This window comes from Coenobita brevimanus, chromosome 13, assembly GCF_032717465.1.
Source record: "Coenobita brevimanus isolate Jiangsu-jjx chromosome 13, ASM3271746v2, whole genome shotgun sequence".
In the NCBI taxonomy this organism is placed as follows: domain Eukaryota; kingdom Metazoa; phylum Arthropoda; class Malacostraca; order Decapoda; family Coenobitidae; genus Coenobita; species Coenobita brevimanus.
The window spans coordinates 24168658-24240746 of record NC_136966.1 but is presented as its reverse complement, the minus strand read 5'-3'; the positions used below and the strand labels follow the sequence as shown (position 1 = coordinate 24240746).

The window sequence follows — 72089 nt, the reverse complement described above, 5'->3', positions numbered from 1 at the left end:
TGGGAAGCAGAGGAATGGAGGAAGTTGAGAGACGGAAGAGAGAGTTATAAAAGAGGAAGAGAGGTGAAAAGATTAGTAAGAGAGAGTAAGAAGTGAGTAGATGAGGAGTTTGGAAGGATTTTGACTGTAAATTGGAAGAAGTGTAAGAAAATGATTTGGAAGGAGGTAAAGAGAGCTAGACAGGGAGATAAAGAAATTAGTAAGGAAGTGAAAGATATAAATGGAACATTGCCAGTGGAGAAGGGGAAATAAGTGAGCAGATTCAGAAAACACTTTAAGGAAGTGTTAAACACAGAGAATGAAAGTAATATGAGTACAAGTGGCTGGGGAGTGGCTGAGAGAAGGACGGAGGTGAGAAGGGAGGAAGAGATAAGTTATATGGAAGTAGTGGAAGCAATGAAGAGATTCAAAATGGGAAAAGACACAGGAACTGAGGGAATGTGTGGTGAAATGTTGAAGCACGGGAGAAAGAGAGTAGTAGAATGGATATGGAAGGTGTGCAGATTGGCCTGGGAGGAAGGTAGAGTCCCTGAGGATTGGAAGTCAAGTATAATCATACCCATGTACAAAGGAAAAGGAAGAAAAGAAGTGTGTACTAATCATACTGGCATATGTCTTCTTAGAGTAACAGGAAAAGTATATCGTAAGATATTTATTGACAGAGTTGGGGAAATAACAGAGGAATTAGTTGGAAAAGAACAGGAAGGTTTTAGGAAGAGAAGAGGTTGTGTAGGTCATATATTTATTCTTAGGTCTTTAGAGGGAAAGATTCTAGAGAAGGGAAAGAAGTTGTATGCGGCGTTCATGGATTTGGAGAAAGCATGTGACAGAGTAGGTAGACAAGGAATGTCAAGAATATTAAGAATATGGAGTAAATGGGAAGCTGTTGAATGCCATAAAGAGTATGCATGAGGGTGCAAAGGCTGCAGTGCATTTGGATGTTGAAGTGAGTGAATTTCTGAATTTTTGAAGCAGGGATGTATCATGTCTACAAGGTTGTTCAACCTGCTTATGGATGGGAATATAAAAGAGAAACAGGGTAGGGCAGTGGATGTTGCAGTGGCCCTAATGAGAGACGGCAGCGTTTGGGAACTTCCCTGTTCTGTTGTTTGCAGATGATACTGTGTTGTTCAGTGAAGACTAAGGGGAACTACAGGGCGTAATGAATGAGTTTGGGAGACTGTGTAAGAAACGGAATATAAAGGCGAATGTACGGAGGAGTAAAGTTACTATCTTCAAGAGAAATGAAGTCACTGAATGCACAGTGAGGATGGATGATGAAATGGAAAATGTGAGTACATTTAAGTACTTCGGTCGTATGATGAGTAAAAATGGAAGGTGGGAGGATGAAGTGCTTGAAAGGGTACAACAGGGAAGAATGGTTGCTGCTTCTTTGAAAGCAGTGATAAGAAATAAGAAATGAGCATGGAAGTAAAAAAAAGTCGCTGCATGATGGTACTATCATACCAACTTCAACGTATGGAAGTTAAGCTTGGACTTTGTTGGAATAACACAAGTCAAGAGTGAAAACAGTGGAAATGTGGTATTTGAAAGGAGCACGTAGATTTACATAGAGAGACAGACTGACAAATGAGGAAGTGAAGGAGCATTGTGGTGTGGATGTTGATGTGATAGAAAGCATTAGCAGAAATACACTGAGGTGGTTTGGCCATGTGGAGAGGATAGAGATCGAGAAATTGGCGAGGAGAGTGTATGTGAGTGAGGTGAATGGGGGAAACGGGAAGGGGAAGCCGAGGATGAGATGCAAGGACGCAGTGGAGAGGTACATGAGAGATGTGGGGGGTGAGCTGGGGGGAGGGCAGCGAAATGGCAGGAGACAGGGCGACATGGAGGCTATTTGTTTGTGGCTACCCCTTACAGGATTAAGACATTTAGCAATAGACAGATAGATAGACAGATGACGATGAATATTATTGTTACTATTACTACTACTACTACTACTACTACTACTACTACTATTATTATTATTATTATTATTATTATTATTATTATTATCATTATTATTATTATTGTAGTAGTGGCAGCAACAGCAGAAGCATCTGCACCAGAACAGCACTATTATTACTGAAGTGTTTACTTGTTTATATATTATTTTTTTTACTATTTTATTACAGTGCCAGGAAACGTGTCACTCGCACAGGTGAAAAGAGCTGTGAAGCGGCTGAAAAATGGAAAAGCAGCTGGGGTTGATAAGGTGTATGCAGAGATGATTAAGTGTAGTGGAGAAAGCGGAATGAAGTGCTTGTTGGAGATATGTAAGAAGGCGTACATGAGTGAAACTGTGTCAGCAGAGTTGGAAAAGGCTGTGATCGTACCCCTGAACAAAAATAAAGATTGGCGAAGTGAGTGCAAGAATTATAGTGGCGTAAGTTTACTGAGTGTGGTAGGGAAAATGTATGAATTATTATGTAAGAGAGATATCAGAAGTCCTAGTGAGTGATGAACAGGTTGGCTTTAGGAGTGGCAGACGATGTGTGAATCAAATATTTGCAGTGAGACAGATAGTGAAGAAAGCTTGTGAGAAAAACTAAAAGGTGTTTATGGCATTTATGGATCTGGAAAAAGCATACGACAAAGCAGACAGAGAAGGATTCTGGAAGGTTCTGCGTACGTACGGTGTAGATGGTAAGCTGTTAGGTGCCGTCGAGAGTTTTTATGATGGTAGTAAAGAATGTGTAAAGGTAAATGGCCATCTAAGTGAATGGTTCACGATCAATGTAACACGACAAAGTTGTGTGATATCCCCATGGTTCTTCAGTATATATATATATATATATATATATATATATATATATATATATATATATATATATATATATATAGGGTGATGACAGAAGTTAAAAAACACGAGTAATGGAGAGAGGAATGGCGCTTGTAACGAATGGTGATGGATGGAGTATCTCAAATTCGTTGTAGGCCGATGATGCAGTACTACTTGCAAATACCGGACAAGAACTTGGTAGACTAGTGCAGAGTTTTGCTGATGTATGTGAGCGTCGTGCCTTGAGAGTAAATGTAGAAAAGAATAAAGAAATGGTAATCGAGAGAGAAGGTGACTCCCAGTGTGATGTTACAGTGAATGGAAAGAGACTGGAATTGGTGAGGAGTTCAATTACCTGGGTACAGTGATAAAAAAGAGAGGAAAATGTGCAAAAGAAGTGCAATGTAGAGTGACAAAATGAAGGAAAGTAGCTGGTGCTATGAAGGCCTTGATAAGAAACAGAGGCTTGAGTGTTGCTGCCGCGCAACAGAAACAGAGGTTTACAAGAAGGAGTGTTAGCGCCAACTTTAACATATGGATGTGAGACTATGGTGTGGCATGAAAATGAAAAGTCAGGAGTGACAGCAGTGGAGATGGGACTGCTGAGGAATGTGTGTGGAGTACAGAGAGTGGACAGGATACAAGATCATTTGTTTCGTGAAAGATGTGAAGTGAGGAAGTCTGTGGACACCAGAATCGAAGAGAGTGTACTGAGATGGTACTCTCATGTGGAGAGAATGAATAACAAGAGAGTGATGAAAAAGGTGCCTCTGAGCGAATTTGAAGGAGGGCGGAGATCAGGTAGGCCAAGGAGAAGGTGGAGGGATATGGTGGATAAGAGTGTGAGGAAGAGAGGTATGGAAGTCGGTGAAGCTAGGGGACTGACAAGAGATTGAGCTGGCTGGATGAATGTTGTGAGAAGAAGTGCATAATCAGGGATCTGGCACCCCTTTTTAACATGACAGCGTACTGATTAACTCTCAGATACGTTTATGTGAAGCTACAGAATGTGGTGAAAGTTTTTGGAGGATCAGATACAGCCAGGATTCCGGGGGCTTGAATAATGAGTGAATGGACGGGTGGCCCATTGGACTGGGCAAACTTGGCCTGTCTGGACGTTGCTACTCCTCACCCTGCCCTAGGGTGGGAAAAGAGGTCCGGATGATGATGATGATGATTACACTCTACAGGGTGATTCAAAACTGACTCGTCAAATCATGACTATGGACAGAGTATTTAGACCTGCAAATATGTATCATTCCGATGAATCCAGATACACATATTTAAAGAGATAAAGGCAAATTAGCAACGAATAATTTGAGCGCTGGTAATGCTGCGTGAAGAAGGAAAAGAGTGCTGGCCACTTGACCGAACCATGGTCCGAACACATCAACCCCCTCCCTCCCCCGTGCTTTCCGGTGAGTGCATCTTGGTGCTTAGCTGTTGTTTTTTCATTGTGTTAAGTCTACACCTGGTGTTCGTGAAGTAAGTGAAATGAGATACGATACAGGAGATTTACATAATACACGATCTTTGTCAGAGCTCAGCCAGTGGATAATGAAATTCATACTGTCACCCAAACACTATCACTCGCCCTCCCCCTTACTCCATATCCGCCGTGAGGTGGCGAAGGGGGTAGCGGAGTCTCATATGTTGAACAGTTTGTTATCCCGTCCGGTGTGATAATTCTTCACTATTCCACTGTCATGTCATGGTGCTTCACATACACCACATTATTCTGTGGCAGACATCAGGACGTCAGGCATCCAGGGGTTACTGATGCATTTGACCAATACCACACGTATCCACCACGCAAAGTAACTACTTCGCATGAAAAACACATAGGACGTACTGTCAATTCATGTAGCACTGGTGTTGTAACTTACCATATGTCGGCTAGTGATGTAGATTAGTTGTATTGTGCCACGCATGATTACCCCAACATACGATAAGGAAGGATTTCCCCAACGTACGATAAGGTCGTTTGTCCAGGGTGTACACAACGACCATATGGTAGGTATACCACGATGTAGTGATCGGTGTGAGAGAGGTTCATGTGTTCGGACAACTGGCTCGGGCTACATACACTGCCATACCACGTTCATGCAGCATTGCCAAGTACCATTGTTTTTCGTTACATTTTTTTACTTGTATGCGCTAAACGTTGCTCACCATAAGACTGTACAAAATACTCCTGGACAGATGTGTTATGTCATTGCCACAGCATGACTGATTTGTGATGTTTCGAAACAGTTCCAGTAAATGTAGCAGATAATTGTAAAATTCATTCGTCCGTGGCTTCTGTACAGTCCTTATTAAATTTTCTAAACATCTCTTAACAACAAACTCCTAGAGCTTTATGGGATTCTTGCTGTAATTAGATATATCTATTATACCTTGAATGAGTCATCCTCTTCTCACTCCCACTCTCGTCCCCAGGTGCTGCTGATATGGAACACAGGTGTTTATACCAACCGCTAACGGAGGTCTGGGAGCAATTTAAGTGGTTTGACTAACGTTGCAAAATGGAACATTGGAAAAAGTAACAGTAAACCAGGGGGAATAACGGGATCAATGGTGGAGCAGTTATCAGTGTGATAGGAAAATGAATCAGCCATGGGAACGTTACAGAGTTATAGGGTTTGTCAGTGGCCGGTCGTAGAGTGACTTCCCCCAGGGAGCGATACCTCAGCTACATGCGGGCGATGGTCACATAACAGAGGTGGGCGAGGGTGGGGTACTTACCACAGGTGAGTTTCACCCCATGGTAGTTTTCATCATACTGGATGGTGACACCAGTGTGTTGATCAACATCATTATGCAGGTCTAGGTCCTCTCTGGCTCCCTCTCGAAGGATTGTCTGGACAGTCACCTTGAACACAGAGGCGAATGGCAGGCAGGGGTAGGTTGCAGGCAGCTTTGGCCAGACGATTCTCCTGGTCGTGTCGAGTGTGACGAACATGAGTGTGAGTCCTGATAGCAGAGGTCTTGAGATCGAGGGCGTGAGCTTGATGAAATCAGGAGTAGAGGGAAGAGAGATGAGGAGAGGGGAGGCCAGGAGGTGTACTGGCTGAAACAACCATGTTCATTTATGACCAGCACATTTAAAGTTATAAATATATGAAACTTGTGGGAGTCGTTAGTACATCTAAAACACGACTAAAAATGGACATAATATAAAGCAGTGTCCACACTATGACTTGGTGAAAGGCTTGGATATCATACGTAGTAGCATTGGCCCTTCAACTTATCACAAAGCACCAGATTCTTGACCCTGCTGAGGGTTTTCCACTGTGTTTTCTGAGAAGAGTATTTTCCTGAGAGGGTGTCGTCGATGCACATTACTCTAAATCGTGGTCCTTCATTAACTAGCTGCATCTCCATACATATAGTTGACACAGGGAGATTGGACTTGGTGAAGGAAACATACACCACACATGGTAGCGCAGACCTTTCAGTTTAATACGAGGTAGCAAATTCTTGACCCTGCTGATTGTTTTCCACTTAAATATTCTGGGACGAAGAGTATTTTCCTGAGGAGGTGTCGTCGAAACACTTTACTGTAGATAGTGATCCTTTATTAACTCACTGTATCTCCATACATACTAGTTGATGCAAGGGAGACTGGACTTTTTCCAGGCCAGAGCAAGGCTTGAAAAGTACTTGAAAACCAGATAATGGGCATGCTGGACCCAGTCTCAAAGTAGAATTCTGTGCCAGAACTTGGTTGAAGTCCACTCCCAGACTTAAACGCCTGAGAGTGTTCAAACTTCCAGGTAGTTTCTAGCAAATTTCTGAGGTGGAATTATTTTACTTAAATATGAAAAATAATAAAATTCACATGAATATTTCAAGGAAATAAGATAATTCAGCTTTCCTTTGACCATCCTAACCTCTATTCTTTAGAGTGAATCTGCGTGTGATATAAAGTCATCGCTCTTATTTCATAGTTACAAAACAATTTTTAGTATCAGAATGGTGTCAGAAATAGCATAGTTTTACTCTACGGTGGCAAGATGCTGACACAGCAATCGACACAGCTGTTCTGTACCTCTCCCCATATATCACGATTTTTTCAGGTAATTTTACCTATCAAAACGTTACTAATACAGGTCTAATACTATTAAAATAACTTGTTAGGGTTTAGAAGTAGATATACTAACTCATAATGGGGCTAGGAGAAGGAAAAGTTCCAGGCTGGAGGACACGGTGTTGCACCTAAGGCAGACGAAAAAGGGGAGCCATTGTCTCATTAAGGAACACTGAGCTCTGTAGTATGGAGAGGCTTTTTCATGGGTAGCACCACGTAGTTTGTGTAAACGCCGCCAGGGGCCCAGGGCGGAGCTGATGTTGTTTATGCACTGCACCACGCCCACGCCTTTTGAAATCAGCCGATGAACTCGGAAATTATAGTACCATGGCCCACTGCTTAGCTTATGTAAGCAAAAACGAACCAGAACAAGCAAGCTAAGAACATTGATCCAATATCATTACCATGGTGGGGGCGACGAGTGCAGGTGTTTCAAGGTGGTGGACAAAGTTACACGGTCGCTGCGGAGATAGCCTCTGCATATTATAGAGCTCAATGTCAAGGAAGAGCGCATAGCCTCCTCACAAGGGATCCTTATGATAAAACTTTTAAGCTGTCTATGTTTCCTTTAAGTAGTGTGGATAAATATCTCGGAAAATATACAGGAACATGTTGCTAATATAAGAATCTCAAGTGTCATCTTTCCACTATTAAAAAAAGAAAAAAAAAAAATTGAATCAATGTAAATACGTAAAATCATGGCAAAAATGTATAAAAGCATAGGATACTACGGTGTACGGAGTAAAAATATTATTGGCATTTATATTCAACCTGTCTAGAGGGTTGGGAAGAAGGGCAAGGGCTACTTGGGAATCGCTGATGATTTGGTATGAGAGTTTTTGACAGATGAAGTCAAGGGCAAGGGCAGTATTATAGCAGACAGTTAACACTTGGTACTGCGGCACAGTTAAAGAGAATGCGAGAGGTGAAGATGGAAGAATCAGATTTGATAAAGACAAGGCAAGCAGCTTCCGCTCGGCCGTTAGTGAGGATCCGTCAACATAAACGTGAATAGGGTGGGTCGCCTAGGAACGAGCTACTGGAGTATGGCGAGGTCAGCACAGATTCTGGTGGGGTGTCTGCCAAAGAACTAAAGAGAAGAGTGAGTTGAACGAATTCTTTTGAGCCAGGAAGTCACATCAGGTACATCGGTGCACAGTGCACCGGACCCGGTCGAGGTGGGTGGTACAGAGAAAACATCAACCAGTCGGTGGGAAAAGGACGGAGTAGGGAACAGTAATGTGTCAAACATTGTGTGGCGAAGCATACACCGAGCATGTGAATGTGATTAGTAACAGGACACGATTGAGTTCAGTGAGCATGTCTACTACTGTCACTGGTAGACCAGAGAGAGTGAGGAATTAGAGACATTTATTTTGCACCTCATCAAGAAGTCGGAGCTGTGCAGGCAAGGAAAGGGAAAGAGGGACTGTATAATGGCCAAGATGAGAGCGAATATGCAGCAGGTAAAGATGTACCAATAATGGGAATGCTGGCCCTTTGTGAACCTCTACATAGGATGCCGAGGAGGTGAAATATTTCGAGACGGAAGTAACAAAGTAAAATAAACGAGTTACTCATAAAAGATAAATTTCTGTAGTAATGCTTCATCATAGAAACTGCAACTTGTGAATGGTAAACAATATTACATCTTTTTCATATTCCGTAATTTCCCGCTTTCGTCTAGAGCCTACGTGTTTGACCAGTATTTGCCATACAGCTCGGTCCTGCGCCTCCCCCTCCGTCAGTCTCTTTTCAGTCAAATTTTTGTTCACGCAATCCATCCACCTCCTCTTCGGCCCTCCTCTCTTCCTACCTCTTTGAACTCCTTCCCATATAATCTTAATGACTTCCCATCACGCAGCCTTAATGTAGTCTTCTTTCCTGCACCTTCCTGGCTACCTCACCACCTTCACTGTCCCTCTGATTCTCTCATTTCCAATCCTGTCCATTTTCGTTACTCCGCATATCCATCTCAACATTCTCATCTCTGTTACATCCAACATTTCCTCATTTGCTTTCTTCAATGTCCAGTTCTCAACCTCATACATCATACACAGTCTCACTGCTGTTTTATATGCCTTATCCTTAAGCTTCATGGTAATTATTCTGTAACATTGAGCTCCCGATAGGCCACTACCTTCCTATGCACTCTGGTTATTTCCGAATCCAAGTCTCATTTCTCCTCTACCATCGATCCATGATATTTAAACTTCCCCACACTTTTCAGTCTCTCTCCATGCAATTTAATCTCTAAATTTTGAGCATCGTTGAACCTCAGGTATCAGGCTTTCTTCCTACTTATCTTCATCCATCTGTTTTCCTCTGCCCCTCTCTATTCTTCTAGTATTCTCTCCACCTCCTCTCTTCATGTGCTGCATAAAACGATGTAATCAGCGAGGAGCATGCACCATGGAAACTGATCTCTAACCCCACGAACCTACACGTCCATAACGAGAGAGAGAGAGAGAGAGAGAGAGAGAAAATGTTCGTCAGTAGTGTGCTGCATCTGACCTGGGTTCTCGTTCCCCTAATACAAAACTTGTACTCTCCTCACATAGTTCTCCAGGACCCCCTCCTCCCTCATAAACCGCTAGACCTGACGTGACACTGTTGCAGGCCTGTCCTTCTCAGTCATTTGCTTTAGTGTAAAAAATTTTGTCTGTCGTCTCCCTAAAAAACAAACTGCTTCTCCTCTGCTCTTGTTTCTTCCTTAAGCCTTCTCTGTATAATCATCTCACAAAACTTCGTCGTATGTGGCATCAGCTTTACCCCTCTATAGTAACCTATCGAACACATGGTTGCTTGCCATGTAATAACAAACTGCAAAAACCATCTTGAAGAATAATTACGAGAGCGAGCGCAGCGAGGGAAGCCAGCAAGCGTAGCTAAGCGATGTTTACGTTCAGCTGAGAAATGTTCGTGTATCAGTTCTTATGTTCTCAAACTTGAATCTTTCAAAATTCTACACTTTGGCTATCTAGTCTGTTTTATAACTACGCATGTGTTGTTGACCTCTCTATTAGCTACACTGACTGTTCAGCCTTCTTTACGTTTCAAAGATCTACTATGTAACAAAGTGTTTCAAAACTCAGTGCTCAGAAATCCCTATTTTCGGTGATTCCACCACCTTGGGTTCTCCTTTTCATGCAGGCGCTTCGAAAGAATAATGGTCAAAGAGTTGGAAAAAAATATAGTAAGTTTATCCGTCGAACAGTTTGCACAGAACCTGTGGAACTTTGGTGTATATAATATATATATATATATATATATATATATATATATATATATATATATATATATATGTGTGTGTGTGTGTGTGTGTGTGTGTGTGTGTGTGTGTGTAAGGAAAAATAGTGTTCGATTAACGAACCATAGATGGTGATTACTTACAATAGATGAAATTGAAAATGCTCGATTTTAAGGGCCAATCTAACCAGAAAGAAACAATAAGACATCATACGGTAATAGCACTACCGGTATATTATGGGCAACATTAAATTCTAATAATGATTAGTGAAACAGTTATTTTCAATAAGGGACGCAGCCAAGTTTAAGCCAGGTTCTACACCAACCACTAAGGAATAATTGTCAAGACTGAACCTCACTCGCCACAATTATCACGCCATAGGAGGGGAAGAAGTACCTAAAATCCTCATGATAACTGTGACTAAACAGAAAGTATCTGCACAATTTTTACGGAAATTAAATACATACATTTTGACAAAAAATGTAAAGTAATTTTTGCTGTATCACTTAAAGGCAATGTGTCTTACCATTAGAAATGTCAAAGAAATAGAAAATTCATTTAACGTTAATAATCGATCTAAATAAAGAGACTAATTCCTTTCCAGCAACTATAACAAATGATAAAAAATAGGAAACTTTTAGTTCCTGAAATACAAACTACAGAAGAAAACGTTGCTAGTTTATATTTGTCATCTTTCTTTTAATAATAATAATAATAATAATAATAAAAACAATACGTAAGCTCTTCTGAACGGACTTTTTGCGTCTCTTCAGCAGGCACTCAATATCCGTCTAGTTAGTCACACTCATCTCGGTTTCACTCCAATCATGTAACGCAAAATTTAATCCTTATTCCTATCACTTTCATGTACACAGTCCGTCAACCCTGGAATTCTGTCGTTCCTGACATTCCCTTGCGTATAGCACCCAGGTTTAAATTGTAACATGTCCAGGCATCGCGACTTGAACGAATTTACATTATGCCTCACGTTTGATCGATTGTCTGAGAAAAGGAAAGACTTTATCAGATTCTTGGCCTCTCGTTCTTTCTTTTTCATCACATCACTATCATCATCATGCTGGCCTTCTTACTCTATGGAAACAGTAGCAGAATGGCCAATCAATTGACAATTATTGAAAAATAGTTATGACCTTTTTTTTTTTTTTTTTTCGTAATAATACCAGTAGCTGGTATTGTTTATACGGACATTTTCCGAGTGTCAGTCCTGCCAGTAGTTCATCTACCATTGTCCAGCTCATGTCTATTGAGTGTACTCACAGCTTAGTATGGACTTTTGATAGTTTCCAGATATGATAAGCATCATGCAGTAAGACGTCTCATTTTCATTACATGAAACTCTTACTGCACATGGGAGAACGGGCATGCAATGCACTATAATTGTAATCTATTAGGTATTGTTAGTGGATGCTAAACATATTATTCTACTTTCCTAAAACAATATTTCTTTCTGGTAAAAGCCACATGTCTGTCAAGTGTCGAGTACTCTGCAGAGTAATGCAACAAACTTTATACAAAGAATGATGAAGACATAATTTTCTCTAATATTTAGCTTCTGGATGCTGTCTATAACTTTATCTTTGCTAGATACGACCACTTGAGCAACTAGCACCGTTATACCTTGCAGCTGCCTGCTCTTAAGATATAGCGTATGCAGTTACTGTGCTAGGCTGGTTGTGAATGAAATTCCAACGCCTATTCATTCAGAACAAAATAAAAAAAAGAGCAGGGGAAGAGTGAAGATGGGTATTCCTCGGGGAAGTTATTAAAAAAAAAAAAACACTCAGATATTTGTTAGAGCTTTGTAGCCTACACACACACACACACACACACACACACCGCTCGCTGGTGCAGTGGTAACGCTCTCGCTTGCCAACTGGTGGACGAGAGTTCGCGCCTCGCTCAGGTTGCGAAAAAGTTTCACTGACGAAGTGGGTGGTTATTGTCCCCCTTGAGCAAGGGGACGGGTGTGTGCGTGTGTGAAGGTCATAGCCTTGCCCTTAGATCGGACTATATGAGCTCTCAGCTCCCTTCCGGGAGGGTAAAAGCTGACGATCACGACCATCAAGTGATTCTGACCGACCCGGTGAATTACACACACACACACACATATATATATATATATATATATATATATATATATATATATATATATATATATATATATATCACAGATGAGTGAAAGTCATTATCATCTTCATATAATGTACAGTGCACGCAGTCTCACGTTTTGACATTCATGGAGGACAACGTGACAACCTTACCTGTGTTAACCCTATGTGGAAGGGACTACTCCTTAGCTTAATAGAACAATTAACAGTCGTAAAAATGAAACTGTCACGGTGACTTTCGTGTTGAAAAGTGTTAAGTGAAAAAGGCCCAACAATACACCGAATTTCTATCCCACTGAATTATGCAGAGGAAGGAAAGGGTGGGAGAGGAGTTCTGGGCCATCAGGAAACCCACCTTGGGTTTACCCACTGTTTTTTTTTTGTTTTTTTTTTCCAATTCATTGTTACAGTTCGTCTGAGGAAAGTTTCGCTCTACGTTTTTTTTTAATTAGCTTATGAATAGGCGACCTTAAGATTAATTCCTTCCCCCATTCCTTTTCATATGGAAACCATTGCGTGTTTGCTAAATATTTTATCCGACGTTGTTAACTGTTGAGTCAAATGATCGAAAGTGTCACTGTCTTGCTTGGTGTGTTGTGGGCATGATTCCAATGTTGGAAACAATATCTTGACTGAAGTATATTCAGATCACTTCTAAACAGCAACTAATAATCTGACTGTAGTCATTCGCATTATTTAAACTATGTTTGGAACATAAGAAATATAACCGGAGATGCTGGGCTATTATTAGTCCTTCGCCTCTGCATTACACATTTAGTTTCAGTGAACAGGAGACTGTTATTTACTGCAAATAATTAATATATTTAGTCAAAGGGCGATGTCTCACAGTACCTCCGCAAATGTACTTTTGTTCTTTAACCCCTACACCGCGGGCTTGTTTACCAATGACTTGCGTGTGCCGCGGGGTTATTTGGGCTCCGACAGACTCTCAAAAAATATTTGCCAAAAATCAGTTATTAGTCCTAGAATAATAAAATTACATATGCTTATGGCACATACCTTCAGCTTTCTCCTGGAATGATTGTTGAGCCTTCGTCTGTTACCGTAGGACTTGTGGAGACCTCTGAAGTAGGGTAACGAAGTCTCCACTTTACACTTCCCGACAACCCGTAATATGATTACCACAGCCAGATACAAACACTATAAACACTATTCTACAATTTTCAAGTAGTTTGGGATCCATACTCAAAAAAAAAAACACTGTGAAAGCAATGGAAATTACGAGCGCGTCTGATCGTCGCACTGACACTAGTTCGCTCTTGGTAGTCTGTCATTTATTATTCATAAAACCCCTCGCACTTTATATTTCTATTACTATATAACACTTATATATATCTACAGTCTTTATCCATAAGTTTCCTTCAGTAGTATTAGTTTATTGTCACTGTAGGGATTCAATTTCTTTCAGTAAAATACGTAGCATTCACTTTCTCGTCCTGTATACTGGCATTGAGAGTGAATGTCACTTTCATCTTCACTCTCATAACTCATAGCATTCAGACATGCTAGAGTGAAACTTTCACTTTCATTACTCCTAGGGTATATACTCGTATTCTTATAATACTACTCATTTACATTTCTATTTACGTTCTCTATTTTATTTACGTTATTTACATTTCTATTTTATTTACACTGTGTTGTGCACTGTCACTTGAAATAACTTATAAAACTATTTTCCATTGTTCACGTATATTTACATTCATTACTTTCACTTGCTGTTTACACATTATTTACACATTATTTACAACTCCACTTGCACTGTTTTACTCAATAGAAAGATCGTAGTCACTCTTTTATCAATTGTCAGCCCTTTATCTCTTTCCACACGAGGTTTAGTAGGGGGTAAATGTCACAGGGCCATTTGCATGGGGGTGAAAAAAGGCCTTGAAGTCAGCAAGAAGAAAGATACGTACTCTCGCTTCGGAAGATGAGAGTGAACTGATAACGGAGGACCAGCGTGGAGACCTGCTAGGGGTTATTCAGAGTTACCAATATTGGTTCTTGAAACAGCTAAGTCTAGCACTGATATGATTGGCAGGAAATCTAGACAATACATTATAAATTTGGTAGTTCCAGGTGAATGTAAATATCTCTTAGGCTTCTCCCTTCCCTCCTTACATGTATATTTATTACGAAAATAGATTAGAGGCCTACTTAGGAGATATATATTCAGAGCTACCAATGTTATATCTTGAAACAGCTTTGTCTAGCACTGATATGATTGGCAGGAAATCTAGACAATACATTATAAATTAGGTAGTTCCAGGTGAATGTAAATATCACTTAGGCTTCTCCCTTCCCTCCCTACATGTATATTTATTGCGAAAATAGATTATACGGCATATTTCAAGGGGGAAAAAACAGCGAAAATTAGCGAACGAGTGCACGTGAGGTGTTGTCAGGTGATAATTAGCCAATTCCAGGTGTATGGCACTCTCACTTACCTTATTTCTTTCTTGTATATATTATTTGGTATAAGAATAGGACATAGGGCTTATTTCAATGGATGAAATCAGTGAAAAATTCCAGGGAAGATTTACTTGGCATATATGGCCGGGCAGGCGAGAGGATAGGGTAATGGAGGGGGGGTAGGGAGGGGAGTCAAGAACAGGGAGAAATGGCTAAATTGTCAACAATGGATGGGAGTACAGATGAGATTAGGAGTGCTGACTAGTGTTGGACATTGGCAGTACTGATAGATGATACAAGCCCCCACTTGGAAGCCCAGGTGAATTCAAAATAACACAGAATCACAAAAGCGACGCCCCGCGGTATGATCCCTTGCTCCCAAACGTCACGAAAGTGACGCCTCGCGGTTAAGGGGATAAAGGAGCTTTTTATTCTCCTGTCTTTAAGGTTCCCGCATAGCAAATGATGCTCAGCTCGCCGACCATCCTATTTCATCATCTAACTCTGAAAATTATTAATTTGCATATGAACACACACACACACACACACACACACACACACACACACACACACACACACATTAATAAGGTAATTACATTTTAATGAGTTCCAGTTCATTCATGATTGGTCTCTTCTGAAACATGAGGAAAGAATGCCTTACACGAAATGAGGTACTAAAGTTTGTCTTAAAAGTTGCCACGGATAAGTGAGATGGTATATCACGTTTGAAGTCTGTCGCAGACTCAAATCTCTAGTGTCACTGGACTTTCATACTGGTATTTTTGAAGATTTTAAGTATTTCATAAGTTCCATTTTTTCCCTTTTTTTTTTCATGTTAGATACTGATCACCCATGTTATTATGAAAGAAAGTCTTTGAGCTTATTGCAATACACAAATCAATATTATTTATAGTACTCTTCAAAACGGTCATAAACACAAAAATACATAACAGATATAAAAATGCAATCGTCCTTTACGGCACACAAAAACCACTCTTCCATTGCTATGCACAAATCAGTATTAAGTATAATCTATATACTACTAAAATTCCCATTCTGTTTATCTGTTTGTCCGCCTGTACCCTGAAATTAGTTGAAATGGCACATTACAACGCAACAGTCTTCGAATCAACGAACCTAAAATGCGCTAAGTTAAAGAACGTGTAAAAAATAAACGGGGATAATCGGGGTTACCAAAAATGTTAACACACATCCTTATCTTATATTATGCGGTAAATGTGGCTGGACATTTCCGCGGAGTTTCATGTCTCTGCACAAACCAACCAACCCACACACACACACACACACACACACACACACACACACACACAGTTTGTCTGCTTGTCTGTCTGTTCTCTATGGAAATCAAGGGGGATGCATATAGAACTTTAACAGCTCTGACAGGTGTAACTTATTATGACTAATTTAAACATTTTAAATGTGTACATTACATAAGCTTGAGTGGCTCCTGTGATGGCCAAGATTATAATTAATGAGAAATACTCAAGTCAACATGGTGGAAAGATAGTAATCAATTTCTGTTGATTTTTTTACTTCTAAAACCATATTATTAGCTACACGGGGTAGGATGGGTAAATGGATAAGTAGGATGGGTGGGTAGGGTTGGTGGGTGGGTGGATAGTGGGAAAATAGGTCCATGGTAGGTATAGGTCCATGGAGAATATAACCCTGGGGAGATGGGCCCAAGGATAAAATGGGAACCCAAAGGTCTTCTCCCACAAGGAGTGGCCATCCGGGGTCCCAGGTAATGCACAATCATAGGGTTTTACCCAGATAACACCAGGTACCCCTTCTAGTGCTCTGTAAATCTCGTCATAAAACCATATTTCAGGTAAATAATAAACTCTTCTATTACAATGCACAAGGACAATATTAAGTATAAAAATCTGTTAAAAAATAATAAAAACCGCCACACTCCCTATCTTAGACACTAAAACATGGTCATAAACCATACTGCATAGTCGTAAACCTGAACCATCAACAGATGCCTCGAGACCATTGAAAACTTAAGTAATGCAGATGGGGGCGGGGGTATCAAGCCAGTTGTTTAATGTGATACTGAGAGTGGGCGGCTGTCGGAAGGAGTGTTATCTAAAAGTAAAATACAAAGCCTAAATGATTCAGATGTAATGTTTTTACGTGATGTGCATTGCAAGAGCTTATATATGCACGGCACAAAACCTCCTAACAACATTACTCATATGTTCTGTGTTAGTGGGTAAAATAGTCATGATGCTAGTAGGCCTACTCCCTTGCACAAAACAAAACAAGCCTGATCCTAGCGCAACCCACTTCTAACGCAATCAACGTGACCGCCACTTCAGTTATTTTTGCAATAATGCACTAAAAAATCACACACAAAAGATAAAAATTCTAACTTTGATACAGGTTTTAGGATCTTGCCCACTTTTGTAAATTATTCAGTTGTTGGTGAGAGTCCGTAAGGGCAGGAGAGGGCGGGGGACCAGTTGTGGTACGTCATATTGGGGATGGGCATTGCCTGGTGTTAGCGTTGCAGGGGGGTGAGGGATTTAATTTTGGTAGGAAAGAGCATTACATACTTTTTCAAAGGCCCTGTGTTCATAATTCTCTCCTTCCCCCAGTTTTATTCATTTGTCATGTTCCTTTCTCGCCGTTCAAAAATATTTAGTTAAGGTTTGAGACACCTGGTTTAAAAGTTCTAACAAATGAAAAGCTTATTCAGATTAATAGATTATTCGCTACTTCACAACTTGCATTACTAAAGAGGGATCAGGATAGTTTTCTTGGTTGTCGGAAAGTGACATTGATCATAATCACAGAATCCCAAATATAGATAAATTAATTAATTAATAATAATAATAATAATAATAATAATAACAATAATAATAGTAATAGCAATAACAATAGTAATAATAATAATAATAATAATAATTATAATAATAATTTAGTCATCATGAAGGTGCTTGATTCAGCATTAAGATCTTTGTTATATGGATTTCAATTTGAAGGGGTGACGTAAAGCCAGTTAACAAATTCAAATTCCTTTTTATTTCTTTTTTTTTTTAACGTTTGTTGGAGGCTGGGAAGACAACCACTAATAGCCTTTAACAGAAGTTTGATATCCTCTCATTACATACCTCAGTTACAGCTAAAAACCCAAATTCTCAACGAGTAATGTAAATAGAATGGAAAGCCATTGATGGTAAAGCTAACCCATGCAGTTCAGAAAACAACTGGCTGTGGCTAATCATCCTATCCCTCCTGTTTATAAAAAGTCTTCTAAAGACTGTGAAAGGTATGCAACATGCATGTACCTACCATGAAAGAAGCATCGTCTGGATAGAGAGAGAGAGAGACTCTGTGGTACAGTGTGTTTTTCGCACGCTGATGGACGCTGGTTCGCCTCCCGCCAGAGTTGTACAAACTTTGGGAACGTGTTCACTGAGCCACTTACTACTTTGGCGGACATAAGGGGTGCTGTGATTGAACCAGTATGCTTGCACCCAATCGGCTTAAGGCGGGCTGATTACACTTGATTCACAGATTACACACACATCCAAAGCCACTACAACACTACAGTCACACTCACAAGCACTTCTCACCCTACGTACAGTTCTACCAGACAGCCTAAGTCACCGGGTAGAGATACATTGGCTGTATTGTCCCTGCTTCGGTATGGATAGGCCGGTCCTGCAGTGGACCTCAACGGCTGATGATGATGATGATATATATATATATATATATATCTATATATATATAGATATATATATATATATATATATATATATATATATATATATATATATATATATATATATATATATATATATTAGCTACAGATCAGAGGTCACTGATCATACGTCGATGAAAAGGCAATCGCCGTAAAATTTTCCTCTCCGAATATTACATCCATCCATCCATCATCCAATCCTACGTTGTCCCATGAGAAGCGTAGGAGCCCGAGGTTAGGCGATTTGGTCCTGACATTTAAAATGAGAGTGACCAGCCTCACACATCCCTGAGTGGCATTACGTGAGCAATAACACCAGCCACCCCTTGCATGTAAACCTTCACCAGCTCAATCCAATTGGATTTCTGTAATTATCCACTAAACCACAAGGCCTTATAATTTGATCATATGGTTATCACCCAGCGTACTAAATGGTTTCCTGGTGTACCGGAAACCATTCGGCTTGTCACTCAGTGTAGAGTCACCCATAGGCAGAAGGAAGAGGAAAGAATGAAGGAAAGACAAAAGAGCGAGTGTAAAGTCACCCGCAGGCAGGAGGACGAAGAATGAATGACAGAGGAGGAAGGAAGGAATGGAGGGAGGGGAGGAAAGGGCAGACACCCAAGAGCAGCATTATATCGAGTAAGTGGATGGTGAGCGCCCCCAGCTACACCTTGTATATTGTTAATGATCAACAGTTTTAATACAAGTCAGCAATTATTATGGGACCTAAACTATTTTAACCGCCCCATTGCTGTGTCATTTCTGCTATTTTGTTTGGATAACGTCAGAAAATGTACATTTACTTAGATGCGAGTCACATGAACCTAAGGATGTTAAGGTTCTTATCGTTCATAAAGTCATGATAAAAGATTAAAAGTTACTAATTTCAGAAGAAAAAAAAATTGTTACTTTTTAAAGCTTACTATATTAATCCACAATGAACAGTGTTGCATGAAATCAGATTGACTATACTGAACCTATTGCCTTGTTCTTGTCAATAACAAAAGAAAGATTAGCTTAGGGACTTTAGCTTTTTCCGCAACTTGAATGCAGAAGACATGATATGTATAGATACGGTAGTGCGAGTCTGCATTAAGGATGAACGTTAAGCTTGGTGTCGGTCAAATATAAATACAGGTTCGTTCATAGCACACAGAGTCTAAGAGGCACACTTGTGGGATGAAAAAAATTAGAAAATAAGAACAATACCATATCCTTCCCAAAATTATGCATATTTCAGTTCGTACATGAGGGCGATCACCATCCACTGACTCGATGACCTGCTGCCTTCAGATGACTGATGGTTTCCTCTAAACCACGAAACCATTTGCAACGTTAGGTGGTAACCATATAACCATATGATGCTTGGTGGGTCTGAGTCTGTAACTGTTTATATGTGAAGAATGATTGGAGTTTATTACTAACGTAGTTTCAGTGGCTAGTAGGGCTGGTCACCCTTGCCTTAAATGTAGTAGTGCGTAGTCTAGCCCGAGACTCATACCTTCCTAATAGGGTAAAAAAAAGGAGTGGATGATGGATGGATGAATTTATTATGTCACTGGCTGCGTATATATGTTCTGGTTACATCGGCAATGTATAAATGTCGTTCACATTGCATGACATTATTTCAGTTTAATATACTTCCACGAGTAAAAGAAAAGGAATTTTTCTTCAAAAGACAGAAACTGAAGATGAGAGAAAATATTTGCACACATTATTAATTCAAACGTATTACTTTATTAAAAGGGACTGATAATTCTGCATTATATAACTTCTTTGAAGTGACTTCTCATTTTCTGATGACTTGTTTTGCTTCTCTCTGAACCCACCAAAGAACAAGAAATTAAAAAAAAAAAAAAAAAAGAAAGGTCCTGTAGTTCAAAACTCTCGCCCATGTTTTATAAAGTATGCTTTCAAGAAAATTTACTGCCTTCATATTTACCGTGAATTCAAAAGTTAAGAAGGCACGAGCACAAATATATAGAAAAACAAAGTGCCGCACAATGCATTTGTGTGCAGAAGTTCCACATGGTCCTTTACCACATATGATCAATTTACTAACCAATAAAACAAAATACAAGGCAGTATGGTCAATTTCAAGAAGTAACAACTGTTTCAAGGGAGTTGTCTCTAAGACAACTGTACTGCAGAAGGTGATACTAGAGGTGGGAGATCGTTGTACCTGTAGTAGCTTGGAATCGCACGGGTTATATCAGTGGTACCTTTCAAAACAGCCTTGTACAGCACTGTGTTAGGATTGTAGTCACCTTTCCTCTTCTTACGGAGTCCATCCTTTATCTTTGTTTCTACTCGCTCTACGATGTTTAGCGGTACCTTGTTTGTGTCTTTCCTCTTACTCCTTCACATTCGAACTGACGAGGTAACCAATGATATGAGAGAGAGAGAGAGAGAGAGAGAGAGAGAGAGAGAGAGAGAGAGAGAGAGAGAGAGAGAGAGAGAGAGAGGACAGACAGACAGACAGGGACAGAGAGACAGACAGACAGACAGACAGAGACAGAGACAGAGAGAGTAAAATCTATTCAGCTCGTCCGGGGCAAGTTTAGCTTCTGGCGGGCTGGAATTGAACTCAGCTGATTTACAGTCGAAAGTAATAATCGATATCCCAATTGAAAACCAAAGCTGCATCTCGCTAAATGCTGGCTGATAATCGAAGAAACCGTCAGACAAGACTGTTTCTGAACTACCCGTTCGTTTCATTTGCACACCCACAGATAGCTCTGCCGAACACACGCAAGTTGTGCGTATTAGTGAGGTTGGAAATGTGACATTATTGTTTTCCTGCTCAGTGTGAATTACAATATAAAATTTACATGCATTACCTTTATTTACTGAGAAAGTAGAATATTTTCAGAAATTCTTTATCAAGACAGTATTTCGGTTTACTAGTTTGTCTATTCATTCTGACGTTCTGACAACATATTTAGGAATTTGATCGAAATTAGGAATGTTAACTGGGATATAAATCAAGGTGGTGGCTTCCTTTCAAGAGTACGGCCGAGGAGGGCGAGAGGAGGTCGGCCATGCCACCTCATCTTCACCTCTCCTGAAACTCTCTTAAGCCACAGCCCCAGTCGAAAAAGTTGACAGTGGCTCCTCGGGGATGGAGACGAGCCTGCTCGTGGAGACCTACTTTACAGTGGTGACCAGGCTTGAGTACTGCTTCAACTAAGAGGGGCCATACTAGAAAGGCCTATTAGCAACAGTCAGAATTAAAGCACATCCCCTGGCCACTGGATGGGCAACTCAGTGCAGGCTCCAAAAACGGATAAATGGGAGGTTTGGCATCAGGAATGGCATCCGGCCGTAAAACCGGCCAAAATAAAAATGACAAATCAAACCAGGATAGCCTCAGCGCAGGACCGAGCTGTGTGGAAAGACTGGCAAAACACATCAACTCCGAATATAAGTGGAAAAAGAAGGAAAATAGAAAAGAAACTGGGATATAAATCTTTGAAAAGTCTCTTTGAAGAAGTTGCGCAAATTATGATATTCATTTGCCTTTTTCATCCATTTCTACAATGTGTGCTAAATAGTCCGTCACTAGACAGAATATAGCCTAAAACCTATGGCAAACCGAAGCACCAGAGGCTTAAGTGACTATGTGTAGAGTGTAATCCAGGGAATGGGTTGGTGGGTGGGGGTCGGAGTGAAGGTTGGTAATAATATTGAAGAGTAAAGTGTTGGGGAGGTGGGGGGAAAGGGTGTACACTACTGTACAAGAATGTCTGTAAACAAATGTGTTTGTCAGCTCATCTCTGTTCATGTGTGTGTGGGGGGGGTGCGTTTTTTTTATTATGTGCGTCTCTTTATGTGTATTTGCGTATGTCTTAATGTCTGCCTCTCTGTGTGTGAAACATTTTATATGTGTTTCTGTGTGTGTGTGTGTGTGTGTGTGTGTGTGTGTGTGTGTGTGTGTGTGTGTGTGTGTGTGTGTGTGTGTGTGTGTGTGTGTGTGTGCGCGCACGAGTCTTTTCTTGTTTGTAATTTGTAAATAACCTTACCATCAGTATTTCCTCGCAACTAAACATATGAAAATATCAAACTGTCTCTGGTCAATATGTAGGATGACAGTAAACTTAAAATTAAGTCGAATCCTAAGATCTTAAGAGGTCACTGGACACTCCTTGGGTGGATGACAGTGCGTTTCCAACCAATCAACCTCCATTTCATCGCAACACTGTGCAAGTAATTTTACCCATTAGCTCCCAGGGCTCCTGTGGCAGGGACTGGACTGTTCTGGTACTAGGCGTAACCCCTTTATTAACTTTTGACATGCCCAGTTCTGTCCTATATTCAGGACACTGGGCTCAAGTGGGTAAACGCTGAGCCATCGGCTCCCGGTCGTTGACACGAGGCACAATTGTTAAATGGAGACATCGCAGTGGGATAAGGAACGGAGTTTCCCAAACAACACTACATTTTTTTTCCCTTTCTTATCAGACACGGATGAGTATTGCTGTCAAGAGTTATCTCTGTCCGTAGAGGTAAGGTCGAGGCAATGCTAGAAGTCTGTTGCCGCACCCTGCGCCACAAATCACATCCATGAAGGAAGCATGAGTGGAAAAATGATAGTTTGTTTATGAGTCGATGTTGATGTGGTTAAGGTTGCCACTGACACTGGTCCTTATCACACCAACAAAATAGCAGCGGACATTTGCGTTGATTGTGACATACGTATTTCTCCTTATTCATCAGATGAAAACCATTTGAACGAGCAACAAAATCATGAAAATAATATGAAAGACAAGTGCAAGAATTGTAAATCTGGACCTGTTTACTAACGACAATACAGTTATCCCGTTGATGAAAGGTATTATGTTTTGTATCTCTTCGTCTTTGTAACAAAGCATTCAGATTATTATTATTATTATTATTATTATTATTATTATTATTAATTAGAAGTATGTTAAATATGGCGTTCTTACCGCCCTGGGGCTCTGTTTATTTATTTGTCAGGAGAAAAATCTTTGATGTCAGTTAAAATACTAAGTATATCCATGGTGTAGGATAGCGTTAGTGTGTAATACAGTACAAACTTTCTTTCCTTGGATGCTCATTGTTAAAATGATTCTTAAATGAAAACACAAAATTGTTAAAAATGGACTAATCACTCTGCACAATTATCATTGTGCACTGGATGGTCAAGGGAAATAGGGATGGAAACGTTGGAGAGTTAAAACTCTTGGTAACATTTTCGGAAGCTGAAGAGGATGGAATGGTATTGGGAAAGGAAATGGAAAGTAATCCACCGCACTGGACATTAGAAATCATGAAATACTCAGAGTACACACTAGGGTGCTGTTTACCCGAAAAGCTATAGCTGAGAGAGAAACAACAGCAGGACGAGTGAGTTACTGGAAGGATCATGTTAGTCTTGGGGACGTGGTGGTCGGTATGGAATAATTGATGGTGATAGTGTGATATTATGGCATATGGAGACTGATGGCGACGATATGAAAAGGATAGGAGTGGTGATAATAAGGAGGGGATGATTGAAGGTGGTGGTGACGGTGATGGTGGAGACAGGAATAATGAGAGTAGTAGTGTTGGTGAAGATGTTAAGAGAAGTGACGATAGAGGTGTAAGGAGTACAGTAATGGTGGTGGAGAGGGGAGAGCGTGTGAAGGGTTGAGTGACAGGTGGTGGAGATTGGAGTGAGGATATGCAGGTATGGGAGGGGAAGTGATGCTCTCACGGAATTCAGAATGGGGGCCAAATAATTTTAATGAGGACAGAAACTTGTCGAGCTAATCAAGACAGCTTTGACTTTCAGATTAGTTGGGTTTCCCTGTGACACACAAAATAATCTACCCTAAGATAATTTCTAAATGAATTTTTAGAGTATGGAAGTCCTTAAAATTATTGACATAAACACTATTTCTCATATTTTACCAACGTAATAATTAAGTCTGGCAAATGCCAAACGAATTAACTCTAAACAAGCTAACCCCTCGAGAAGTTGAGTGATAATCTTCACTACGAAATCGCCCGGCTTCTGCCGGACGAATTTATCCGAAACAGGAAATAAATTATTCACAGATTCTTATAATTTTCGAATGTTGCATGGTGTAATATACAACCCTCTGAATAAAAAATAAATAAATAAATAAATGACAGATACCCTAACCATTATACTGAGAGACAGACAGACAGACAGGCAGACAGACACACAGACAGGAGGATATATATATATATATATATATATATATATATCTATCTATCTATATATATATATATATATATATATATATATTTCTCTCTCTCTCTCTCTCTCTCTCTCTCTCTCTCTCTCTCTCTCTCTCTCTCTCTTTGTATATATATATATGGAGCCTCTGTGGTACATTGGTAAAGTGTGCGATTCGCACGCTGGTGAGCGCGGGTTCGCCTCCCGCCAGAGTTGTAAAAACTTTGGGAATGCGTTCACCAAGCCACTTGCTACTTTGGCGGACACGAGGGGTGTTGTGGTTGAACCAGTGTCGCATACTAGTATGCTTGCACCCAATCGGCTTAAGGCGGGCCGACTACACTTGGTTCACAGACTACACACACATCCAAAGCTGTAAAAACACTACAAGCACTTCTCACCCTACATACAGTCTCTACCAGACAGCCTAAGCCACTGGGTAGAGATACATTGGCTGTATCGTCCCTGCTTCGGTAGGGATAGGCCGGTCCTGCAGTGGACCTCAGCAGCTGCTGCTGCTGATGATGATGATGATATATATTGTGCTTCGTCCATTGCTTCTTGTAGGAGGTTGATTCTCCTTTTCTGTGGTGTGGGAGGGAGTGGTGTGATTACTTGCTGTCTCTCCTCCTGTGCTAGGGCTAGGGCAAGGAGTTCGTCCTCCTTGGAAATCACTTGTATTGGGGAACTCCATATTGGTTCGTGGAGACTCATATAGTAGAGACTGCTCGAATTCAGCAAGAAGGTTTCTTGGTCGGAATAGTATCCTGTTAATAGAGCTCGTAGGGCTTGTTTGGGTTCTGTTGTAAGTCCATGATGATATTCTTCTTGTATGGTTGTTGTTGTATTGTCCCTTCTCTTGGCATTATAATGTTCTCCTTCTTGAGGTCGATCAATGTGTTGAGGTAAGTTTTCCTGATTTCCTTGGAGCTGATGTTCGAGAGCATTATGTAGAAGTTGTACTGTGTGTATACATATAAGAAAAAGAAAAAAAAAAAGAAGTGATGCTGGGTGAACAAGGGGAGTATAAATTGAAGTGATGCAAGCCAACACCATCAGTCTCTGGCTAGGTTTAATTCCTACAACATACACAGTAAGTCATCACATCTAAAAGTTGACAAGCTGTGCATCACTCACTCACTCCTATTTACCGAAGTTCACTCCGATAAGCATCACTGTACAAATTCATATGATGTGAGTGAGTCATGCAGCCTATATAAGCTTTTAGATGTGATGCTACCTATAGACATCACATCATTAACTTTATAAAGTATGCGTCACTCACTCACATCATAATATATTCCATAATAGACTCTCTTCCTCAGGTCCTGACTCACTCATGGCCCAGCTGCTAGACGATAGACACCTCCTACACAGGACGAGAGAACCCCCAAGGATCTACTACGTCCTAACTCCTACCGCCTTCTGCGACGAACATCGAAGTGAAGTGTGGTGTCACGAGTATAAAGTGCCCATTCATTGCTGTATACTTCAAGAAAAAATAACTTGTGATCTGTGCAAAGACAATATGTGGCTAATGCTTTCAGACAAGAACCAAGACCACGAAGACTATGAGTGGACCCCCGAATCCCAAGATCCCGACAAAGGAGAAGGGCTTCAAGATCTACCCGAAGACCTACACGATATGGACACGGGCGAACAAAACGAGGCTCCTCCAATCTTTAGACCAATGGGTCAAGAATCTCCCAATGACATCGGAATTCCTAGCAGAATGGGAACCAACAATACCAGTCTTCTTCATGGAGGGCCTCCAGAACAACTTCTACATAATGCTCTCGAACATCAGCTCCAAGGAAATCAGGAAAACTTACCTCAACACATAGATCGACCTCAAGAAGGAGAACATTATAATGCCAAGAGAAGGGACATTACAACAACAACCATACAAGAAGAATATCATCATGGACTGACAACAAAACCTAAACAAGCCCTACGAGCTCTATTAACAGGATACTATTCCGACCAAGAAACCTTCTTGCTGAATTCGAGCAGTCTCTACTATATGAGTCTCCACGAACCAATATGGAGTTCCCCAATACAAGTGATTTCCAAGGAGGACGAACTCCTTGCCCTAGCCCTAGCACAGGAGGAGAGACAGCAAGTAATCACACCACTCCCTCCCACCCCACAGAAAAGGAAAACCAACCTCCTACAGGAAGCAATGGACGAGACACAAATATTCCAACACCCATATACGAATAAGGGAAGAAAAAGAACAAGAGATGAGAGCCAAGAGACAGAAAACAGACCCAACTCTCCCAACCCTATACAAAGGCCTTCCAGCAGACAAAACGACATGGACGACAGGAGACTGGAAGAGAGCAAAGATGATCAACAAGTACTGTTCTGGAGCTTCGTCATCAGAGAAAGACCAATCCCAAGACAACAAACAGGAAGAAGACCAAACTTCTTCATTGCAGATCACGGTGACCACTGGCACATCACCTTCCAAAGTATCAGAAATAACCTTGCCCGGAAACGAAAATCAATTACAACATTTCTGGGACTTACAGATGAAGCCTGCGTCCAAGCAAGTGCAAGCACAGTATTTATCAAGGCTATCCAAAAATTCTTTCAGTATCTTATCCGCTACGGACTACACCGACTTCACTATTTTAGTATTGTGCCTATCATCATCAGAAATCTGCCCAATACTTCCGAAGTAATCAACCTACAGGAGATGACACAGTAGACGGCCCATGCCCCTAAAACAAAGTCAACACCCTCGTCCTGCAAGGGCCAACAGGAACAGGCACTTACCCTCACTGCACGTCTCGGACAACTAAATACAGGAACAGTTACAAGAGGAGGAGACTCCAACCAATTCCACCTACAAAACCTTCTGAGAAGAAACTATGCACTTTTTGAAGAACCAAGAATAAGCAATGCTACAGTAGATGAATATAAGCTACTCCTTGAAGGAAGCAACTTTGAAATTAATGTGAAAAACAGTGACATGGATATACTTATATGCTTTATTGTCAAATATAAATATGCTATCCTCAGTTTAAGAAACTTTTGGAGCTGGCAACTAAGGATAGCATATTCTTTTAATTTACAATAAAGCATATAAACAATGTGATGGCGTTGCCATGGGATCACCTTTAGGACCGACACTAGCCAATGCATTCCTGTGCTTCCACGAAGAGCGATGGCTGGCTGAGTGTCCTACTGATTTTAAACCCTTGTTTTATCGTCGTTATGTTGATGACACCCTTTTGGTTTTTAGATCTACTGATCATGTCCCGTTGTTTCTTAGTTATTTGAATTCACAGCATGGCAACATCAAGTTCACCTGTGACCTAGAAAGTAATAAGTTTAGCATTTTTAGATATAAATATTCTCTGTAGGGACAATAGTTTTGAAACTACCATATACAGGAAGCCAACCTTCACTGGATTATGCATGGAATTTTCCTCATTCCTCCCATTGAGCTATAAACGTAATCTACTTAGCACTCTCACCCATACAGCTTATGAGTTATGCTCGAATTATTTTCACCTTGATAAGGAACTTAATTTTCTTAAAGATTTGTTGTTTAAAAATGGTTTCCCCAAAAGATTCACTGAAACGTACATTGGTAAGGCCCTTAATAAATTCTTTGCTGCTTCAAAGGTCCAAGTCATCACTGTTCCGAAAAACATAATATACTTTCCCATAACATACACGGATCCCCTTGGCTTCACACTGAGGAACAAACTTAAAAAACTTCTAGCTGAACACTTCCCACAAGTGTCACTTAGAGTTGTATTTAAAACCCAAAAAACTATTCAGAGTTTTTTCAAGGTAAAAGACACAATTCCCTCACACTTACAAGCATCCATTGTTTACCTCTTCACGTGTGCCAGCTGTAGGGCGGCATATATAGATAAAACTAAAAAGACACCTAGAGACACAAATCCATGAACACTTTGGTCGTTCAGTTTGAACAGGCCAGTTAATCACCAATCCACCACACTCAGCAATACGGGACCACTCACAACAACACGACCATCCTTTCTCTCATTCCCACTTCACCGTTCTTGGTGGTAGTAGCAATGACACGGACCTTCCCATTATGGAAGCTTTGTACCAATATGGTTTTAACCCTTCAGTCAGTGACATGGCTTCCTGTGAAATGTTTTGTTTTCCACACTAAATTTTTTACAGCATTGCACTTACTATTTTACAGATACGTTTTACTTCCTTACTCCTACCCCATTCATTTTAGATTTTATTACTTAGCCCATTGGTTTACGAACACGGTATTTTAACGTACTTCGTTTTGGTACTTTCATGTTTTTAGTCTTGTTTTGATCGTTATAACATATAAAAATCTTAACTGTGTCTATTTCTCTATTGTAGATTTTGCTCTGAAGATGGAATAAGTACTTTCCGAAACGTCAGCAAATAAAGACCCTAACTTCGCCACGATGTTTGTGTTCTGCCTGGTGACCCTCTTCCAATTACGTCTGCGATTTCCACGCTCCGTGTCTATAGCTATATAAGAGTATATATATATATATATATATATATATCCATCCATCATCCAATCCTATGTTGCCCCACGAGGAGCGTAGGAGCCCGGGGCTAGGCAGTTGGTCCTGACATTTAAGATGAGAGTGACCAGCCTCACTTATCCCTGAATGGCATTACGTGAGCAATAAACCCCAACCATCTCTTGGATATAAACCCTCACCGGCTCAATCCGATTGGAGCACAATAATTACCCAATAAACCACCAGGCGCCAAAATTTGGTTATACTGTATGGTTACCACCCAGCGTAGTAAATGGTTTCCTGGTGTACAGAAAACCATTTGGCTTGTCACTCAGTGTAGAGTCACCCACGGGCAGAAGGAAGAGGAAAGAATGAAGGAATGAAAGACAGAAGAGGGCGTGTAAAGTCAGCCGCAGGCAGAAAGACGAGGAAAGAATGAAGGAAAGACAGAAGAAGATGGAAGGAAAGAAGGATGGAGGAGAGGACAAGGCAGACAACCGAGAGCAGCACTACATTGGGTGAGTGGATGGTGAGCGCCCCCACCTACCACATTGTGTATATATATACATATATATATATATATATATATATATATATATATATATATATATATATATATATATATATATATATATATATATATATATATATATATATATTGCCAGACGCCTCAATCCCGTTTAGGGTGGCCACAAACAAATCGCCTCCAAGTCGCCCTGTCCCCCTCCAGTTCACTGCCCTGCTCCCAACTCACACCACCCTCTCTCATATAAATCTCCACCCCATCCCTCCATCTCATCCTCGGCCTCCCCCGCCCTCTTCCCCCCTCCAGCTCACTCACATACACTCTCTTCGTCAGTCTTTCACCTTCCATCCTCTCCACATGGCCAAACCACCTCAGTGTGTTTCTCATAACGCTTCCTATCACATCCACACCACAACGCTCCTTTATATCCTTATTCGTCAGCCTGTCTCTCCACGTGACTCCACAGGCTCCTCTTAAATAACTCATTTCCACTGCTCTCACTCTTGACTTGTGTCCTTCCAACAATGTCCAAGCTTCACTTTCGTAAGTTAGAGTTGGTATCACAATACTGTCATGTAGTAACTTTTTCACTTCCATGCTCACTTCCCTGTTTCTTATCACTGCTTTCAAAGAACCAGCAACCTTTCTTCCCTGCTGTACCCTTTCAAGCACTTCACCCTCCAAACCTCCATCCTTACTCATTACACTACCCAAGTACTTAAACGTACTCACATTTTCCAATTCCTCACCATCCAACCTTGCTGTACATTCACCAACTTCACCTCTCTCAAAGACCATCACTTTACTCTTCCCTACATTCACCTTTAGATTCCGTTTCTTACACACTCTCTCAAACTCATCCACCAAGCCTTGCAGCTCCCCTTCGTCTTCACTCAACAACACAGTACCATCTGCAAACAACAGTACAGGGAGTTTCCAAACACTATCCACTCTCACCAGGGCTACTCCAACATCCACTACCCTACCTTGTACCTCTTTTATTACCCCATCCATGTACAGATTGAACAACCATGGAGACATGACACATCCCTGTTTCAAACCAACTTTCAAAGAGAAAAATTCACTTAGTTCACCATCCACACGCACTGCAGCCTTCGCACCATCGTATATACTCTTCACAGCATTCAACAACTTCCCATCTACTCCATATATTCTTAACACTTTCCACAATCCTTGTCTATCCACCCTGTCATATGCTTTCACCAAATCCATGAAAGCCGCATACAACTTCTTTCCCTTCTCTAGAAACTTTTCCACTAAAGATCTCAGAATGAATATCTGATCTACACAACCTCTTCCCTTCCTAAAGCCTCCCTGTTCTTCTCCAACTAATTTCTCTGTTCTTTCTCTAACTCTGTCTATAAGTATCCTACCATACACTTTTCCTATTATACTAAGAAGACAAATGCCCCTATGATTACCACACACTTCTTTTTCCCCTTTTCCTTTGTACAAGGGAATAATTATACCTGACTTCCAATCCTCCGGGACTCCACCTTCCTCCCAGGCCAATCTGCACATCTTCCACATCCATTCTACTACTATCTCTCCCCCATGCTTCAGCATTTCACCACACACTCCATCAATTCCTGGGGCTTTCCCCGATTTAACTTTCTTCATTGCTTCCACAACTTCTATCCTACTGATTTCTTCTTGTCTTCTCACCTCCCTCCTTCTCCCAGCCATTCCCCAGTTATATATATATATATATATATATATATATATATATATATATATATATATATCTATCTATCTATCTATATACCTAGGCTGCTTCCCCCAAGGAAAGGGAGGTAGCCGAGACAGGACGACACACTCTCCATTTACTCATCCATTTAAACACATTCATTCACATCTTAGTATATATATATATATATATATATATATATACTGTATCTATCTATCTATAGATCGATAGATAGATAGATACAGTATATATATATATATATATATATATATATATATATATATATATATATATATATATATATATATGTGTGTGTGTGTGTGTGTGTGTGTGTGTGTATATGTGTATATGTATGTGTAAATGTGTGTGTGTGTGTGTGTGTGTGTGTGTGTGTAGCCATAGTATGAATCACTGACGACCCAGAGGGGGGGGGGAGGGATGAGAGAGAGAGTAAAACGCCATAAAATCAGGTAACTGTAGTGTCGCACGAATAACAAATACTTTTAAATATTATTTGGTCCACTAACCTAAACCTTTCACAAAATATTCTCGAACTCGAACCTCTTAACCAATGCCTTTTCCTCGGCTCTTCCACCAAGCTCATTTAATATCAGAAAAAAACTAAGCCAAACGTACCATGTAACCCTGACCTTAAATTCTGCCCTTTGATTTAGACAACTGGCTGATTCCTCTCAAAATTGAACCCCTACATCCTTGCCTAACGCTGAGCCTTTCCACAAAGTTAGGTCTAATTTGGATACATACCGTTTACGTTGACCTTGGTATGTCACTTTGACCTTTGGCCCATTATTCTAAAACAATAGGTCAGTCCTTAGTCTGACCCTCAACACTTTCTCCAATGACAGTAAAATTCTGACCAAAACTGTCTGAAAAAAGTTGTACATCATAATTCGGCACCAGCTTACTTACATGCATTCATAATAAATACCCAGCCAATGCCAAGTATATTGAGGTGCTTGTCGGTATTTATAATTAACAATATGGTTTGAGAACTAAAATTACACGTTTAGCTGGGGGAGAGAAAGAGAGAGAGAGAGAGAGAGAGATTCTGAATTTTCTCATTACACCCCCAGCTGTTTGTCATATCCTTAATAGTCACCATGCTACGTAAAAATTCTTGACACTCCATACAAACTGGATTTATTTTGACACACTCCACTACCTAAATTTTCTTGACACTCCCGACTGTACCTCTTTCACCATCGCTTGACCCAGAGTTTCATCCTTTTGCTTCTTATATCACATAGCTCAGTGGCATAAAAAGATAATACTACGACTCTACATCCTTTCCGTAGCACTTTTTCTTGGCTCGCACCATATTCTAGCTTTAATCTCTTGTCACAGCTCAATGATGATGGATATATGGCAATTTCAGGCCAAGTTAGAGTAAAACTGGTGTTGTTGGATTATTTGTGACACCTGCCTCTGGGTAATTTCCTTATAACTCCATAATAATTGGAAATTTCTGAAAACAACTTTCCCTTAATTGAAGTTTTATGTTACCTTTATTATTTGCATTTCTCCTCTGACACCTCCCACTATACTCCTTTTACTCTTAACTGATCTAAAATTATCATCTATCCATCATGAATGCTTTGTTGTCACCGTAGATTACCACTAGTATTTTACTCTAGTCACGAAGGAGTGCTATGAAAAGTATGTCGAGCTCTAGTACTGCCTTTTTCTACCACTGAGCTACGTGAAATAGGCCACAAAAGGGTAAAATATCTGGACCAAGTAAAGGTGAAATAACCTAGTATAAATTTTTTTCTGTGACATCTCCTAAGTACTTACACATAACTTTGTTCGCGGCAAGAATATAGTAAGAATATAGTATAAACTGCGTTCATGTCATAAAGGAAGTAATGGGGAGTGAGTCTGGCTCCTGCACTAACAAGTATATCCTCGTATCTGAAAAATCATTTTTGAGATAGCACACATTACTCTCAGTGTCCATACCGACATTAATTTTCATGTTTTGTGAGCATTCTCTCTCTCTCTCTCTCTCTCTCTCTCTCTCTCTCTCTCTCTCTCTCTCTCTCTCTCTCTCTCTCTCTCTCTCTCTCTCCTTACACCAGTAATGGGGACGACATACTTTACTGGTTCACTCTTTGTACTGCTAGATGATTTTATTCAGCTTTTGGGATACATCTGGTACTGAAGGGGAAGGGGATACCTATACCTAACACCTTAGTTTGGAATGCTTCCTCGAATGGGGAATAAAAACGTCTGGAAATAGCAAAAATACTATTTAAACAACTCCACTGGACGACTGGGGTTAAGAAGTGAAAGGGATCATGTAATATCACAGTGTGTACAAACTCGCCATTTACTCTGGCATATTCAATAAAGCAGCCTCTGAACGTCGCCTTGGAAGAGGGAATGTGAACTAAAAAATCTGCTCTTATAAAACTGCTGTTGTTTTACCTCTTAGTTCTTATTAACTCAATTATTCATGCTGCCACCGGGGTATTTTATTCAGTTTTAGAATGTTTTTTTTTTAATGAAAGAGGGGTAAATATATCCTTAAGTAGGACTTCCATTGTTAGAGGTGTGTTCTGAATTGAATGAATCCGATGGTACCTAGAAAGGAGACATTGTAATCCATCATGGGAGTAAAGGGGTAAATGGTAATACATCTTGTTGTTGTTGTTGCTGTTGGTGTGGATGTTGTTGTTGTTGCTGTTGTGGTTGTTGTTGTTGCTGAACCATTGTCTGTCTGACAGGGCAGACTCGTCGACCACAGGTTAGTAAATGCTTCTGTGGGGCCGGACTACATGTACAGTACAGTATACGAGTATACACCATGTAAGGATCCGGCGCCCACTTGTGGTAGACAGTGCCTCATCAGAATCGAACCTAGGTCTTCTTCCACGGCGAGGTGCAGTGAAATATGAGGAGGTTTGTCCTGGGTGGAAGCCACTGCTGCTCAACCAAGTATGCACAGCGCCATCACGTGTAGTCTCCTCGATAACGCCAGTTTATTATAAAGTGCAATTTCCACAATTCTTGCTGTCTTGTTGCACAAAATTGGTACCTTCGGCAGAAAAGGCCGAGTGTCTAAGTATCCAAGTCATAAGGTATTTGATAAAATCCAATTCAGCAAACTCTGGTATGATGTAGAAAAGTTTATATCTGTTTCCTATGCCAATAATACAGTATCTTGTGCTTTCCCACCTGCAGGTAACATGTCTCAGCAATGTGGAACTAGAGAGCCAAGTACTTTCTCTACTTTCCGCCCAGTGGACCTTGGTTGAAGGACGTAGTGCCATAAAGAAAACGATTCTCTTCAGAGACTTCAGTGAGGTATGGTTTCAAATACGGAAATGGCTGAATGCTCAAAAGATGAATTGTGAAAGAGAATGCAGGTCCTTAATTTCTGACGAACATTTGTATAACATCAATGGTTATATGACAAGCCTTCATACCTTACCATACAGTAGACTGCAATGGCCAACGTTACAGAGAAGTTTAACGTGTCCTATCATCATTACGTGCTTCAAAAATTAACAATAAAAAAATTAATGCTTGCTTTCTCCTTTGCCATGTAAATTTAAAATGAACCGCCGGAATCTCATATTACGAGACCTACTTTACATTCTCTTCCTTTCTTTCATTCTTTCTTTTTTTTAACTACCTTTTTCTTTCTATGTGTTAGAGAGTGTCAGGTTTTGAAACCTGAATCGGGCACTTGGCACCCTCTTCTTTGGTTTGTAGATAAAATGGTTATATATAGCGGGCACTTGGCACCCTCTTCGTGGGTTGGTAGATAAAATGATTATATACTTAGCGTAAGAGCCAGCTGAGGTAACTGTGGTAAAATGGATGATGCAGTGTCCTTGTTGCAATCACGGAATAGTGATTTTATATATATATATATATATATATATATATATATATCGCCATATTTATGAGTCAGATTACGCAAATCTCTCTCTCTCTCTCTCTCTCTCTCTCTCTCTCTCTCTCTCTCTCTCTCTGCATAAATAGCATGCAGGTGTTTATTAACGAGCTATATGCAGGGAATAATAATGCTAAGGAAAAGTGTTAGGAACCTCCTTCACCAGCAAGAATACTGCCCTAATAACTTTAATATGATCACGTAGTTTTCGTTTTAATCTTGATATCTCCCGAAGAGTTTATTAAGCTACGGGAAGGCCTCTTGTGGTGAAGGGATTAATGAAGATTATTTCTAACCTCTCCACTTCGAATCGTCTCTCCGAAGCTTAAAAAAATGGACATAGCATGACCTGCAAGGATAATGTCCTAAAGTGATGGGATTGAAGGCAATATATCTCTCTTTTTTTTTTACCTGGCTCAAAACTGCCATCATCCCACCTTCAGTACGGAACTATAACAACAGATAAACACTAGTGTATGGTACTATACTCATTTTTTTTTTTTTTAATCGAGGTGAAGATACACTTGACAGTTTATTTATTTATTTATTTTTTTTTATGTGTCCAACTCTGGGCATAGGCTTCATAGCCTGCTTCCAAGGCCCAGTAGTCCTCCTACATGCCATACACCTCTACATGTCACCACTTCGGCGTTAACACCAACCGTCCATATTGAATACATGCTAGGGCTGTCGCATACAGGACTGGCGTATTGGTATTAGCGGGGGTATTTTTACGACATGTCGGCAGGCCTCCTGGTAGATCAGTAAAGTCTGTTTTTCTTACATTCAAATCCTTAAACTGTTCCCTGCCCCTGCGGGATTTGAACCTGGCTCTGGTAGGACTGCAGGCCACCTCTTTACCGACTGAGCTACCGCGTCTCTGCATTCTTCCCAAAGCACGTCTTCGTGACTATACTCAGTTTTTTTTTTTTTTCGCCAAAGATGCACTTGACAGGTAGGTGATAACTGGCTGAATGCAACAGTACTTCAAAATCTTTTTACTCGAAAAAGAGTATGAAGTACTGTTCCATTTAGCCAATCATCACGTACCTGTCAAGTGCATCTTTGCCGAAAAAAAAAAAAAAATGAGTATAGTCACGAAAACGTGCATTAGGAACAATGCAGAGAGGCGGTAACTCAGTCGGTAGAGAGGTGGCCTGCAGTCCTACCAGACCCAGGTTCAAATCCTGCTGGGGCAGGGAACAGTTTAAGGATTTGAATTTAAGTGACAACATATATCTGAAAGGGAAACTTGGTTTTAATGATATTGGGACATGTTACATTCAGTCAATCATCACCAACCTGTCAAGTGCATCTTCGCCGAAATAAAACAAAAAATTGTTTAGTCACGAAGACATGCCTTGGGAAGAATGCAGAGACACAGTAGAACTTATTCTCACACTGTGCTACTTAAAACTGCAGCAAAGAGGACGAATATCTGCGTCAAGGTAGGCTGATCAATCTATAGTCTACCATTTACCGTTGACTTAAAGCAAAAATGGACGTCGGGAAAGGCGACTCATGACAAGCATTCACTGTACATTGGTGGTTTATACAGGAATTTCGTCTCAGTTATTTCCATTCCACCATATTGTTCTGTCCATCATTATTGTGATACTCGTATTTTTACCAGCATGAGACAGATTAAGCGCCATGATCTAAAGTACTCCCTCTCATGTAAGGTGAATGTCGGAAACTGGGTTTGATGATGATGGTGGTACTCTTCTGCCCTTGAGTGAAATTCTCAAACATAACTACGATCGATTCTCTTTCATTCTCATAATCTGTTTTTGCAGGAAAGACAAGAAGAGGAGAATGGAGAATCTTCCCATACCTCCACTTCTTCCTTAAAAAAAAAAAAAAAAAAAAAAAATCCGAGTTACGGCAGGAATCTATCATAAATATGTTCGAGAATCCCACGCCATGGCAATAGCACATCAGTAATAATATTTTATGTTTATGCTATTGTTATAAAGTTCTGGAGACAGATTCCGACCCCTACTAAACATTGAGTCTCCTTCAACATCCCCCATGAAGGTTGTGACGAATACTGAAATGCTGAACTACTTGTAAATCTCAGTAACCCCTGCAGAAAGTACTATGATGTACCGCAATGTATTATATTTATTCTTTCTAGTACCGGCTGACTTTATTCAGGTAATAAGAGACTTGTCGAGCTGGAGAAAATACATGCAATCTCCATGAACTCTTTCACAAACTACGATATTTTTCAGTGTTAATTAAGTCGGGTATTTGGTTAGACAGTCTATATGAACACATCATCGTACGAAATGGTTGAAGTTTAACCATATTTTCCCACTGAACAGAAGGCAGCATGTCTGTGTTACTCCCACTTCCATGTTTCGGAAAATTAGTGTCAGGCAACGTTCCCTCCTAATAAATACAGAAACCTCTCTTTGGGTCTCCTCCAAGTGAACAAAACTTTTCGTCAGTAGCAGAAAATATGTGAAGGACAGCTGCCATAAGAAACCAGTAAACGGGAGAGTTGTACTAACCCTAGGGAAGGCATAACCACAGGGTGATAGTTATTGTTCTGTTGTTTCTCTTGACACCATTCCCCATCTTTCCCACCGGATAATACCCGCAGTCTCTTTCACCGTTGTTAAGGGTTGTTTTCTAAATGGTTGATATATCCTACAAGTTAATTTTTTAAAATGGTATAGGATCTGCAAAAGCAGTAACGAAGCCTTAAAGTTAATTTTTCCGTGGAACTTTCGAAAGTCTTGATGGCAATTGGACGGTAACCTAATAATAATAATAATAATAACGAAGACTTATTTTCTTCTTGAAATCTTGCGGGTATTAAATTTCCCATGTTACCTGCCTCCGTCTAACTCCTCTTATTCTTGTTACTATACTCATTCCTTTACACATAGGCCAATAATCCTCCAGTATTTCACATTTCCTTCCATACGATTCTTCCTGTTTTACCTATTGCCATGTTATTATTATTATTATTATTATTATTATTATTATAATTTTTGCTGAGATCCATCTGACTGGAGGGATGAAAAATAATGTCTTTTATTTCTTCAGCACGATTCCCTTGATCAGTAGGTCGGAAGTAGTGGAAGCGACGAAGAAGATTAAGCTGGGAAAGGCCCCAGGAATTGATGGAGTGTGTGGTGAAATGCTTAGGTATGGGGGTGAGATTGTTGTGGAGTGGATATGGAAGTTGTGTAGATTGGCTTGGGAAGAGGGAAGGGTTCCAGAGGACTGGAAATCAGGTATAATTGTTCCTCTGTACAAAGGAAAAGGGGAGAGAGAAGTATGTGGTAACCATAGGGGTATTTGCCTTCTTAGTGTGACTGGTAAAATATATGGTAGAATACTCATTGATAGGGTTAGGCATATGACAGAGGAGCTAGTTGGAGAAGAACAAGGGGGATTTAGGAAGGGAAAAGGGTGTGTAGATCAGATATTTGTTCTAAGATGTTTAGTGGAGAAGTATCTAGAGAAGGGAAGGAAAGTGTATGCTGCCTTCATGGACTTGGAGAAAGCTTATGACAGAATAGATAGGCAAGGTATGTGGAAGGTATTAAGAATATATGGAGTGGAGGGGAAATTGTTGAGTGCTGTGAAGAGTATGTACGAGGGAGCTAGGGCTACGGTGCGAGTGGATGGTGAGCTGAGTGAGTTCTTTGATCTCAATGTGGGACTGAAACAGGGGTGTGTGATGTCTCCATGGCTGTTTAATATATATATGGATGGGGTTGTAAAGGAGATGCAAGGTAGGGCAGTGGATGTGGGGCTGGCCCTAATGAATGAGGGTGAGATTTGGAAGCTTCCGGTGTTGCTGTTTGCTGATGATACAGTATTGTTGAGTGAAGATGAATGGGAGTTGCAAGGTTTGGTGAATGAATTTGGGACAGTGTGTAGGAGGAGGAAGCTGAAAGTTAATTTAAAGAAAAGTAAAGTTATGGTGTTTGAGAGGAATGAAGTCACAGAGTGTGCAGTGAGGTTGGATGGTGAGGATATGGAGAACGTGAGTGCATTCAAGTACTTGGGTAGTGTGATGAGTAAGGATGGAACTTTGGGGGATGAAGTACGTGAAAGGGTACAGCAGGGAAGAAAGGTTGTTGGTACACTGAAAGCAGTGATGAGAAATAGGGAGGTGAGTATGGAAGTTAAGAAGTCACTGCATGATGGTATTGTGATCCCTACCCTGACGTATGGAAGCGAGGCGTGGACCTTGCAAGAGGGGAACAAGTCAAGAGTGACAGCAGTGGAAATGAGTTACTTGAGAGGAGCATGTGGAGTGACGTGGAGGGACAGGTTGACGAATGAAGAAGTGAAGGAACGTTGTGGGGTAGATGTGGATGTGGTTGAAAAGATTAGGAGAAATACACTGAGGTGGTTTGGACATGTGAAGAGAATGGAGAATGAAAGACTGACTAAGAGGGTGTATGTAGGTGAGGTGGAGGGAGGGAGAGGGAGGGGTAGACCGAGGATGAGATGGAGGGATGGAGTTGAGAGGTATATGAGGGAGGGGGGGTGAGTTGGAGGGAGGGTAGTCAAATGGTGGGTGACAGAGTGACTTGGAGGCGTTTTGTCTGCGGCCACCCTTTGCGGGATTAGGGCGTCGGGCTATAGATAGATAGATAGATAGACGATTCCCTTTTTCTTTCTTATTTATGCTACTGTCAGGGGATCATAACGGATTTAGGTGAAAACTTTGTTTGCTGATGGAGTTTATTATAGTCTCTGTACAGTACATACTTTATGTTAACAGTACCACAAGTGCTTGTGATAATCCACAAATTAGTAGTTTTGCAGTAATACCACATGGAATATCATCTACACGGCTCAGTAATGCTGGGATATTTTACACCGATGAACATGGTGCTATAAAACATATATGCAGATTCCAATGAGCAAGGATAGAAAAATCTATGAATAAATTGTCAACGAGAGGTGTGTGGACGTTTACACAGGGAAGGTGGGTGGATTCTAGTTACTTTGGCCAGATTACTCACTTTCCCTTGACATCAGCTGGGACTCCCTTAGATTGATTACAGTTTGTAATCTGAATACCTCTTAACGCTTACAGTAATCTATTGTAGTGTGAAAGACTGATGGTGCGAATATTAGTGTTAGTGTAATGCCTCCAAATAAAACATCGAATATATCTGCATCTTAGCACAGGTAGCCAAGCATTTAGAATAATTTAAGCAGCTGTTGTGTTTCCAGGAGATGGTAAGGGGAGAGGCAGGGCTAAGCGGTATATTGTGGGGAAAGGGGGAATTTTAGCATAAGGGCTGTAACAGATTTCACTTTTCAGATGTAGTGTATTACCTACAGAATTGCTTAATTATCACAGACATGATGACGCCATTGTGTCTATGTACTTTATATACGAAGTAGTAGGTGTATAACTATCAGACCTGGGAAGCACTACAATGAGTGTGAAAGCAAAGTATGGCTACATGGGTAAAATCTAGACTTACAGTCATTTACCCTTGGCTAGAAATGCATAAATACAGAAAATCAGTGACCAAGCAGAAATTGTCTCACTTGAGTCTTCATACTGGTTTCTGACCTCTTCCCTTCTGGTATCCTATTCTGTCCTTAGAGCTGGAGGAAAAAGAATGTAGTCCAAGTATTTCCTGATTGTTCATGAGACTGAAATAGATGGCATAATGTGAGCAGGGAATCACCATACCCATAAGCTATGTTGGAGGCGTCTGATATGCCTTCTATGAATGCTAAGGGACAATTGAAATCAGGTAGATTTATATGGAACGTAGAAGGTATACATAAGAGTATAATTTATAAACTGAAAGATAGTGAAGGTGTTATAGGATGAATGCAAGATATCATGGCACTGTATGTACCTGAAGTTGGTGCATTAATAACGAAAGAATTACCATATAATTTTTCGTGGCAGGCATGGGGATGGATGAGCCGTGTGGCACTGGAGTTTGAGAAGTCAGACCATCACCCAGAATGGTTCAATGTTTACAACCAAGTGGAGGTGACCTGGACCACCCATGACAGTAAAGCAATCACATCAAATGAGGTGCGCATGGCTAACTTCTGTGACGATGTCTTCAAAGCTCTCAATAAGTAGCAACATTGAGTTTCCTTGGATGTCTTGGCAAATTTCGCGTCTTCCATTGAGACTGATAGATAAATTCTTCCATGACGATTTTGAAATTTTCAGAAACTACCACTATGATTTTCATGTTTGATTTTCATTATGATTTTTTTTTTTATATAGACAATGAATGGAGGAAGGATAAACAAAAGAAAAAAAATAAGTCCATGTGCCTAAAGGCACCCTCCATTCATAAAATATTTATAACAACTGGATTTGAATTGAAGTGGATTAAATGTTTGTGGGAAACAACTCCCGGGAAGTGAATTCCAGAGAGTAGTAGTTCTGGGGATAAATGAATTTTCATAAGCAGAGGTTCTGCATTGCAGGGGAGAGAGTGTAAGTTCATGGGCGTTCCCAGCTACCCGAGTATTTCAGGAGAAAATGTGAAGGGGAGGCACAATTGAAGCCAGTTCGTCAGAGCACTTACGGTAAAAAAATCTATAAAATAATGCTAAAGAAGCAACATCTCTACGTACTGATATAATGGAGGAATGTCCTCCGTAATAGCAGGATTATTGATTAATCTAGTGGCTTTATTTTGAATATTATCCAACTGCCTCAATGCAACCGCTCCACATCCACTCCACAGTGGTGAACAGTATTCGATCTGAGAACGCACATGACTTTTGTATATTGTGGCCATCTGCTCGTCAGTGAAGAAATCACGAACTCTGTATATAAGTCCCAGTTTTTTAGAAGCATTTTAGCACAATTTAGTATTGTGATCCCTACCCTGACGTATGGAAGCGAGGTGTTGACCTTGTAAGAGGGGAACAAGTCAAGAGTGAGAGCAGTGGAAATAAGTTACTTGAGAGAAGCATGTGGAGTGACGTGGAGGGACAGGTTGACGAATGAAGAAGTGAAGGAACGTTGTGGGGTAGATGTGGATGTGGTTGAAAAGATTAGGAGAAATACACTGAGGTGGTTTGGACATGTGGAGAGAATGGAGAATGAAAGACTGACTAAGAGGGTGTATGTAGGTGAGGTGGAGGGAGGGAGAGGGAGGGGTAGACCGAGGATGAGGTGGAGGGATGGAGTTGAGAGGTATATGAGGGAGGGGGGGGTGAGTTGGGGGGAGGGGAGTCCAATGGTGGGTGACAGAGTGACTTGGAGGCGTTTTGTCTGCGGCCACCCTTTGCGGGATTAGGGCGTCGGGCTATAGATAGATAGATAGATTTTAGCAAAGGATTTAACATAAGCCGTCCAGCTTAGGATATCAATTGTAGTAGATATGGGAATATTGACATCATTTAATATTATGTGAGAGTCTGAAGGATTCTTTCTGTTGGAGAAATTAATGTATTTAGTTTTCTGAGCATCAAATGAGACCAGATTTTTTTGTTCCCATTGATTAATTTTAGAAAGGTCCTGGTTCAGAGAAATTGCTGTGCTTATTTGGGAGTTTATAATATCAGAGTGGGTAATCGAGGTACTAAATGTGAAAGTTCTATGAAGGGTCGAGTATCAGCTTACGGGTGTATTGGGTTGTGAGTGACAGATAGGAGGTCATTTTACAGTATGAATGAGAGAGAGGGTTGGCGCCAAAACTGATCCCTGAGGTACGCCAGCATTTATGGAATGAAACTGAGAATAAATACCATCCACCATGACCCGTACTTTTCTATTATGAAGGTAAGAAGAAATTAGAGGAACCAGTGATGCATGGCCATAGTGTGACATCTTAGACAATAAGGCCCGGTACCATACTATGTCAAATGCTTTTGAAATATCAAGTGCTATTGTGTATGTTTCACAATGTTGGTCTATTGTTTTGTTAATCTGATGGGTAAGAAGGCAAAGAATGTCTACAGTTGAACGTTCATATCTAAATCCATACTGCCGATCATTGATTAATTTATTGATTTCTAGATGCTTGATTATGTGTTTGGTAATTATTGTCTCAAAACCTCTACCGAGAATGGAAGTTATTGCAATGGTCTATAGTTTGATGGATCAGAAGTTACCCCCTTTTTAGGAACAGGATGGATATTTGCTTCTTTCCAAGAGGCTGGAAAAGTTGAGATTCTTCCACTATTATCGTAACAAATTTAAATTATTTTCATGTTTGGTTTTCACTGTGAATTTAAAATTGAAATCATTCACTAATATTTTAACAGATTTGAATTCTCCTTCATGCCTTTGACAGAGTTAGATACCTGCATAATGACTCTGAACAATTTAGATTTTTCCACCTTGATTCTGTAAATGATTTAATTAATTTATTTACTATGTGCATCAGGTATTTATTGAATGTTTGATTTCTAAGCGTGTGTGTTTCTCAGTTATTCATTACGTTTTCTCAGTTACTTATTAAGCTCAGTCGGTAAGATTCCTCCATACTGATTTCACTAATTAATTTCTTCCATCATGATTCATAATTATATTCTTCAATGATTGTGATAAACGTAGAATGCTTATCTGTGAATCTCAAATTTAATCTTCTATTATGAATTTTGAGTATGTTTATACGGTCATCATGATTATGTTACTAAAACTTCGCAGGTTAGTTACTGTGTCACATTAAAGATGGATATAAAGATTACACTTGTTAAACTGTAAGTACGTGGGCCTTGTTTATTGGACAGTCAGTAACGAATGCTATGAGGAAGGTGAATGAGAATTCTTGTCCTACTACAAGTAGTCTGATATAAAGTAAAAAACAGGAGACTAACATTTTCAGAATAATTATAAACAAATAAACAATTAAATAAATATAAACACAATCACGCTCTCTCTCTTTCTGTACATATATATATATATATATATATATATATATATATATATATATATATATATATATATATATATATATATATATATATATATATATATATATATATATATATATATATACAGTACACACACACACACACAGTCCCGATCCAAACAAAGTATCCAGGCCTTGTCGATGCCGTGGCCAGGACACCAAGAATGGTCTGGTGTTCGGACATAGCTTGAAACCCTCCCTTCCTCCTCCCTCCATCCATTCCCAACTACAACCACCTTCCTTGATCTCTTGATTGAGTTAGCTCAATCTTTTGCTTCGCGCGCGCACACACACACACACACACACACACACACACACACACACACACACACACACACACACACACACACACACACACACACACGTGTGTGATAAAATAAGGAACGAAGGCAGGTCATTATCAAGCTTGACTGAATCCTGTTAAAAAATAACACCCCCTCCACCTTCGAGAGTGTGGGTGTAATTCATGTAATTCAGTAAGTAAAAATATCTGTGTAGCGGGTGAGGCGTGTTCTACACTAAGCTTATGAAAGCTATTAGTCAGCAGCAAGAATATAATGGCAGTTTACTTCATGGATGAACTATTTGGAGAGTTTGTCTGTTAGTATGTCTTCATTTGCTTTACGTCATCCTGTCCGGGAGAGTCGTATTGTCACTTCAGCTGAATAAAAGCATCTGACAGTAACAATATTGCAGTATCAACTAGAAAGCACTCAGAGAGCGCATTCCTCCGCTAATGCCATGGCCATTAAAAAGGATCCGGATCCTTGGATATAGGACCCGAATCAGGATGATGATCTGCCCCCAAAATTAATCAATTCTTTATTGGTCCATGGCCCACCTTTTCACAAAATTTCATTGAAATTCATTGAAACCTTTCAGAGATATTGTGCAGCATACTCCGGATAAGGATCCTGATCCTCTCCAAAATTTAATAATTTCTTCCTTGGCCCATGGCCCACCCTTCCACAAAATTTCCTTAAAATCCGTTCATAACTCCTTGAGTAATCTTGCTGACAGACAGGCAGACAAACATACAGACAAACATACAAACAAACGAAGGCCAGCAAAAACATAACCTTCTTGGCGGAGGTAATTAATGTGAGCTGATAAATTCTAGTTTATGTGAAATGACATTTAGGAAACTGTCTGCCTCACTTTCGTTCTATTTATTCTGTACGACGAGGAGAATATGTTTTCATCCCTGTTTTTACCAGCCGTGATAGCGATGTTAATATTGTTTTCAGCTTGTCCCTCTGTCTGTGTGCCTATTGTCTGTGTGTCTGTTAGCACGATAACTTCGCAACCACTCATGATATCACAACATTTTACAGGTGTGGCGTAGGGATGAAAATCTCGGACGAGTTCGAAATTGGTGAAAGTAGGTCAAGGTAATATTCAGAACCGAACTAGATATGTATTGGCTCGCGGCTGCTGTGATTCCCCCCTTGGGGGGCCCCATTCCGTTAATTTGTTAGTTTGCTTGTCTGTTAGAAGGATTCCTCAAAAACAGAGAGATTTGGACCACATTTGGTGAGTAGATGGTCCATGTCCCAGGGTACAAGTTCACTGACCGATCAGGATTGCATTACAGATTCTGGATCAGAAAAACAATTTTTGCGAAACCTCAATTAGTGATGAGAAACCTTAACCCATTATGAATAGTGGTTTGGAAATTACATTGCCCTTGTCGGAGAGATGCGCTCCACTGACTGCCCCTCTAGGTTTACCTGCTTCTCTGTCTTTCACGTCTTCCTCTACAGAAAGAGTTCATTCTCACTGATGTTGAATGAAATTACCTGTTTTTTTAGCAGGAGTGAAGTAGTAATCAATGTAAAAAAATGATTGAGAGACTGTCTGTCTTTCTCCTCGTCCGTCTGCCCAATTGCCTATCACGTTTTCCTCTATTATAGTCTATTTGATTGACCTGTGCAGCGGAGATGTATGGGGCAAGCAGTGCGTGTTTGATTTGCAGCTGCCGATTGGCCGCCGATCATGTCAGTGAAATAAAGCAGGCATGTATTGTAGTGCAACATGCGGACGTGGGTCTACTGTACACCACTGCACCGTGTGTGAATACTTCAAACGTCATTCACCGTTTTAGAAAACTTTGTAATCAACTTTAATTTTCTTTGATAACAGTAAACTTTTAAACTAATTTTGACCTCTTTAGCTTCGGAAATTACTCCATATTTAAACTGGCTGCTTATACTGCAGGCAATTTGAAAATATAAACATATATGTGTTAAAATAAGAAGAGCTGTAGATTTACATCATCGGCGGCCAATCAGCAGCAGCGAAACAATCACACCCTACTCGCCCTATACATCTCAGCTGCACAGGTCGATCAAACAGGGTATAGAAGAGTCTGTTACTAACATATCTGAATAACGTCATCTGGCGAAATAAAAAACAATATAATCTAATAACTCAACGTGAATCGATAATAGAGAATCTGTATCTGTCTATTCGTCTGTGTGTCTGTCTGTCTTATTTAGGAGGCGATTTCTATTCGAAGATGCATGTACTTGTTTGTCTTTAGCAAAAATAAAATAACGATTATTCGTAATCTCAAATGCCGTATGTCTGTGTCTTTCGTTTTCCTTGTGGAAATAGTTTAAATTCAACCAGGGTTACTAAATGTGTTTGTTGATATTAAGAATAAAGGATCAACACTGATGAATCTCTCCAGGGCTTTTGCCTGACTTTCCGTCAGTTTTTCTGTCTATTTCTCTAAGGATAACTTCTATTCAACAACATGATTCTCTGTCAGGCAGAATTCCAAGCAAGCTTGAATGTTCAGAAAAATATTACAATATTTTACATTTGAAACCGATGAGAGTATAACGCTTATTCCGATTCTATAGAGGAAGACGTGAAAGACAAAGAAGCAGGTATAATAAACAGAACGAAAGTTAGGCAGACAGGTTCCGAAATATTAGTTAACATTAACTGGAAATATTAGTTCACATTAATTGGTATTGCAATATTGTTACTGTCACATGCTTTTATTCAGCTGAAGTGACAATACGACTCTCCCGGACAGGATGACGTAAAGTAAATGAAGACATACTAACAGACAAACACTCGCCAAATAGTTCATCCATGAAGTAAACTGCCATTATATTCTTGCTGCTGACTAATAGCTTTCATAAGCTTAGTGCAGAACACACCTCACCCGCTACACAGATATTTTTATTTACTGAATTACATGAATCACACCCACACTCTCGAAGGTGGAGGGGGTGTTATTTTTTAACAGGATTCAATCAAGCTTGTAATGACCTGCCTTCTTTCCTTATTTTATCACACATTTGTGTGTGTGTGTGTGTGTGTGTGTGTGTGTGTGTGTGTGTGTGTGTGTGTGTGTGTGTGTGTGTGTGTGTGTGTGTTTGCGGAATGAACAGGAGGCACGGAATGAGTCAGCAGTTCCCCCTGTTTTCCTCCCACAATACATAATAAGAGCAATTTAACGAGTTAAGCCTGAGTTTTCTCGTGGGTCATCTCTAATTCGCACAGTTACAGCTGCCAGGGAGAGTATATTTAAACTAGGTCTGTTTGTTTTTGGTCTCTGTGTATCTGTCCCTGTCTTTCGATCTTTTGTAACAAAGTAGGAAAACTATGGAATGCAACTTCACCAGATTTGGAGCAGTGACTGATGATCATAAGGAAAAGTTATTAATTCTTGGGAGAAAAATAATGATTCAGGTAAAGCTATAAACGCTTGAATGGGGAATGAAGACGCAGTGACGTAGATAGTCTTCCATAAATTAATTCCTGCCTTCTCTCTGTTCAGTCAGCAGTACAACTAGAATCCTGAGTCAGATTCTGGGTCATATTTAGGTCTGATTCTCTGCTGTAACTTTGGTTTGTTTCTGCGGGAAGGATAAGGAATGGAGAATGGAGAGCCCTACCTTGTCCTCTGTTTCTCCTACAAAAAGCAAGTCATAGTTATATGAGGAAAATTATCGTTGTTTATATCTACTATCTGCAGGATGAACAAAAAACAGAAATTGCAAAATCTTCTTGTGTCTTTAGTTCTTTCTGCCAAAACAAAACAAAACAAAACAAAAAAAGCCTAAATTACGGTAGGAGATTGTTTGTGAGTATGTTTGAGTATACCTTCCCTGGATATAACATTAACCTTGGGGAAAACTGGGACATACCTGAAATTAGTTCTCTACCTAGATAACGCGAGTGGAGGTCAGATCTTGAGGTGAAAAAAAGGGTTCTCCCTTCACCCTTAGTTCAGCCCCTTCATCCTTTCCTCACTTCATGCTGCAGAACCACTGCTCATAGTCTAACTCTTTAGACTCTCTCTCTCTCTCTCTCTCTCTCGTGTGTGTGTGTGTGTGTGTGTGTGTGTGTGTGTGTGTGTGTGTGTGTGTGTGTGTGTGTATAATGAAAATATTGTGTCATAATCTTGTCTCGTATGACATGAAATGACAAGGGAAAGGTAACTAGATAATAATAATAATAATAAAAAAAAAAGAGAGAACTGAATGTAAGTCTGGGTAAAACGGTATATGACAGCGAGGTGACTGAAAGAAGTGGATGAAGAGATTGCATTAAAAAAAAAAAAAAAAAAAGTGGAACGTATGTGAAGGATCGTTGTGTGTCTTGTGGGACAAGGGATTAATACTGAACAATTACCCTTTTATGTGTACACCCTAAACAGGATGCATTAGGATGAGGAACACAGATTAAAAATTAGGAGCGGATGAATTATAAATATATGATTTTTCTCATTAGTTTTATTGATAAACTGTTAGCTACATTACTATTGTACATAATCCTCTTATCAAACTGCTCAATCTATACACTTTTTAACCCAATATTTTCTTTTACCAGCACTGATTTTGTCTTGCAGCGTTACACATCTAACACTGTTGACACATTCAGTAGCTCATCAACTAACCATGAAACCTTACTGTATAACTTTTACATTACGCTTGTTTGTAATCATTACTTGTGTGCAGAAATTCCTATAATACACCGTAATATTCCAGTACATCGGAATAATTTTTTAACGACATGCATGACGTGTATCCTAACAGACTCTACTCTCGTCTTCAGTATAATTGCCTAAGTGGCGAACGTTACTCTCATTTAAATCCTGCAGACTTTTTAAGACTCAGTCAATGAACAATATTCCACTCACTAATTTAGCCATCCACACTCTATACACAATGCTAAAAATACACTAGTGTCATACTGAAGAGCACTTCTTGTCATGGCCTTCCACAATTCCAAACTACTCTCCTCAGCAGCATCGTCGACTGACATCAAACTCATGATCACGACTTGTAGTCCAGTCTTGCACCTCCTCTTAAAGCGTCCATCACTGCCTTCTTGCCTGCTCGATAAGAATAACAGATATTGTAGGATGTGTTTGATGAGGTAAGATTGAGCTACCTACACTACAGAAGTAAGTGAACAAACAGTAATAAATGGGCAAGCATTAGTTTACTGCGTTTTTCAATATCTTGATGATGATGATGATAAGACAACTATTACTACTACTACAACTACTACTACTACTACTACTAATAATAATAATAATAATAAATTAAAAAGTGTATACATAGGTATTAAAAGCAGGCATGTTGTTACAGGTCATGTTACTTAAATGTTCATTAAATTCTCTTAAGCCATTCAACATGATGAAAAGCAGCTCTTACTATTTGTAGACGATTAAATTCAGATCAGGGGAGACCCTGATCTTTAGTAGTTAAATATAGTCTTTATTTACCATTTTCCTCCTACTGTGCATATCCATGATACAGAAATATTGCTACGTAGGAGAGAAAATCAATACAAAAATATCAACGGTAGTACATAGTGTACCTGGGATGGTGAATATTGTAAGCAGACAGGAACTATCTGCAATCAAATGCGTGACATTCCTCTAAGTTTGTTTCTTATGTGCAAATGCATACAAGGTACTTGTTTGCATTTGTAAATCAGGTGAAACAAATCACACAGCACAAGGACTAGAGAACCCGTTCGAATCGATCCGGCTCCAAAATGTCAGCACGTCCGAAGCCTACTAGAATATATGCCAGTACTGTGACGGTTGTTTTGGTATCTGGTGGTTAAGTGTCGTCTTTTGGTGGTTACTGTCGCTCCTCCTTACACACTGAGGGATGTATGGTAATTATTAAGAATATAGTTGAAACTATCTGAAAGTGTCTCGGGCTATCAAAAGCAAGTACTGTAAATGCATGGAATTTATCAGACCAATTGGTTCAGTAATAATAATAATAATAATAATAATAATAATAACTAGAGAGACTCAGTGGAGCTCATCTCTCCGACAAGGGCAACGTAATTAACATACCACTCTTCATAAGGGGTTAAGTTTTCTAGTCACTGATTAGAGTTTCACATAAAAAGTTTTCCGGATCCAGATTCTGTAATACGATCCGGATCGGTCCCAAAAGTTAATCGATTGTTCCCTGGAACATGGGCTATCTACACATAATATTTGGTCGTCCAATGCTTTTTAGTTTTTGAGTAATCCTACTAACAGACAAAGAAACTACTCCGGATCTGTCCTAAAACTTAATCGATTGTTCAATGGGACATGGGCAATCTACCCACCAAATTTGGTCCAAATCTCCCTTTTAGTTTTTGAGTAATCCTGCTAACATACAAACAAACTGACAAACTAACAGAGAGGAGTGAAAACATATTCTCCTTGTCGGAGAGAATAATAATAATAATAAAAATAATAATAATAATAATAATAATAATAATAATAATAATAATAACAATAAGAATAAGAATAAGAATAAGAATAAGAATAATGATAATAATAATAATAATAATAATAATAATAATAATAACAATAACTAGAACACAGTAAAATTGTCCAAGGCCGATTTCAATGAATAAAAACTTCCCACAGTCAGTCTCCTAGAAGCCAAGCTATAAAGGGACCTTGAGGTCACGGTCATTGACCTTGTGCATGTCACTTTAGGTCATCACAGTCTACAAGTCCACCAAGTTTGGTGGCTCTAGCTTTGATCCTTCATGGAAAATTAGATGACATCTGGCATATCAGGGAAAGTCCTAATTTTTTACCCAAGGTGATCTCAGAGAATAACCAACCGACTGGAACCATACTTCTTTTCACAGTGCGTCCGCCTTAAGGCAAAGTAAAATGTCAGTTTCCTACCTTAAGCGGTTGTTGACATAGCCTAGCCGACTCACTTTCGTGTGTTTCGTATAATATCCAGAGATCCGGTTGACTGATAGCCACCATTATTGGCCAAAAGAAGCGGACAGCTATCCGACTAAGTTAGACAAACTTAAAGGCTCATTGCCAATCCTTTGAAATATCGCAGTTATAAAGTAAGTAATTATTATTATTTTGTTATTATTATTATTATTATTATTATTATCCACTAACCTACCTTGTACCTCTTTTATTACCCCATCCATGTACAGATTGAACAGCCATGGAGATGACACATCCCTGTTTCAACCCAACTTTCAAAGAGAAAAATTCACTTAGTTCACCATCCACACGCACTGCAGCCTTCGCACCATCGTACATACTCTTCACAGCATTCAACAACTTCCCATCTATTCCATATATTCTTAACACTTTCCACAATCCTAGTCTATCCACCCTGTCAGAAAGCATATGACAGGGTGGATAGACAAGGATTGTGGAAAGTGTTAAGAATATATGGAGTAGATGGAAAGTTGTTGAATGCTGTGAAGAGTATGTACGATGGTGCGAAGGCTGCAGTGCGTGTGGATGGTGAACTAAGTGAATTTTTCTCTTTGAAAGTTGGGTTGAAACAGGGATGTGTCATGTCTCCATGGTTGTTCAATCTGTACATGGATGGGGTAATAAAAGAGGTACAAGGTAGGGTAGTGGATGTTGGAGTGGCCCTGGTGAGAGGGGATAGTGTTTGGAAACTCCCTGTACTGTTGTTTGCAGATGATACCGTGTTGTTGAGTGAAGACGAAGGGGAGCTGCAAGGCTTGGTGGATGAGTTTGAGAGAGTGTGTAAGACACGGAATCTAAAGGTGAGTGTAGGGAAGAGTAAAGTGATGGTCTTTGAGAGAGGTGAAGTTAGTGAATGTACAGCGAGGTTGGATGGTGAGGAATTGGAAAATGTGAGTACGTTTAAGTACTTGGGTAGTGTGATGAGTAAGGATGGAGGTTTGGAGGGTGAAGTGCTTGAAAGGGTACAGCAGGGAAGAAAGGTTGCTGGTTCTTTGAAAGCAGTGATAAGAAACAGGGAAGTGAGCATGGAAGTGAAAAAGTTACTACATGACAGTATTGTGATACCAACTCTAACGTACGGAAGTGAAGCTTGGACGTTGTTGGAAGGACACAAGTCAAGAGTGAGAGCAGTGGAAATGAGTTATTTAAGAGGAGCCTGTGGAGTCACATGGAGAGACAGGCTGACGAATGAGGATATAAAGGAGCGTTGTGGTGTTGATGTGGATGTGATAGGAAGCGTTATGAGGAACACACTGAGGTGGTTTGGCCATGTGGAGAGGATGGAGGGTCAGAGACTGACGAAGAGAGTGTATGTGAGTGAGGTGGAGGGGGAAAGAGGGAGGGGGAGGCCGAGGATGAGATGGAGAGATGGGGTGGAGAGGTATGAGAGAGAGGGGGGTGTGAGTTGGGAGCAGGGGAGTGAAATGGCGGGGGACAGGGCGACTTGGAGGCGATTTATTTGTGGCCACCCCAAACGGGATTGAGGCGTCTGGCAATAGATAGATAGATAGATTATTATTATTATTATTATTATTATTATTATTATCATTATACTGACCAAAACAAGAAAACTTTGCACAGAGATGAAGGAAGTTTTAATAGTAAGCGTTCTTTGTAAAAACGCACACATACTGGTGTAGAGAGATGACATCTGGATCACAAAATACTCACTGATGTACACAGCATGACAGGTGTCCCATGGAGGTGTGCCTTGTGTGGGTGTATGAGTGATGCACCAGGGCCGCGTGTAGTTGGTGTCCGTGCACCCGGTGAACTCCCGGCCACCGTAGCGGAACGGAAACTGGCAGACTCTACCGTCCGTCGTCACCACTTGCCTTCCGTCCACTGAGAGAGAGAGAGAGAGAGAGAGAGAGAGAGAGAGGGGGGGGGGGGAGAGAGAGGTTAATTAAGATCCTTCACTACATCAAATTTGCCACTTAGCTGAATTAGGCATTTTCATATATACGAGAACATCATCCCGCCTGCCACTGCCTATACACGGTCATGCAACATAATGGGGAAACTGGTAAGTCTCATACATAATTTTAACAACATATCCAAACAGAGCAGAATAAGTTCACCGGTATATCTCCCTACTGTTTCACTTGATTTTTGCTTATCAGTTCTAGTTGTAACCCCATTCGCGCGCGCGCACACAACACACACACACACACACACACACACACACACACACACACACTTTAATGGCTTGGCAGATTATATTAGTGAGAGTCCTTGGGGAAATGATCAACTGATATCCAAAGCTTACCTTCGATTCTATTGAAACTACATTTATAAGTATTAAGTCTCGATTGTATTCAAGATAAAAAAAATCACGGACGCAAGACGTAGAATGGAAGCTGCTCTATGCGGCTAAATCATTCCATACATTCAACCAGACATTCCTACTGTATTACTTTTATGGCATGACAGAAGCTACAAGTTATGCTAGCCCAAGGACATTACTCAATCCTCAGTCAGTCTTGTGGTGACCATGTATGAAGTGGCGTTTTACATCATCAGTCATCATCATCTTCATCACCGTCGTCTATTATTTGAAATGAGGTTGATGAGACCCAGAACCAGAAAAAAAAAAAAAATGTCTCAGTAGCATTAGAGTACAATCTATGACACAACTATTTTGCCATTTCCGTCTTAAAGAAAATTTACACCTAGCGAAATACAATGAAAATCCTATCTCTACTAGTCCGTGTTTCAAATTGTTCGATTTTTCCGCTATATGTTCGTCAAATTTTGGACACATTGTTTTGTCTTACACTGTACCTCGTGAAATTTGCTAAATATTCACTCATTCATCAATCCCGTCTTTGATATTTTCATCTTCACCCCACAGGCAAAACCACAGACAGTCACCAATTCCTCTCCACCATTCTTCAAATCACTATCATTCCTACTGCTTCTTCACGTTTCAGCAGAAACTTGCCTAGATTAATAAGCATTTGATGTATCTCCATTAAAACCAAAGTGATGTCTTTCGGTAGCATACTACAAATGAACAGATAAAACAAGGAACCGTACTTTACGCGATCTTCAAATAACATTAAAATATAGTTGCAGGTAAGAAGAGTGAAACAAATTTCCTTTATAAACAAATATGACCTTCAAGTGATAGAAATTATTATATATAATGTTACGTCCCCATTCCACATTGCCACAGGCTCCAACAGCAGTAGATCAGTGCAGGAAGGATGTTGCCCAGTGAGTTGTTCTTCCTATGGTCAGCCTTTAGGTGTACAGTACACAGGATCAGCTCAGGCGTCGTAAATAAACACTGGCTTCTTAAGTTCACTGTCCTTATTTTCCAAATATTCACACTTAACGCTTTCCAACTTCACTATTTTCACAAGCACCGAAGATACACAAACTTTACTAAACTGCAATTACACTTAATGCTTGACAAAACACTTCACTGTTTTCAAAAGCACTGCAGCTATACAAATTTACTAACTGCAGTTGCACCTACTGCTTGACAGCACTTCACTGTTTTCACAGGTACCAATGATATACAAACTTCCATAACCCTTCAAAGTTTGCCAACAACACTTCACTATTTTCACAAGTACCAAAACTATATTGCACTGTACTGACACTGAACTACACTCAAAATGACTGAAAACTGAACTTCCTCTTGTCTCTTCCCAATCATTATATAAGCTTGCATTGTTCTAGAGTGATCTACATTCTACGAGGACAACAGTTCTAGTGTTTTCCAGAGAGAGAGCAACGATTACAACATTTACGAACTCGGAGATATCCAAACCATGCCAGAGTTTTCTTACAGTACATAACATTGTGAATTCTTTAGCATACAAATTTAAATTTAATAATTTAACAATCACATAAATAAAATTTTATGAAAAGAGCACAAAAATGACTGCTTAACTTACAAATGAACTGCGCTCACAAACAGCAGGCAAACTGGCCACTCTGATTCGCACTGGCATCACGGTAAACGTCAGGAATCAGTGAGAAACATCTCTACTGCCTAATTGGATAATCCCTCTTCTTAACACTACCCCCTCCCTAGTCCTTTGTCGTCTCAACAAAATTACACAATATAAAATAAACCTTAATCCTAATGAAACATCTAACCATACACAAAGTAATCCTTCAACTTATCAGATCTTCTATGCCGCGTTTGACAACGTCCTTGCTCCTCCACACAATCCACCCCTCCAGGAAGGTCTTGGTCCTCTTCCTGATTCACTTCTTCCCTCGGGAAACTGTCACCATCCTCTTGCACTTCAGCTCAGTGGTCCTCTTCAACATCCTCGGCTGCAGGAGAGCACAATTCCTCAGAGACATCTCCCAGCAGTACTGTCCTGGCCGGGTACTGACACAGATGGTTCACATGTACCACCTTTGGGCGAGAATTCCTGCCTCCCCGAATCCGATATGTTACATCTGATAGGCAGTCAACCACAGAGTAAGGCCCGTCCCATGGGCTCTGTAGCTTCGTTAACTGTCCGTTCTTTCGCTGAGGATTGTATAACCAAATTTAGTCACCATCCTTGAAGCTCACCTCACTTTTCTTGACATCATACTTGCACTTCATCACCTCTTCTGAAAACTTAAGGACTCCTCGCACTTGATGATGTACCTCAGCCAGTCTTTCCTGAAGGTGCTTCACATAGCCGGTGGTGTCTGCAGGTAGCTCTTCACCAGGTGGTCTTCCCATTAACAAGTCAATGGGTACACGTAACTTGTGGCCCAGCATCAGTTTTGCAGGGATGTAGCCGGTAGACTCGTGGGATGCAGACCAATATGCCATCAACAATGCATGTAATTTCTGGTCCCATTCCATCTGTCCCTCTATGAAGTACTTGGCCATTTCTTGTCCTCAGGTCCAGTTGAATTTCTCCACCATCCCATCTGTCTGTGACCTTAATGGGGTCGTCCTGGTCTTCTTGATCCCCAGTAACTTGCAGCATTCACGGAACACAACAGACTCGAAGTTTCTACCCTGGTCTGAATGTAGCTCTTGTGGCATCCCAAAACAATAGAAGAACTGGTCAACCAACAACTGAGCAACAGTAGCAGCCTCTTGATCAAGGATGGCGTAGGCTTCTGGCCACTTTGTGAAGTAGTCCATGGCAACACATATATAATGGTTTCCTCTTTCAGTGAGTGGCAAAGGTCCAGCAATGTCCACAGCGACTCTTCGGTGCACCGATGCATCGGTGCACCCACTTGGTACAGCTGAAGAGGGACGCAACCACGTTTCTTGGGTCCCTTCTCGGTACAACACACATCACAGGCCCGACACCACTCTTCAACATCCTGACACATGCCAATCCAGTAGAACCTCTGTTGCTGCCAGCTTAGAGTTTTCTTCACTCCCAGGTGCCCACTAGTGATTGGATTATGGGACTCATCCAAGATCTCAGACCTCGTCTTCTTCGGAACCACCAGTTGCCAATACTTACTGAGGCCATTGAGTGTCTCCCACTGTTGCTCCAGTAGTCTATTGTTCAGATGAAGAAGGTCCCACTGACTCCAGTAGCTCTTGGTTGCAGTGCTTAACTGGAAACTTCTTCCCAAGATGGTCGCACTGTACTCTGCTGCAGCCACTCTAGCACTGACTATAAATCTGCATCCTACATCTGCATCCTCTTCAGGTCTTCATCTGACGCTGGCCCTGTCACTGCAGTACGGCTGCATTTCCTACTATGGTCTTCTTTTTTACTTCACTGCCAGCACTCTGGATCACAAGGCCGATGACTCAGGTTTTCAGCATTGCCATGTACCCGCCCAGGATGGTGCTGCACCTCATAATTGTGCTGGTCTAGCTTCCTGAGCCAGCGAGCCACTTGTCCTTCCACATTCTTTAGCGTTTTCAGCTACTTCAGTGCTGCATGGTCCGTCCTGATGATGAAGTAGGACCCATACAAGTAGGGACGGACGAAATCAAGGCTCTTCATCCCTGCCAAGAGCCTCTTATGGGTCACACAGTAGTTCCACTCTGGTGGGCTGAGCTTCTTGCTGTAATATGCCACCACATACTCTTTTTCATTATTCCTCTGTGACCGGACTCCACCAATATCATGGTCGCTAGCGTCACAGTCCAAGATAAATGACTGACTCTGATCAGGGTATGGCAATACTGGAGAGCTGGCCAAAGCATGCTTGAGTTACTCAAAGGCCTTCTGAGTCATGGTATTTCACATAAACTTCTGCCTTTTCCCCAGCAACTTGTGCAGAGGTGCAGCTGTCATTGCCGAGTCCTTGACAAAATGCCGATATGTAGGTGTACAAGCCCAGGAAACTCCGTAGATCTTTCAAGTAAGTTGGAACTGGCCAGTTTTCCACAGCTGCCACCTTCTCTGGGTCAGTGCAGACACCGCCCCCACCTACAATGTGTCCCAGGTACTTCACTTCCTTCTGAAACAAATGGCATTTCTTGGGGTTCAGATTGAGGTGAGCTGTGCAGCTCCTGTTCAACACCTCCGACAGCCTCTTCAATTCCTGGTCGAAAGTCTGTCCAAACACAATTACATAGTCCAGATAGACGAGAGCTGTCTGCCAATGCAGGCCTTCAATTACGCTGTCCATGAGACACTCAAATGTAGCTGGGACATTGAACGGGCCAAAAGGCATCACCTACTGCCATAAACCCCGTCCGTAAGAAAAGGCCTTCTTCTCTTTGTCCTTCTCTCCAACCTTGACCTGATGATATCCTGCCTTCATGTCTAGGGTGGAGAATCACTTGGCACCTGACAGAGCATCCAAGGTGTCATCAATTCTTGGCAAGGGGTATGCGTTCTTCACTGTCACATCATTCAGGGCTAAATAATCTACTACAGCACCTTACTGAGCCATCCTTCTTCCTTACCAGAACCACTGCTGATGCCCAAGAACTGCTGGACATTTCTATCACTCCTTGACTTTGGGGATTCTCCATCACCTTCTCCATTTCTTGCCGTTGGGCTGGCGCCATCCTCCACACTGGCTGTTTAATCGGGCTGTGATCTCTGGTGTCTATACAATGCTCCACCAGATCACTGCACCCCAGGTCTAGGTTTCCGGTGGAAAAGAAATCAGCAAACTCCGTCAGCAGCTGCCTCAACTTCAGCATTTATGAGCCATCCAGGCATTGGCAACTCCTTGAGAAAATGTCTTGTAAGTACTCTGACAGATACCCATCTTCTTTGACTATGCTCCTTTTATAGGCCTTCCTCTGATGCCGTTCAGGGTCCACCACCTGGCACAGTCCCAGAATTCCTCCTTCGTTGATCTTCTGTGGCTCACATGAGAAATTGGCTACCACAACCGGCACTTCACCTGCACCTGTTTCCACCAGAGTCCTCCCCGCCATCACTCCTGCCTTTGTCTTGCATTGTACATCAGGCTCCATCACCCCTAGACAGCTGTCAAAAGAGCCACTCACCTTACACTGGAGCAACAGTTCTGATTTTGGAGGTATCACTGTAGTGCAGAGCACCCTCACCTTGCCACCAGAACTGGTATGTTTCACTGCCGTGAGAGGAACCAACCATCCTTGAACCTTCAGCTTAATGGAGCAGAAGTCCAGCTCTCATCCCATAGGCATCAGACAGTCTAGACCCAGAGGGCAAGGATTCTCCATGTCAGTCACGTAGACTGGAAGAGTAGCCTCTTGCCGTGTCACTTCAATCCGGACATCCAGGGGTCCCCTCAGTTCTACACGGTGCTAGGTTACACCACACAGTTGTTCTGATGACTTGGGCAGATACCGATGATGTAACACATCAGGCCTCACAGAAGTTTGCTCAGAGGCCGAATCAATCACCAGCAAACACTTCTTTCCGTCTATTCTTCCGTCTACTTGCACACTGTCGATTGCCATTCTCTTGCATTTTCTTGGTGGTGGGGCTACTTGGGAAAAGCCGGCTGGTGGTTGCCCCTTAACACCAGCCTCCACTAGTTTTCCGTTTCTTTCTGGTCTTCTGCAGCCTTCTTCTTATCATACTTATTCTTCTTTGGACACTCTGAATTGAAGTGTCCCACCTCACTACATGTCCAACAAGCTTTCGTTACAAATGAAGATTTCCTTGCACCGCTCTGTTGTTGCTCCTTCCTCCACTTGTGACAATCGTCCTCCTTGTGTCCCGGCTTCCTGCTGAACCAGCAGCCTCCTCCGGTCTTCTCCTGTTCCACTTGTAGCAGTTCTCTTTTCTGTGTCCGGGCTTTTTGCAGTAGCAGCAACTTCCTACAATTTTTTTCGTTTCACATACCTCCCCCTTACTTGCCTTGAATCCTGCACTATGACCTGCCTGAAAAGTGGATGTACTGGACCTGAAGTGGGACTCAAATTCTAGGGCCCTAGCTAGTGCTTCTCGTATGCTTTTTGGTTGTGCCTGCATCACTTGCACTTTCAATTCTGCACTATCAAGAGCATCGATGAACTGGTCCCTCAGAAGAATAGCCAACAGGTTAGGTGCTCCTCCAGGGTACTCCTTGTGTGCCATACTCTCCAGGTCATGAGCAAGTTACTGTAGGGATTCTCCTCGAGCCCGTACATGGCTCCAAAACCTTACTTTGTAAACCTCAGTCTGGTACCTGGGTCCATATATGCACTCCAGCACTTATACTACTGACTGGTAACTGTTCTTCTCGTTCACTGACACTTGGCCCAGAATTTCCATTGTGGCACCTTTAAGGCTAGTAGCAAGCTGCACTGCCCTCTCTGCCTTTCATCCCAACCATTCTGATCCGCAAGTAACTCAGACTGTGCACAGTAAGCTTCCCAAGATACCTCTACCATCAAATCCCTGAGGTTTCTTTTTAATTGGACCCCTATTATAGTCAAGCACTTCACTGGTTTGGGACCTAAAAACTAGGGCATCATAATTAAGTCCAGGACTTAATACTTTTGCATTCTGATTATTTAACCCTGTAATGCTACCTGTAGATACTTGGAATCCGTCAAGATTCACCATACACTGTCAATTCCTTTCATATGCCCCCTGTACACTAACCTGCGGCTCAGCAGTGCAACATTTCTCTGCAGCCTCAATTTTCTCACTAATTTTCATCACATGGTCGACTACATGCTTCGGATGGTTATCTGCAAGCAGTCTGCGCTCCATCACTATACCCTCACTAATCTTCAGCTGGTTGTCCACATGCTGTTTGCACTGTCACTGTATCCTCATTAATTGTCTTCAGTTGGTCATCTACATGCTGTTTACACTCCATCACATTATTGCTTACCTCATACTTCTGCTGCTCTAGCTTGGCACCTACTGTACGTCCTCCTTAAGCTGTTGTTATTCCTCCTTCATTTCTTCCATGAATACATCTAGCTGTCCTTGCACCATCAATTGTACTTCCCTCTGTTCCTCCTGTAATGTCTCCTGAAGTTGTTCATATTGTTCTTAATGTTCTTCATGTTGTGTCTCTAGTTGTTCACTCTGTGCTTGCAACTGTTCTTTGATTTCGTTCCTGAGCTCTTTCTGTTCTTCACTTTGGGCCTGTGATTGTTCTTGGAGTACTTTCTGTCCTTCATTCTCTGCTTGTAGTTGGACACTGTGTGCTTGTAATTGTTCTTTGAGTTCTTCCTGTTCTTCGTTCTGTGCGTGTAGTAATTTCACAATTGCACCCAGCAATGCCTCTTCCTGTCTAGCTTGGCCTCTTGTCAGGACACCTTCTGCCTCCATCTCAAAGGTTAGACTCACTGCAGCCCTTAATAATCCACGCTTCTGACACCAGTGTTAAATCCCAATCCTACACTGCCACAGGCTCCAACAACAGCAGTTCAGTACAGGAAGGACGTTGCCCAGTGAGTTGTGCCACCTGTGGTCAGCCTTTAGGTGTACAGTACACAGGATCTGCTCAGGCATCGTAAATAAATTTTGACAACAACACTATTTTCAAGAGCACCGGAGCTATACAAACTTTACTAACTGCAATTGCACTTAATGCTTAACAACATTTCACTATTTTCACATGTACCAATGGTATACAAACTTCAATAACACTTCACTGTTTGCAAACAACACTATTTTCACAAGTACTGGAAATATACTGACACTGAATTCCACTCAAACTGAACTGAAAACTGACTGAACTTCCGCTAGTCTCTTCCCCATCCTTATATAAGCTTGCATTGTTCTTGAGTGATCTATATTCTACGAGAACAACAGTTCTAGTGTTTTCCAGAAATAGAGCGACGATTACAACAGTTACCAACTCAGAGACATCCAAAAGATGCCAGAGTTTTCTTATAAAACACAGTAAATTATTTAGCATACAAACTTAAATTACGTAATTTACCATGCAATCACATAAATACAACATTATAAAGAAAACGAGCACAAAAATTAATGCATGACTTACGAAAGAACTGTGATCACAAACAGCAGGCAAATTGGCAACTCTGACTCTCACCGGCATCATGGTAAACGTCGGGAATCAGTGAGAAACTTCTCGACTACTTGGCAAATTCTGTTTCTTAATATATATATATATATATATATATATATATATATATATATATCATTGCATGCAAATCTCATTTCTGTATTTGTGCATATATAGATAACTGCGTAACTGAACTTTTTTTTTTTTATTCTATGACATTAAGTGCAGCAACTTGAGATCAGTGTTTCCCAGTAATTCCTCCATAATGTTCCTTCGCTCTTCCTCTGTTATCTGCTCTTATATATTACCAATTCATAGTAACAAGTTCCTTTTCTTTTTCATCAATTCTTGCTTGTCAGACAATAGTTTCATTCTTTTCCTTGTAAATTCAGTCGCATTATTCTGACTTTTTTTTTTCTTTTCAGCTTCGTTGAGATTTTTCGTTTGGAATGAGATACTGTATAACCGTAATAAACCGCTTAACTGCGATAGATGTTTTCCATATCGAATAATGCCATCTTAAGATACATCTGATTCAAAGTATTGTTGGAAGCTAACTATATGCTTATAATCATTCATTATCCCAAGGATTAACAGAATCAAAATTCGTTCTTGTATTTTTTTACCGGGTAGATGTGTTAAACTACATGTTAAGAGCTCCGACGGTAGTAGAGCAGTTGATCTGGTATCACAAACCTTGGATAATCAGTTAACAATAAGCAATTCGTTACCGTCTTGCGATTCTTAATTTTATGCCTCCAAGAAGGTTTGGGCAGAAAATAGATCATCTGTTTCACAGTCAGATATCGGTATGAATATGACCGCATCAGCCAGTAACTCAATCGTCTCCTTCAAGAGAAACCAACAAAGTATCTATCTATCTATTGACATTCGCCTTAATTCCGCAAGGGGTGGCAACAGACTGAAATCAATATATAATACTATCATCAGTTCCGAGTGATAATTGTACATATTACAAATGAAGCTAATAAAAACTAGCAACTGTTACTCTGAATTGATAATACTTTTCACAAAGTACATACTTGAATGCATTGTACACACTGGTAATTGAATTAAGTGAGGCCATATCATGTTCCGTCACTTACCATTTCCTCACACAGCCTAAACACGACCTAGTGAACTATACAGGTATTAGTACAAGATTCGTTCCAGTATTTGCATTTCATAACTGCAGTAAAGCTTTCTACAGTCTCATTAGAAGCTTGGCAACTTGATCAACTTTTTACTCACCCGGGATGCTCCACAGGGTAGGGGGAAGTCGTACTGAAGTGGTTTGAATGTTAAGAGCTGCGTCTGGAACACAAGAAAAACATTGAAGTATATGTGCGTTTATTTAGACACAGTTGCGTCAGTAGTGGAATTGCTGTATTACTGTAAAGTCCCGGAGCACAACGTAATCAGAATCCTCAAAATGTAAAGAGGTAGCTAGGGATTGCACATGTCGTTTAAGATGATGAGTATAAGGCAGATTGTTGCAAATGAAACGTACCCTAACTATTTACCCTTCGAATATAAGTGATGTACTTTCGTATTCAGGTTTCGCCATCTTTAAAACAGGTTACTCATTTCAGAGAAAACTCTAATATTTGAAGGGCGAAAAACGACACATTCTGTATATAATTCCGTAGTCTACCTTCCAATTCCATAGTATTCCATTAGGAGCGTAAGGGGTGGGACAGGATTTTACTCCAGAGATTAAAGGCAATAAATTATGTCACCGGACTGAAGGGATTAGCACTCAAATCCCTAATAACTCTTAGCTCTATAACATCGACTGGCATTAGCTACAACTGTCTCGACCAATAGAGGTACAGTACATGGCAGTAGTATTCACACTCAAGCTTCTAAGACTCACTCATAGTTTATTAAAATCGTCTGACTTGAACTGGAATAGAATACTTGAGTTGTCCCAGCCACTAAAGGATTAATGGTACAGGGTTAACACTCAAGCTGCTATGACTCACTCTCAGCTGGACAGGTTTATCCTGTGCTAGCTGGAACACAATGCTGAAGTTGTTGCGATCATTGTAGGGATAACAGTCCCTTTTCTGCACCTACCTACACCCTGCATACAGTTATCCCAGGAAAGCACGTTGCCCCGAGAGTCAGTGTTGTCAGGGCACCATGGCGAGGGGCGGTCTGGGGTGGAGGCACACTGGGTGTACACACGGCCTTGGTGGCGGAATGGGAAAACACAAGGACGACCTTCAATAGTCAAGGAGAACCGGCCCAAATCTGCGAGAAGAGAAGTGAACGGTAAGAGTATGAAATCAAGATAATTTCAAGGAGACTGACAGAGAATGTAATGTCGGGTCAAGGTATACGAGAGGGTGATACTGATGGAGGGTGATATTTACTTGCTTGGGGCATAAACGCCATGCTTCAAAGCTAGTGCCACGTCATACTGAGGGAAAATTGGGCATATTCTTGTCCAAAGTGTTCGATCCGATAGGCAAAGGGAGTGATACAGGTCTTCAAATTCTCAGTATTACCTGCATCATGTCCGGTATTAGAAAGCGGAATGTACTGTAGAACATGGCCCAGTGAAACGGGGAGTTTCAAATTTTACTGTGACTACTTAATTAGAGAATTTGTGTCAGAATATGTCCGATTTCGACCTCATTTAGAATGTGTAAGAGAGCAGAGTGACTGCAACAAGAGAAAACTTAAGAATGCAGACCATGTGTTACGATACGGGTACAAATAAGGGACGGTAGTATGCAGTGAGAGACTTATTGAAGGGGAACATAAATGCCGCTATATATTTGCTAGGGTCATGCATAAAGGTCAAACAACAAGCAATAAATGGAAAAGTAAGGAGAAAAATAATACAGAACAAATTACTGGCATAATTTGCGGCTACAAATAACCCACTATTAGTATAGAGTTAGGTTTGGCGCTGCACCAAACTTGAGTCTAGAAAATGAAGAATCAGTGAATAGGACAATGATTTGCTTTTTACTATGATTATATTCCACAGTGGCATATCTGCAATGAATATTTTACATAAACAGTCACAGTATGCACTATAATTCTACAATGAACTATTACAGTCACTTATAAAAATCGTGTTCGCTTGACAGACAGCCCTTCCATCTTTGGTATGGCAAGAGTTCTCTGAGCAATGGAGAGAGCATGCATGCAAAACTGGATATAATGTCACTGAAATTTCTGAAAGCATGGGAAAAAATTCATTACCATATCTAGTGAATCGGGTACAAATGGATTTAAAATATCTGAAGACTTTTTTTTTTTTTTTAACGCGAAGAAGAAGAAACCAAAGGTTGAGCCCGCATTAACGTTCCTTCCAAGAAAGAAACAAAAAACAATACAAAAGAGAGCCAAATTCAAGATCCATTCACTTCCAGATGCCTGGACACACTGCGTTTGAAAGAAGGGAGATCATAGGAAGTACGAAATACAGACAGAGGGAGACAGTTCCAGAGCTAACCTGTTGCATAAATGAAGGACTGAGAGTAACGGTTAACTCTTGCATTAGAGAGTTGGAGAACAAAGGGATGAGAGTTTGTTGCTAGACGGGTGCTACGCGCCCGTCGTAGAGGTGGAGGGATGCAAGCAGACAGTTCAGAGGAACAGTGACCATTGAAGTAGCAAAAGAAAAGAGATAAAGAGGCAACAGCGCGGCGAAGAGACAAAGGTTGAAGGGATCCAGTAAGAGGAGGATAGTTGATGAGACGAATAGCCTTTGACTCCACCCTATTGAGAAGAGCTGTATGTGGGGAGCCTCTCCACACATGAGAGTTGTACTCTAAACAAGGGCGAATAAAACCCCTGTGTAAAGTCAACAACTGTGCAGGAGTAAAGAAGGCATGGAGTCGGCATAGCACACCCAATCTCTAGGAAGCAGATATCACAAGAGATGCAATATGATCTTTCCAAGACAAGTCCCGTGTGAATGAAACCCCAAGCATGTTCAAGGATGATGCAGGATTGAGCTGGATATTATTAAATATTAGTGGGTATTCCTGTGGAAGATTTTGACGGATTGATAGGTGTAAAAACTGAGTCTTTGATGCATTAAAAACAAGATTATTTTTACCCCAGTCAGAGATACGAGCCAAGTCAGACATTAGGTGTGCCATAGCCTCATCCCTTGTTTGTTGAAGTAACTGCTGAGAAGGACGTTGCGGGAACCAAATGGAAAGGTGAAGGGTGGAATCATCAGCATACGAGTGGATAGGGTTCGATGTACAGCTTAGAAGATCATTGATGAATAAAAGGAAGAGAGTTGGTGAAAGGACAAAGCCCTGAGGAACACCACTGTTAATAGATCTAGAAGAACGATGGCCGTCTACAACAGCGGCTATAGAACGACCGGAAAGGAAGCTATAGATGAAGGCACAGGGAGAAGGATAGAAACCGTAGGAGGGCAGTTTGGAAATTAAAGATATATGCCAGACTCGATCGAAAGCCTTTGAGATGTCAAGTGCAATGGCAATGCTTTCGCCAAAGTCCCGCAAGGAGGATGACCAGGAATCTGAAAGGTAGGTGAGATGATCGCCAGTGGAGCATCACTGACGGAACCCATACTGACGATCAGAAAGAAGATTGTAATAGGAAAGATGCTTTAAATTTTTTCTATTAAGCATAAACTCAAAAACTTTTGAAACACAGGATGTTAAAGCAATTGGACGATAGTTAGAGGGTTGGGAACGGTCACCCCTCCATGGGAATGGCTGAATGAGAGCAAACTTCCAGCAAGAAGGAAAGGTACAAGTTGACAGACAAAGGCAAAAGAGTTTGCCTAGGCAGGGTGTAAGCACAGAAGCACAGTTCTTGAGGACAACAGGATGGACCCCATCAAGCCCATATGCCTTGTTAGTATTGAGGCCAGTGATAGCAGAAAATACATCAGCTGAAGAAATTTTAATGTCAGCCATGAGGAAGTCAGAGGGGGAAAGTGAGGGAGGAACAGCAGCGGAATCGTCTAATGAAGCATTGGAGGAGAAAGTCTGAGCGAAGAGATCTGCTTTATCAGTAGAAGAAATAGCTACAGAGCCATCAGAGTAGAAAAGTAGAGGGAAGGATGATAAGGTAAAGTTGTTAGAAAGGTTTTTGGCAAGGTGCCAGAAGGAGCGGGAAGAATTCGAGTTGGAGAGTTGATGGTATTGAGAACAGATGAAATTATTTTTTGAGGAGCAAAGAACAGACTTAGCACGATTCGGGCAGAAACATAAAAAAGGATATGAGAAAGGAATGTATGTTTCCATGCCCGAGAGAATAACCTCCGTAATGCGCAAAGCACACTCAGATGGCTCCCGGCCATGGAAGCAATCATCATTCCAGAGAAAATCAAAGATGTACTGCCTGAGGGCCTCCCAATCCGCAGTTCCAAAGTGCAACAGACGACGTTTCTTTGGAGGGTCCTCAGGCCGTACCGGAGCGATAGGACAGGTTAAAGTAACAAGGTTATGATCGGAGGAGCCCAACGGAAAGAAAAGATTAACAGTGTAAGCAGAAGGATTAGTTGTAAGGAAGAGGTCAAGTATGTTGGAGCTCTCTCCAAGGCGGTCAGGGATACTGGTAGGGTGCTGTACAAGCTGCTCTAGGTCATTAAGGATAGAAAAGATGAAAGCTCGTCCACCAGGTGGATCAGTGAAAAGAGAAATGGATAGAATGTGTTCCATCGTAGAAGTAAGATAGTCGAAGAATTTTTGATAGTCAGTACAGGAGATAAGTAAACAGCACAGATATATTTAGTCAGAGAATGACAGGAGAGCCGAAGCCAGAAAGTAGAGAATTCAGAAGAATCAAGTTCAGGAACATGAGAGCAAGGTAGGTCGTCACGTACATATACACAGCATCCACCTTTGGCTTTGAAATGAGTATAGAGAAAGTAGATGGATACAGAGAAGGGTTTGCTGTCAGTTGCCTCAGACAGCTGAGACTCAATAAGAAAGAGAAGGTGAGGTTTAGAGGAGGAGAGGTGGTGTTCAACAGAGAGAAAGTTAGAGGAAAGGCCCCGAATGTTGCAGAAATGAAGAAGTGAGTCAGACAGTGGATCCAGGCAACTCATAGTGTCGTTACCGGGAGAGGGGCGAATGGTAGGGGCATTTATGGTCCCCCTCCCCTGGGGACTCCGAGGCATTGTTGTATTGCGCCATTTTTCTTTCTTTTTTTTTTAATTTTGAAAAGGAAGTGTAATGTGCACTGTGCATGTAGTTTAGTGATCACAGTTAGAGAAACTTGTATCGGAAAGCATGCTGGCCTACTCTCTGTGTTACTGAAACACTGAAAAAGTTCAGCAAAGGGGGATGGTTAGGAACTAGTCCCGAGGGCTGATGAAACGGGAGCTCCAGCTCTCCCTGTCATCAACTTTCCATCCATCATGGGAGTACTGCCATGCTCGACTGGTGCTACAGTCTTCTACTGCACACAAAAAGCGTTTTGGTTAGCTAAGAATGCTTGTGCTGTGTTGCTGTCATATATGGTGGGATATGGTGTGGTGTCAGAAATGGTGGGAGACAGAAAGATAGAAGAAAAGTAAGGAATGACTGAAGTGATTGCAAGAAAAGGGCTCAAACGAAAGAATGGCAATAGACTGAGGATATGAGGTTTGAAAGAGATCCGATATATATATATATATATATATATATATATATATATATATATATATATATATATATATATATATATATATATATATATATATATAATGACAAATAAAGGCAAAAATAATAAAAATGGGAAAGTGCTTTGGACAGAGGTAAAAACTTACAGAAAGAACGTGGAGAAATGTGACAAAAAATTTATGAGAACGGTGATAAAATGAAGAACAGCAAAGAGAAATAAAATTCCTGTTTTGAAAGAAAATCAAAGAACAGGAAGGATAAGAGCAGGACAGAAGTAAAAAATATTGGGTTATGCTGTGCACAGCATTTCAGTAAAGGAAACTGATGCCCGAGAATTTAAAAGCGTCAACGGCAGAAGAATATAGAACTGGGAAAAGGCTGAGCAGTGGGAAGGCAGCCGGTGTTCATGAGGTACGGTGTAGGTGGGAATGAAGAAATGTAGTGGACAGAGTGAGAGAAAGTGTTTGAGGGAATTTAGAACATTCTCAAGATAGAGAGTTTGAAACTGGAACGAATTTATTCATTAGTCTCTAGGAGGTGGAATCCTGATGTGCTTTCTTTGAGTACAGGATCAAACTTGGCTCGTCCTCGAAGCCACAATATTAAAACTGAAAGCGCAAAGCCGTGGACAAAGTCCTAATTAGTGGCGACAGTTTCTGAAGCATTTGATGATGACAGGCCATGCGTGATTTTTTTGTATCGTTTTTAACTGTGTTGTGTAATATGCTGCGCAGGCTAATCACATCTACCAATTGCAGGTGTTCCATAAATGACATAAAATATAAGGGCCTACTTTTACCTCAGTGTTCTGAGTTATAAGAATGATACGGTAAGTTTAAACCTCTTTAAATCAATAACGTGTTTTTCGCTTTACTCTTGTTAGCCACGTGCGATTATACAAGTGTAGCAGTTGTGGGGTTAATGATGGCTGTACCTACACTGTTCAACAGTAACTCTTCTATTTCGAAAAAGTCTATCTTAAGGTGAATACAATCGTCTGGAAACAGCAAAAAAGATATTGTAAATACGTCACCGGATTTAAGAGGTTAAGAGAAGCTCCAAGCGCGAATACCTTCATGCTGTCTATGAATTCGGCATCTAGTATGGCACCAGAAGGCAGACAGGCGTGTAAATGGTTGGCAGGACGGAGTGGCTGTGAAATATCAATATTCCGTAGTGTGGTATCTATCGCTATTTTTCTTATAAATGGCCTTGTCCTCTATACGGTGGAGTCTGCTCTTATATCTGCTGCTTGCACAAATTTATTAGAAGGGATAATATAGAGGGGACACTGAGAGATAGGCTAAAATGAGGAACAGAAAAAAATAATGACAGCCATAATAATAGAAATGGATGTTATAAATGTCTAAATATCTAATGAGGAAAATGCTAACTGGACACTGAAAAGGTTTTGTAATGATGCTGGACAAGTTGTGTGGCAATACTTACTCTGTCCAGTAGAGCGCCGAACTCTCTGAGGAGACACTGGCTTCAGATCTGTTGGCCAAAGAAAAATCAGTACATAATAATAATCATCAATAACATATCACTGGTGACATAGTGTTCATTACTTCTTTACATTAAATTTACCATGAAATTAACTTTACTGTTAACTTGTCATTACTGCTGCTATTTTTGCTTTACCGGAAGCAGATACTATTTGCTCTTCCAAAACACTCTCCAACTCCAGCATCTTTTTCAAACCCTTCACTAGTCAGGTACTCTGTCACAACGAAATAACATACAGCCAAGACTTTAGGAAAATAGGTAGGTAAAGATTATCTTTGGATAATTTTAAACGATTTTAAAATATCTTGTTCTAAGTATCTTGAATAGGAGTTGAACTGTGAGAAAAAATAATAGCTTTTCCGTTCTGATACTGCTTGTTACCACTCCTGTCGGTTTGCATGTATTTTATGTGGCATGTCTATGTTACCTCGCGTACTGACTTGGAAGATGACTTTCCCAACTCCATCATCTCTACCGAACTTTGTAATTTACAGGAAAGGCAAAGATCTCACCGAGTTCCAGTACTGATTCCATACCCCAAACTGGCTCCAGCTACATCTTCATTTCACTCCATCATCTGTTGGTTGGCTCTGTTACCTTGCTTTTTTATCCGTTATCTGTTCTACGAAAGGGATAAGCAAGCTATGTCGTTTTCATTTCAAGCGATTCAGTAGGGCAGATTGTACAGTTGGGTACAAAAGCCTGGATACTGTTCAACTGCGTCAGCTTCACAGTTAATGCACGTACTGTACCATCACTTTCCTCCTGACAAATCATATGATAGAGAATCATTTATGGACAGAGAAATACACCAAGCCTCTCTCAGGAAGATTAGCCATGAAATGTGAGATGCAGAAATGAAGAAATATTTGATCAACCAATGTCCCTAAAATGCATAATGGTGACATTTTAAGACCAATGGAAGATTATACGAGTAATACTCACAATATCCAGGAGGGCAAGCGTCCCAGGCCTGAGGTGCTCCAGCCTTGCTCACTTTAGTTGGACACACGGGCCCTCGAACGGAACTTATGCCCAGAACCCTAGCAGTGGTGCACTCGTGGTACCAAACGCCGGAGTAGCGGAAGGGAAACACACAACGTCCAGACCTCTGCGTCACTACTTCCCGGCAAGATCCTGGCAAATATGTGCGTGTATATATATATATATATATATATATATATATATATATATATATATATATATGGGGGTCTGTCTGTCTGTCTGTCTGTGTTAAATAGGATATCTGTCCACCATTTAAGACAATATACTAAAAAAAACATCGTTTCTTGCTATTTACAGTGTCTGATTTCCTACAAATCCTGCCCAGTCATTACTCAGATACATACCTGAGTACAGAGGTGTCACTGTTTGCTGAGGGCAGGACTGCGCCACTGTAGAGAGAAGAAGTTGGAAAATTTGTTTAAATACGGTGGGTACACGCTAAACACTAAAGTTTAATGAGCAGTTAGTAGAAGTGCAAAATACTGGAAACACAGAATACTAGACAGCACTACACAGAAGAGAGGACACGAAACGCAAAGTGAGAAGGAAACCATCAATGTTAGCTCTCACTATATGACGGGGGAGTTATACGTCAGACTAAGTGTGTAAATCTAGCACAACAAGAAACATGAAAAGTAACTGCAGTTTCTACGCTAACATTAATCCACTTGTGAAGAGCATCTGTATTTCTACATTAACAGAAACACGAGTACGAAAAGAAAACAGCTGGAGAACTATCAACAGTGTTCTGTAAAATGTCCCACATATCTATTCCTTTTTCTTTTAGGCCTTCAAAATTCTTGGCTCTACCATATGGGCCGAACGATGCACACAAAACTTTGCTTCATAATGTTTATGTATTGGAACAAAGATCATTCAGTCTACTCGCAAGTTAAAAATTGTGCAAAACTGTTACGTGCGTTTCCATACACTTGTCCATCCATTTGTATAACTCGTCCTGTCTTTTGTTTCCTTAACTTCCATACCCCCCTTATTCACATATTTCATCACAATTTACATCCACCAACTTCGAAGCATAAATATTCACAGCAAGTTTCCATCTCTCTTCAGTGCTTTCGTATTGCTACCCCCACCCCCATCCCCCGACCGTTGATTTTACTCAGCTTTAGAGATTTTTTTCACACTACAGAAGTTTAATGCTGCCCTCATTTACGCCTTCAGTACATGAGG

The 72089-nt window shown here is 40.7% G+C and overlaps 1 pseudogene; it reads left to right on the top strand.

The window, feature by feature from the left end:
* Positions 1-27735: 27735 nt before the first annotated feature.
* On the top strand, positions 27736-41368 carry LOC145415106 (putative pterin-4-alpha-carbinolamine dehydratase pseudogene; annotated as a pseudogene).
* The last annotated feature ends 30721 nt before the right edge of the window (positions 41369-72089 follow it).